This window comes from Nicotiana sylvestris, chromosome 6 (genome assembly GCF_000393655.2).
Source record: "Nicotiana sylvestris chromosome 6, ASM39365v2, whole genome shotgun sequence".
Classification (NCBI taxonomy): domain Eukaryota; kingdom Viridiplantae; phylum Streptophyta; class Magnoliopsida; order Solanales; family Solanaceae; genus Nicotiana; species Nicotiana sylvestris.
The window spans coordinates 150,420,801-150,492,889 of NC_091062.1; positions in this window are offsets into that span (position 1 = coordinate 150,420,801).

A 72,089-nucleotide genomic window follows, 5' to 3' on the forward strand; every position below is an offset into this window, starting at 1 on the left:
ACAAGCTGTAAAGAGAAGTAATTTTTTTTTGCGACTCATTAAAATTTTAAAAATATAATAAATTTTTAGTTATAGGTAATTTTAATAACGATTGAATTATTACACTAAAAATAACATAGGGAGAAAATCTAATTTTTAATTGTATGTACTACTAAATAATCATTAAAATAACTTTACCCGTAATTATTAATATAGGTCATGTTAATAAGAATTCAAATTATTATCAAAATATTACATTAAAAAAAATTCTAATTGTACGAACTATTTCAATAACTATTAAAAATAATGCTAAAAATTTCATGAAAGGCTTTAGTGATAATAATTATTAGTATAATATAACACGGAAAAATTATTAACTCTAAGTTATATATATTTATATTTATAAAGGTATGGACTGTTATTTTATTCCCTAGGAAAAATACAAATATTGAAGAGAAGAAAGGATGATTATTCTTAATATAAGTTATTTGCAAATAATAAAAAAAACGAAAAATATAATAGCCTACTTAATAAGATATAATTTTAGTTATAAAAATGTTGGACAAAAAGAGATCATCCTTATAATAATGCTAACTTCATTTGAGTTAAATATCTTCTAACTTCAAATGAAGATTATTTCATATCGAGTGAGTGCCAACCAACTCTCTCTAAGAATTCCCATCCAAAGCACTATCACTCAAATGGACGTGGATTAACTTCATCAAATTCATCCTCCTAAACCCCCAGACCTCATTATCAATCAATCTCCTTATAAATCCAAATTGCCAATTGTTAGCTTTAAGGATAAGTTGGTACAAGGTGAACAAGAAGCCTCAATCAACATGATTATTGATACAAATATCCATGATCCATCAAATTCTCAAGATATTGGGAAAGATAATCCCATATGCCCATCAAAAGTCCAGCAAGTACAATTAACCCAAGAGGATATCCATCGAATTTATCAACCATGGAAATTCTCAACTATAGTTAAGCTACAAGGGAGAAGAATCCAACACCACTTGCTCAAAAGAAAATTACATGAATTATGGAAAACAAAGAAAAACTTCCCTTTGATAGATTTAGGGTGTGAGTACTACATCACTAAATTTAGTAATGAGGAAACTATACAAAAAGCCCTACATATGGGTCCTTGGTTCATCTTTGGTCACTTTTTATCGGTCCAAAAATGGAAACCAAACTTCCTTGCATCGGAAGCAAAAATATCAAAAACTGCAGTATGGATTCGGCTTCCTCAATTACCAACGGAATTTTATGATGGATTAATCTTACAAAAGATTGGTAACAAAATTGGCAAACTTTTAAAAATTGATGCATGCACTTTCTCAACTCTTAGAGGAAGATATGCCAGATTATGTGTTGAGTTGCCTTTGGATGTCCCAGTAACTCATTCTATCTACATTGGATCACACAAACAAACTATACACTATGTAGATGAGAATCTTCTCTGTATTAAATGTGAAAGGCTTGGGCTTGTTCAATCCAAATGTCAGTATAAAATAGTTTTGAATGCCTCTTCTCCAATAGCTTTGGACTCTACTGTCAACCAATCCAAGGACCATAAAACAACAGTTCAAGGTATTAATGAAGATTTACTTCATCCCACTAACGAAGAAGTTTGGCAAATAGTGAGCTTCCCAACAAAAAGGAAGGCCAATCACAAGAACAATTCAGGTAATCCTAAAGAGCAAAGCAAACCTTTGTCAGGTACACTTTCTTCTATCTCATTAAATGCTAAATCCATTGATAAACAAATGTCTTTTAAATTTCTCAATAGGAATTTGTCTAAGAATTACATTGCAAGAAATACTAGTCCACTGCTCCCCTCACTACTCGAAACAAGTTTCAAGCATTGGTTAATCCGCCTAACAAGATTGTATGGTATTGGTCGTGGCCCCATTTCCCAACCCTAATTGCCACATGGCAAACTCGGCTAAGGACCAATTAAATACCATGCATGGCACTAATTATGTGCCTACTACCCTAACTAATCAGGTTAGCAATTCTCTCGCGCTTCAAACTTCTCCTAATGACGCCCTAATCCCTAATAATCCCATTAATCATACTGACAACCTAGATAATCCTTGCATGGGAAATAAAATACTTATTCAACACCTGTCCCAAGACTCTCCCGTTGGCCGACAAATGGTTAAAGAAACCATACACGTTACATGGATAAAATCTTCTCTAAATCCAACTAATACCACCGGCTCAAGCAATCCCCAAAGTATGCAACTAGAGGAAATAAGTATCGACCCCCCCTAGAATACTAGAACCCATAGTCCCCCCTTCAGAAAACTCTTATAATTCCCATTATAAATTATCTCTCTCGTAGTAACTATGCCCAGAATACCAGTATCCCAAAGAAGGCGTTATCGTCTAGTCCAAATCTTAATGCATCAACGAGCCCATATAATGGCCAACCCTCCAATCTCTCAGGCAACCCAAACAAACAACCAAATCTACTTTGTTCAACCACCACTACCTTAAGATCATCAGCCCCTCTCCTGGATAGAGCAAGCATTAATGACGCATGCAATATCATTCAACATGATATTGGATAGACAGGAAACAGTGATAGTCCTTCAAAACTCTCACTTCCTTGCCCAGCTAGTATCGGAAGGGATGCATATGGCAATGAGCAACTACTTCAATCATGTTTGGTTGAACAACATACTTCATCCCCTAGCTCCATCAATGAACTCCAACCTAGCCCAAACTATGAGAAACCAATGGAGTCTTCCACCCCACTTCAACCCAATCCAAACTTAGAATATACAAATGGATCTCCCATTCTTTCTATCGAGGGAGATCTCGAACATGAACCCAATATTCATGCCATGGTCCATGCCAAACACCCATACAACGAGTCAGATGGCCAATCAAATGCAGCTTCCTCCACATGCAAACAATCCCCAACCAAACGGCCCTCTAGATCAAAACAATGTGCCACAATAACAACAAGCTCCTCCCAATCAACTAGAACCAGAAGACCAACCAATAGAGAATGCAGAGGAGTTGAACTTGCTGGGGTCCGACCAAATCTTAGAGTTTTCAAGTCTAAACGATGTAAAGGTATATCTATTCAGGGAAATACACGAGAAGAGATATGTTCTCAGTTGTCCCCCAACTCTTTACAAATTCTCGATGGATGTCAGGTCTCCACTGGACCCTACTTTGGGAAGCCATGCAATGATCTTGGTGCCTTCGGTCAGGAGGAACCCAACTCCCCCTCCTCAGATAATGAGGGACAATGGTAGCATGCATAACCCTAATCTCCCTAATATGATGCCTCATCCAGTTAACTTTATCATTTGAAACATAAGGGGTGGTAATAATGATGCTTTTAGGGTAAACTTTAGAGAAATGATCGATACCCATAAACCCAGTGTTGTGACTCTACTGGAGACTCGTATGGAAAACCATGTTTCTCTCCTTAACGACTTTCCCTTCACTCAAATGATTGAAGTCCCAGCTGAGGGACAATCTGGAGGAATGGTCATTCTTTGAAAATCAGATGTGGTTACAATGAAAGACTTTGTGAGAAGGAACCAATAGATGCATGCTAATATTGAGGTACGTCCATCAAATATTTTTTTTTTGGCTTTTTTCATCTATTTATGCTAGTACTAAAGTAGCTAATAGGAATGATCTTTGGAGTATTTATCCTACGGTTCCCATTTATGGTCTAGTGTTAATCGTTGTAACCTTTTTGATCTTGGTTTTAAAGGTTGTAATATACGTGGTCTAACAACCGTAGGAAGTCTAATAAATTAATTATGGAACGTTTAGATAGAATTTTCGTAAATGATTCTTGGATAAGTATATTTCTAAAAGCTATGGTTATCCATCTTCCAAAAACTCACTCTGATCACGACCCCTTATTACTTCAATTAGTCCCTAACAATAGATTTCATAATGGTAAACCATTTAGACTTGAATCTATATGGTGTAGACGTCCTGAATTTATTAATATAGTCAGGACTAGTTGGCAAACTAATGATCTTCCAAAGGCTCATTAGATTTTCAAAGAAACAATCATTCCTTGGAAAAATGATACCTTTGGTGATATCTTTAAAAAGAAAAAAATTCTGTTGGCACGCCTAGATAGAATTCAGAATTCACCAAAATATCAAACTAGTCTTTTTCTAATGAAATTGGACGCTACTCTCCAACAAGAGTATAATGGCCTTTTAAAAATGGAAGAAGATTTTTGGAAGCTCCGTTCAAGAATTAGTTGGTGTAATGAAGGTGATGCCAACACTCGTTTTTTCCATAGCATGGTTACCAATAGAAAATGTGTTAACTCTATCTTGTACTTCAAAGATGAAAATGGTAATTGGATTTCTGATGTTAAATCCATTCTAGAACACACTTACAATTATTTTAATAATTCCTACAAGACTTCCAAAATCACTAGTAAGATGGCTTGTTTCAAAAATCAATATGACTTTACTGGAACTATTGATTTAATCACCCTTGATAATCCTGTTGCAAAGGAAGAAGTTAGGAAAACTATTTTTTCGTTCAAGCCTTTTAAAGCCCTGGGTCCGGACGGTATTCATCTTTTCTTTTATGAGAAGTATTGGAATATAGTTGGTGATTCGGTCATAAAATTTTGCCAAGAAGCCTTTGAATCACAATCTCTCCCTAAGGGTATTAATGATACTTACTTGTGTCTCATTCCAAAAATTGACAATGCCACTGATCTAAAAAACTTTAGACCTATTGGGCTTTGTAATACGGTGTACAAAATAATTACCAAAATTATTGTTAATAGACTAAAATAATTTCTTTCGGTCATTATTAGCCCTACTCAATCGAGCTTTTTAAAAAATAGAAGAGCCAGTGATAATGCCATTGTCATTCAGGAAATTATCAATAATATGTCCTCTTCAAACAACTCTAAATATGATATGTTATTAAAAATTGACCTCCAAAAGGCTTTTGATAAGTTAGAATGTGATTTTATTCATAAAACACTAGTTTTCTTCCACTTTCCTCCTAAAATCTCTAATCTTATTATGCACTGTATTTGCACTAGTAATATTGGTATCCTTGTCAATGGAACCAGGACTAATTTTTTTAGCCCAAGTAGAGGAATCCGTCAAGGCGATCCCATGTCACCATACATATTTATCCTATGTATGGAACTTATGTTTAGGTTAATTGATAATCAAGTGGATACTTTGATGTGAGATCCGATAAAAATTACCCCAAGGGGTCCTTATTTCTCACACCGTTTCTTTGCTGACGATTTAACCTTAATGGGTAAAGCTAATCAGAAGACAGGTAGTTGTATTAATCAATGCCTTAATTTGTTTATGGAAGAACTGGGCTGTCTATAAATTACTCTAAGTCTAGGATTGTGTTCTCCAAAAAATGTCCACGAGACATTTCAAGTCATTTAGCTAGTTTATTTAACATAAGGGCTAGTTTTGAGTTTGGAAAATATCTTGGATTTCCAATTCTAAATCTCAAACCAAAGCCCAAGAATTTTCAGTTTGTCATTGATAAAATGCGTGCTAAACTCTCTTGAGAAAACTAATCTTCTTAATATTGCGGGAAGAACCACCTTAGCATCCTCAACTCTGAATGCTATGCATTCTTATGTTATGCAATACACTATGCTCCCTAAAAAAGTGTTAAACCAGATTGATAAGATTCAAAGGGATTTTATATGGGGAACCACTAATACTAAGAGAAAAATCCATTTAGTTAATTGGAAAACAGTCACTAAGCAAAAATCTGAAGGAGGTCTAGGAATTCATACTACTTTGCAAAAAAACTGAGTTCTCCTTACTAGCCTTAGCTGGCGCCTTATAAATTTTCCTAATAACCTTTCGGCTCAACTAATTGCTAGTAAATATGCCCATAAAAAAACAACAACAAAATGTTCCTTCATCTGGGCAGCCCTTCTAAAAGGGTATAAAATCCTTACCAAAGGAATCTTGTGGCATCCGAGCAAAAATTCAAATCATGACATTTGGTCTAGTAGATGGATTCATAATGCTCCTAGCCTTAGAAATTGTATAGAAGGCCCTCTCCATAAATCTGATTACTTAATCTCTCTTAATCACCTGATTTTTAATGATCAATGGGATATGTCAAAAATTTCTTTTGACTTACCCCCTTCTCTAATAAACAAGATCAGGGCTATTCCTATGCTGTTAGGTTCAATAAGTAAGGATCTTATGTCCTGGGATTCGAATAGCAATGACATATTTACATCCAAGTCCTGCTACAAACTTTTTGAGGATAACCACTTGATGATTCAGGATAAAGAGCCTGACTTTAATTGGATTTGGGATCTGCATTGTCCTACTAAAATCAAGTTCTTCATTTGGTAATGCATGCACAAATAAAATCCCTTGTAGTTCTTACCTTCAATATATTGGTATCAATATTGATCCTATTTGCCCTATATGCAAACAAGGACCTGAGGATGCCACTCACATTTTTCTCCTATGCCCTATAGCTACCCGTTATTGGTCCAGTGTTGGTCTAATAATCAACCAAAATAATGCTCAATCAAACTGGTTAGCTATTTTAAGGAATGCTCAGCGCCAAGTCAGTCATCAGCATTATGCTTGGAAAAGTATCCTCCCCTTTTCGATTTGGAATCTTTGGAAGAATAGAAACAATAATAACATAAACAATTTGGATATGGATATTAACCCTAGACAGGTTTTCCATCAAATATGAGAATTTCTCTTCTTTACTAAAAAAAATCCCATACAACAATCTTCAGTTAAGATTAAAATTCACTGGGAAAGACCTCCTCCAAACAAGATAAAACTTAACATTGATGGGGCATTCTTGAAAGAAAAGCTTCATGCAGGTATATGAGGAGTTTTCAGAAATAGCTCTGGTAATTGGATCATGGGCTTTACAAAATCTTGCTACACATCATGTTCCATGCAGGAAGAACTATTAGAGTTGGAGCAAGGCTTAAAATTAGCGGTTGAGATGCCATTTGCTTCTATAGAAATTGAATCAGATTCAACGGATATAATAAAGATGCTTATTGATGAAAATGATAGCTCTAATGCATGTTTACTTAACTGCAGATCATTAATGCGCCAACTGAAATCCCCGGTGATCAGGCACAATTTTGGGAAGAAAATGCAGTAGCAGATTGCCTAGCTAAGGAAGCAGTCAAGAATTTCAAGCCGGATAAATGCTACCACCTTGCTTGTACACCTCTTTTTGTTGAAGCCATCTTGGAAAAGGACATGCAAGGCCTTTGTTTTGGTATTAAGCAACTAAACACCAGTGTTTGTAATAGTTTAGCAACTTTAAACAATAGTAATGTCCTTCGGGACTATGTAACTTCGGTGTAAGTTTTTGCGTATTAATATATATGCTTCCTTATCGTTCAAAAAAGAAGATTATTTCCTATCACATTATTATAAGTCAAAACAAATCATTATCTCATATTGGACTATATCTAAATAAATATATTTTACAAATGAACTACTTTATTTGTTTTATCACAAGTTACAAGTAGAAAGGAAATGATGATGATGATGAACAAATAACAAATGAGTTAGAAAAATAATAAATAAAACTTTAACTATTCACTTAGTAAAAAGAGTAGCTGTATTGAGGTTAAGCCAAGTGGTAACTTAATAAATAAAAACATAAGTTAATACAAAGCCACTGAGCATTTTTGACAATATCTTTAAGGTTATGTAATAAAAATTAATTTGAATTGAAGGATAAATTTTTGAATCTATTTATATAATTTTTGAATTTGATTGAAATACAATTTTTTTAATAAAAATATGTATAGTAATTTTCTACCGCATTATTCTTTTATCATCATTTAAGTTAAGATTATTATAATCTCATATGGGACTATTTCTAAGTAAACATGTATTTACAAATGAATCACTTTATGATTTTCACTATGAGTTACAAGTAAGAAGGGATTAACTATTGTAATGACAATGAAAGATAAATAACAAATGAAGCTAGATAATTAGTAAATAAAGAATGTTTTTTGATTCATTTACTTATAACGTATTTTTATTCGTTTTGGATCATGCTATATTTTCATATTATTTGTAGCACAACGTATATATACGATGTTTGAGTAACATTCAAAAGTTATTCCATAATTATATAATTCGTTTAATTTAATTACATTGAACTTTTACTATTGAATAAATAAGACGATAAAAATAATTTAGTTAAAACGCATAATCTAACGTTCTCAAATAAATTAGATTATACTCTAATCTATCTAATATTCTTTGATAATATCCGCGCATTGTGCGGGTACTAATACTAGTAAGAAGAAAAAAAAAGTATGGATGAAAACTATATATTGTAATTTTAGACCTAATTATCTGAACATAATTTTATTAGAAAAGAATTTGTAAAAATATTTGTGCAGAAAACATTTTTCAGAGAATTGACAATGGCTTGAAAATCCTTAATTTAAACTTTTCTCATCCTAATATAAAAAGATTTCTCATCTCAAATTCAAATAAGTCCAACATTTTTATTTTTAAATTGATTTTTAATATCATGTCAAAATGCGATTTAGTTTATTTGAGTACATTAAATCATATTGATTTTATAAAATTCTAATTATTATCTTAGTTCTTAACTCAACCTATGAGACTCTTTCATAACTACTTAATATATAAGATTAAAATATTTCGATTGATTACCACAATAATTTGAGTAAATATGGTCTCTTAAATTAAATTACAAAAATATATCCCTATTCTATTGATATATGTATATGATAAATTACATTCAATATTTCATTTTTATTCTATATTTGTAATCCTCTAGCAACTCTTCTAGGAGAGATAGATTTGAATGTAATCTTTCTCTTAGAAGTGAGAGATCCATCCTGTACCTTATTTGTTGGCTCCTTGAATTCTTAGAATATGTCATTCAACATATTGGATTGTTCTTACTTTTATCAACACGGGCAGAAAACTTAAATAAAAATACACTCCAGAAAAACTAAAGTAACTATAAACTCATGTAGAACTATATCTAATTAAATTATACCTTTTCATCTTTCTTGTGTGCATCCTCGATTTGAATTTCACTTTGCAATAATGATTCGGTCCATCTCTTGCGTTTTCTATAGGGAATATTCAGGACGATTCCATCATGGATGACACTATTTCATCCTACAACATAACCAATATTTGAATTTTTCTACTACTATTTTCAAGTTGGAAAGTGTAAAAGTTGGAAAAACTGTATAGGAGACCAAATGTATATAGGAGTTTTATTTTAGATTCAGAATTTTAACCACTAGTTAAAAAATTCGGAGTTATCTAGAGCTTGGATAAGATTTTTTTTTTTCAAAAGCTTTAACCATACAATAAAAGTTGAATTTTTCTTTTCAATCCCAAAACATGTAACTGTTCCCTCCTTTGAAATAATGCACCAATTTGTTCTTAGTTTGAGTAAATTTAAAAACCTACCCGGAAAAACGTGGGAGGAACTCTTCATGTTAAATGAATTGACAGGTTCACATTTATGAATTTGTTTTCTGTTTTGAATTATTTTAAATTTTAAATTCTCAGGTTTAATAAATTAAAAAAATTGCCCAGAAAAGTGATATAACGATTTGATATTAATGTGTTAACTGAATTAGCAGGTTTCAATTTTTTGAACCTAGACTCTTGACGTTAATTGAATTGGCAAGTTTTAATTTTTTAACCTATTTTATATTTTAAATTATTTTTGAAACTCCAACTTGAAAGTACTCCCCAAATTGAATTGGTAGATTTTTATTTTTAATTTTTTAATTTTGTATCTTATAAATAATAATATAAAATTAATTTTCTTTTTAGAGAGAATAAACATGTCATTTAATTTTGCAAATAAGCTATTATTTTAAAATTTTAAAAATTGTGATATTTTGAATTTTGGAAAAAAGTGTCCTTAACGTTTTCTTTTAAAATAAATTTGAACCTCCAAATTAGTTGGAGGTTTGTCCTAAAATTGGAAACCTGTTCATTTTCTGTTTTGATACTTGGCACAATATTATGAATTTACCTCTCCTTTTCTATATTAATTAATAGATAGATTTCTAAAGAAAAAGATTTACTTTTTTTTCTGTCAACTTCAATTCAAAGAAATTTTTTAATCAGGCCGGTGGTGAATTTAAGGTTTATAGTTTTGTGAGTTTTATATATTTACTTAATTTATTTATATTTAAATTTCACATATATTTATAATGTTTAACTTGAAATCATAGATTCTGTCCGACATACAAAAGCCGTATCTAAATCAAAATTCTAATCACTCTCGTAAGTCATAACTTTGGGCAGGCCCTTCCTCATTAAAAGAAACTTGACTCTCCGTAGAGATAGATTGTGTACACTTGGGTAGATGAGAAAAATAAGCTTAAGTTCGTCCCCGTAATATCATAAGTGGAATTATGTTGTAAGCAACATTGCTGTTTACCCTAGAATCCGAATAATAATTAAATTTATATTATGGTTTTGAAGGATATGTAATTTAATCCAGTACCAATTGATAAAAAAAGAATTAAAAAAATAAGTTAAAGAATAAAGTAGATCAAACCAGTGTGTAAGCTAAATATCGGCCTTGACCTATTACAACCTCGAGGTATGTGATGACAAAACAACTCTGAAGAACAGTAAGTAAAATAGCTAGAGAATAATGTGCATATATTTTCTTATCAGTCAACAGTGGGTTACAAATGAATGGGATCCCCCTTTATATAATATGGGAGTCCTAAATAAGGTACACTTCTAATTACAGTAGGAAATCATATTTGACAGTTGTCTAACCGCTAAGACCAATCCATTCCGAAATTTACGCTGTGATGTTCGGGCCGTTGCAGGTATCTCGCTCTTTCCGTTACTTGAATCATAACGGTATTATCTCAAAGCATACCTTCTTCTGACCTCGACAGATGATATCGGCCTTGTTATTGGATAGGAGCTTCGACCCCGAGCTCGACGTCCTGGCCTTCCGACATGGTACCACTTTCTCCATCGAAGAGCGAAATCGGGTAGCCCGATTTCCACCGTATACAGATACCTCGTTTCTTAGAATGAAATGGTAAGAAACGACTTGAACCTCGATTTTCTGGAGACCCCGATAATGACGTCATCCCCGTGATGTAGATGCTCGGGGTGACCGAAACATCCCAGCGGTTCGGTTCCCCAAAAACATTAAATATTTTTAGTGGCGGTTGGCCATTAGCGCCGCCAAACTATCGCCGTGTACCTATAAATACAAGTTCTCTTTTTGAAACAAAAACTTTGCTTCTACCTTCAAATTTTCTTGGTCTCTTTCTCTCTTCATCTTTTCTCTGTCACTAAGTGTTAATTCAACCCTTTTAGCACAAAAAATATCAAAGTCCACCATTTCCCGCTTCATCTCATCTGAATCAATGGCAAAAACCTCCAAAACCGACCCTCAAAAGGAGAAAGCCTCTTCTTTTTTTTCCTGGCCGGCCGGTGACAAAATGCCAGCGGAGCCGGCCCTTCACGAGATTGTTCCGGCCCCTATGTTACAAAGAACGACTTCAAAGTCAAGAATCCCCCATTGATCCCTGGCCGATGTGAGCATGTGTCGAGATATACTTGCTCGATAACGGAGAAACACCTCGAGGTTATGAAGAGAGATTGTGGCTAGGGAGTCGAGGTCGTCGTACAGATCCCCCCTTTCGAGGAGAGTATCGCCACTCATGTGGAGGGTTTTCTAAGTGTCTACACTTACCCTTTCATAGTGGATCCTATTGATCCAGTCATCATCGATTTCTGCAAAAGGTACCAGGTCACCCTCGGCCAGATTCACCCTTCGTTCTGGCGCATAGTGATCATGCTCTGTTTCTTTTCCACCAAGGCCGAGGGGCTGGAGTTCACCCTCAACCATCTCATTTGATTATATCGACCTCGGTTTTTTCGTGGGTTGATCAAGCTTCAACGCCGGAAGACCAAGGCCTTTTTTGCGAGCAACAATGAGGATAAAGATCGGGGTTAGATGAGCCGGTTCGTGCGGGTGAGGACCTGCAACATTATCCCAGAGGAGAAAATGCCATTCCCAGAGAAGTGGAATCCCGAACGTAAGAGATGTTTTACCCATTATCCTTCGTACTCTGTTTCTCCTTTATGTAATGCCTTCATCTATTTCACAGCGGTCGCTTGCTTGCCTCATGCGATCACCGACCTCGAAGACTGGGTCCTGAAATTAGCCTTGACTTCCTCTCATGCCGAGCGTTGCTGGCGTGACTTGGCGAGGGGCAGATAGGAAACCAAACACCATGGTAAGTTCATCTTGTAATCCTTTGATGCCTTCCCCTTTATCAGAGATTTCTTTTCACTCATTCTTGACTTCTCCTTCATGCAGGCATTGGAGATGTCTCTGAAATGAGGCCGGCCCCGCCTGGGGAAGAGATTGAGTCCCCAATTCCGCAATTGGGGAAAAACAATAAGAGGAAAAGGGTCTCGGAGCGCGAGGACCCCCAAGCTAAAAAGTCTCTAGCTCAAAGACGCAGGAGGAATATCATTATTGTGGATATAGAATCGATTTGCCAGCTGGGTGAAGAAGAAGAAGAAGACAAGGGTGGCGACTCAGCGCTGGTAACTCGAGCCAGGAAGCGGTCGAGACTGCCAAGCCCTCCGAGCCGGAGACCCTGCCTCGTGATGAGGAGGATTCGAAGAAAGATTCGGGCAAAACCCCTGAATCACCCGAGGTCGAGATTGTTCCTCACCCATCAACAAGCACGCCAAAGAGGGCCGGTTCTGAGATCCCCAAGGCTGAACAGAGCGCCCCGAGAGATTTACTCAGGGCCATGATAATAGGTCACTCTCCCTCTCTACCAACTTATTATGAGGAGGCCATAAGAGAGGCTTGGGCTCTGCAGATTCCTGACTTAGGTGGAGTCCCCAGCAAAGAGGATCCCTTCCGGGATTGCTTTACCGGGGTTGATGACGTCGCTGATCTCAATGACGTATCTACCCTTTTCGAAGAGGCCCAACGCCTTTTATCTCGGGTAAGTATTAATTCCCATTGTTGCAATTTTCTTCTCCTTCTTCTCCCTTTATCCCAACTTGTATCTCTCTTTTTTGTGTAGGTTTTCACCAAGTTTAGGGCCGACTTGAGCCAATGTGAGGCCAAGCTCCAGAAGACCTCGGAGGAGAGGAACGCTTTGAAGATCCTTTGCGATCAAAAGGAGGAGGAGCTCAGGACCCTTCAAGCAGACTTGGCCAAGGCTCGTAAGGATGAGGTCGAGCTATACAAGCAGGTAGCTATGATTTTGAAAGAGTAAGGTCTACTCGACCCAAATGTGGAGGCTAACACTTCAGTATCTCAGTTTCAACAAAAGCTGGAAAGGATCGAGCTGCTCCGAGGGGAAGTCGATCAAATCAAAGTTGACTGTGATCGATGGAAGGAGAACATGGACCGCCTTATTGCGGAGAAAGAGGCTGCTTTGGCCAAACTATCATCGGCTGAGGCCCAACTTCGGGGCGCTAAAGAGAAAAGTTCGGCCTAGGCCAAAAGGATCGACGAGCTTAAGATCAAGCTTGGTGAGGCCAAGGTAGAGGTCGAGGAGACGAAAATCGTGGTTGACAAAACCATAGCCATATACTTGGCCGATGCTGAGGCTGCTCAAATGTAGCTAAGGGAGGCTTCCGATTGAGAGTGACGGAGCGATGATTTGGCCAAGTGCCAATCCCGGAGGGAGACCCTCAAGGAAATCCACGCTCGAGGTTACGACCTCTCTGAAGAGATAGCTCAAGCTAAGGAGCTTGAAGCTGATGCTAGATTTCTCATCTCCTCTGATGACGACGACGATGATGAAGGCAGCCAAGGTGGGTCTGATAATGACGAGGGTCCCGAAAGAGAAGCTGCTCCCGAGGGAGAAACAAGACCCGGGCATAGTTAGGATTTTTTCTTTTTCTTTTTGTAAGACCTCTGTCCGTCTCTTGTAGCTATATTTTTTTAGATATATAAAAGAAAGTTTCTCTTGAATGCATTCCCGAACTTTATAAATATATTTTTTGCCTTGTAATGTTTTAGCACAATCTTATGCTTTGAACGGTGTATTCGAGACTTAGTCTCGAGTTGCTTCCTTGAAGTTACCATGGTCGAGTTCGAATAAGGTTCGAACATTGAGGTATAGACCCTTAATGGTTTATGTCGGATAACGGTGAGTCCCCGAGCCATAATCAAGTTATTATTTATTTGGGCTCGGGACAATCGAACTGTTGGGTTTGTATGGAGTGAGAACACGATCTTGAACTCTAAGTGTATTGTCCCTTAGACTTCTTTAGATCGAGCCGATATGGCCTCTGAAAGATGGATGCATTCCCCTCTTTTGGCTTAAAATACTTAGCAAAAATTTCTTTATGCCTTAGCACGTATTTTTTACTGTCACGACCCAAAATCTAACCATGTCGTGATGGCGCTTATCGTGTTACAAGGCAAGCCTATTTTCCAAAATATTACTATTAATTTGATTATAAGAATTTAATAAAACATTTGCAATAATTTAATTCCTCATAAACTAAACCAACTCTAAATATAACTAATATAAAATATGAAAACGAATCCCAAACATCGGGGTGTCACTAAGTCATGAGCATCTAAAACTATAAACTAAGATATATAAACTGTCTAACTGTCCAAAAGAAGAAATGACAAGAGGAGTAACAAGGTCCTGCGGACGCTGGCAGCTACCTTGCAATCTCCACAAATAGCCGACCTGAAATCAACGATCGCCGCGCTCTAACTCACCTAGATCTGCACATAAAGTGCAGGGTGTAGTATGAGTACAACCACCTCAGTAGTAACAGAAATAACTAAGGAACTGAATAGTAGTGACGAGCTAAGTCAAACAGTCCAATTATTTATTTTCACAATTTTAACAAAATAAACAGGTAAATTCCATAACTTAGTAAATACCACAAAGAAATTTAACAGATAAATGCAGTAACAACAAAAGTAAATGCAACTTCACAGCAGTGTCACTCCATCACTCAGCACTCGCACTCAACACTCAACACTCAATACGCTCAACAGTCTGCGCTTACTAGGGTGTGTACAGATCCGGAGGGGCTCCCAAAGCTCAAGCTCTAAGAACAGAGAACTCACGTGCCATCATATCAATACCTCGATATACATGGTCAACTCATGTGCAACGCGTACAACTCACGCGCTATGTTATCAATACCTGAACCCGCACGGTCAATGCACGTGCTACGCGGACAACTCATGCGCTCTGGTATTAATATCCTCACAACCAGGCCATCATATCAATACCTGGATCCGCACGATCAACTCACGTGCTATGCGAACAACTTACGCGTTATGGTATAAATACCTGGACCCGCACGGTCCACTCACGTGCTATGCAGACAACTCATGCGCTATGGTATTAATATCCTCACAACCAGGCCCTCGGTCTCACTCAATCATGTACCTCACTAGCCTCACCATCATCAACAAATAAGGGGACACAACCCACATCAAGTATCACAATATATTAGCAAATAATAAAGATTGAGGTACACATGTACAATAATTTCTATGACTCAGTACAAATAATGTGAGCATGAATAAAGCCTAAACATGATCTCTAACATGAAGTCAAACAAGTTCAACAACAAGTAACTACGTAAACACAGATAATGGCTATTAGGCCTCAAGCCTCACGGGATGGACCAAGTCTCAATCCCTAGCTGTGCACACCCACACACCCGTCACCTAGCGTGGGTATCACCACCAAACAATTACATGATAACAATTTCTACGAGTTTATACTCTCAAAGCCAGAGTTAAAACTATTACTTACCTCAACAGCGTAAAATCCTACTCTAGGATGCCCTCGTCTCTGGACTCGGTCTCCAAGAGCTCCGAATCTAACCATAATCAGAATAATATTATCAACATGGCTAGAGAATCGAATTCCACAATAAAAACTACCAAAATAGGCCAAAAATCCGAAATCAGCCAAAACCCGACCCTCGGGCCCATGTCTCAGAATTAGTCAAAAATGGTATAATCGTAAACCTCATTCTCTCCCGAGTCTAACCATATAAAATTTATCAAAATTGGACTCCGTTTGGTCCCTCAAATCCTCACTTAAATCTCTCCAAAACTCAAACACTAACTCCCTCAATTTCACTTTGAAATCATCAATCATAATCCCAAAAACGATGATGGATTCATGAAATATAATAAAAACTGAGTAGAGAACACTTACCCCAATCCATATAGTGAAAATCGCCTCCAAAATCGCCAAAATCCGAGCTCCCCAACTCAAAATATGACCGAATGAACAAACCCTAGTTTTATATATTTTCTTCTAACTATTCTACCTCGTTTCTCGTGCCAAACGATCCTGAAACTCTGTTTTATGGCTCCAATTGATTCCTTTTGAAATTCTAGTCAAGCTAGGCTTTTTATTCACTCAATATGACCTTATAATGAATGAGATATGTTGGTTTCAATATTTGCAAATAGTGCAGATTTTTAAATACGCCGTCTGTGGCAATTTCGTAATTACTCTGAAAAATTTAGCAACCTAATTCTTAGTAAAATGACCACAAAATCCTCATACGATATCTAAATTCGACCATTCTTTTTTATATGGGTCCGTAATTATGATACGGATCTAATGCTTCAATCAAAAAAGAAATCAGAGCTCGTTTATTCAATATGATATCATTTATGCTTGAAGAAACAACGTCGAAACATAAGAAAAATGAGCGCAACACAACCCAAACCTCTCCGAAACTCACCCGAGGCCCTCAGGATCTCATCCAATAATTCAAAAAAGTCATATATTACTACCCGAACTTAGTCGAACTTCCAGAACACCCAAAACAACACCAAAACACCAAATCAACCTCGAATTCAAGCCTAAGAACTTCTAAACTTCCAATTTTTGCCAATTCAAGCCTAATTCTACCACAGACCTCCAAATTATATTTCAAACACACTCCTAAGTCTAAAATCACCCAACGAAGATAATCGAATCATAAAAATCCAAATCCGAATTCGTTTACTCCTAAGTCAACTTCCGGTTGAATTTTCTAACTTAGCTTTTTAACTAAGAGACTAAATGTTCATTTCATTCCAAAACTATTTCGAACCCAAACCTACAAACTCGGTACAACCCAACATAGCTGAACAACACATAAAGAAGCAGAAATGGGGGAAACTAGGCTATAACTCTCAGAACGACTGATCGGGTCATTACATCCTCCCCCTCTTAAACAATCGTTCTTCCTCGAACGAGTCTAAAAACATACTTGGAGCCTCAAATAGGTGAAACCTTCAGCAATACCTTTTTATCACATTCAAATCATATGAACTCATCTCGTGGTCACATCATACTCATCACGTATCTATCCATCCACCATTTCAACTAATAGGGACACTACCAGACATATAGGTCCACAAGCATGCGCTCACATAAACAACACCTCAGTGCTCAATCAACAGTCAAATTCCAGCCTCAAGTCCTCAAGACTGGCCCAATATCAACACACAAAAATCACATCTCGTACCTCATCCAGGGAATCACAATCTGTCAATGCACAACTGATATCGAGCGCTCATGTGCGCATATGAATGCGTGGAAGGAATTGAAAGAGTAACACTTCAAGCAGAATCAATACCGCACGATCAGAATTCAAGAATGTGAAATTTTCCTAAAGGTTTTGTAGCATATCGAAGATAAGTATAGACGTCTCCGTACCGATCTGCAAGACTCTACTAAACATGCTCATGACTCGTGAGACATATGTAACCTAGGCTCTAATACCAGCTTGTCACGACCCAAAATCTAACCATGTCGTGATGATGCCTATAGTGTTACAAGGCAAGCCTATTTCCCAAAATATTACTATTAATTTGATTATAAGAATATAATAAAACATTTGCTATAATTTAATTCCTGATAAACTAAACCAACTCTAAATATAACTAATATAAAATACGAAAACGAGTCTCAAACTTCGGGGTGTCACTAAGTCATGAGCGTCTAAAACTATAAACTAAGATATATAAACTGTCTAACTGTCCAAAAAAGAAATGACAAGAGGAGTAACAAGGTCCTGCAGACGGTGGCAACTACCTTGCAATCTCCACAGATAGATGGCCTGAAATCAATGATCGCCGCACTCTAACTCACCTAGATTTGCACATAAAGTGCAGGGTGTATTATGAGTACAACCACTTCATTAGTAACAGAAATAACCAAGGAACTGAGCAGTAGTGACGAGCTAAGTTAAACAGTCCAATTATTTATTTTCACAAATTTTAAAAAATAAACAGGTAAATTCCATAACTCAGTAAATACCACAAAGAAATTTAACAGATCAATGCAGCAACAACAAAAGTAAATGCAACTTCACAGTAATGTAACTTCATCACTCGGCACTCGCACTCAACACTCAACACTAAATACACTCAACACTCAATATACTCAACACTCTGCGCTCACTAGGGGTGTGTAGAGACTCCGGAGGGGCTCCCAAAGCCCAAGCGCTAAGCACGGACAGCTCACGTGCCATCATATTAATACTTGCATCCGCACGGTCAACTCACGTGCTACGCGTACAACTCATGCGCTATGGTATCAATACCTGAACCCGCACGGTCAACTCATATGCTACACGGACAACTCACGCGCTATGGTATTAATATCCTCACAACCAGGCCATCATATCAATACCTGGATCAGCACGGTCAACTCACGTGCTATGCAGACAACTCACGCACTATGGTATAAATACCTGGACCTGCACGGTCAACTCACGTGTTACACGGACAACTCACATGCTATGGTATTAATATTATCACAACCAAGCCCTCGGTCTCACTCAATCATATACCTCACTAGCCTCACCATCATCAACAAATAAGGGGACACAACCCACATCAAGTATCACACCATATTAGCAAATAATAGAGATTGAGGTACACATGTACAATAATTTTTATGACTCAGTAGAAATAAGTTGAGCATGAATAAAGTCTGAACATAATCTCTAACATGAAGGAAAACAAGTTCAACAACAAGTAACTACATAAACACAGATAATGGCTATTAGGCCTCAAGCCTCACGGAACGGACCAAGTCTCAATCCCTCGTAGTGCACACCCATACGCCCATCACCTAGCGTGGGTATCACCACCAAACAATTACATGATAACAATTTTTACGGTTTTATACCCTCAAAGCCAGAGTTAAAACTATTACTTACCTCAACAACGTAAAATCCTACTCTGGGATTCCCTCGTCTTTGGACTCGGTCTCTAAGAGCTCTGAATCTAACCATAATCAGAATAATATTATCAACATGGCTAGAGAATCGAATTCCATAATAAAAACTACAAAATTGGCCAAAAATCCGAAATCGGCCAAAACCCGACCCCCAAGGCTCACGTCTCGAAATCAGTCAAAAATGGAAGAATCATAAACCTCATTCTCTCCCGAGTCTAACCATATAAAATTTATCAAAATCGAACTACGTTTGGTCCCTCAAATCCTCACTTAAAACTCTCCAAAACTCAAACCCTAACTCTCTCAATTTTACTTTAAAATCATCAATCAAATCCAAAAACGATGCTGGATTCATGAAATATAACCAAAATCGAGTAGAGAACACTTACCCCAATCCAAATGGTGAAAATCACCTCCAAAAGCGCCCAAATTCGAGCTCCCCAACTCAAAATATGACCGAATGAACAAATCCTTGTTTTATATATTTTTCTGCTAGATATTTTGCGTCGTTTTTTGTGCCAAACGATCCTGAAACTCTCTTTTTATGGCTCCAATAGATTCCTTGTGAAATTTTAGTCAAGTTAGGCTTTTTAATCACTCAATTTGACCTTAAATTGAATGAGATATGTTGGTTTCAATATTTAAAAATAGTGCAGATTTTTAAATACGCCGTCAGTGGTAATTTCGTAATAACTCTGAAAAATTTGGCAACCTAATTCTTAGTAAAATGACCATAAAATCCTCATACAATATCCAAATTCAACCATTCTTTTTGCTATGAGTCCGTAATTACGATACGGATCTAATGCTTCAATCAAAAAAGAAATCGGAGCTCATTTAGTCAATATGATATCAATTATGCTTGAAGAAATAACATCGAAACAGAAGAAAACGAGCGTAACACAACCCAAACCTCTCTGTCACTCACCCGAGGCCCTCGGGACCTCAACCAATAATTCCAAAAAGTCATATATCACTACCCGTCGAACCTCCAGAACACCCAAAACAACACCAAAACACCAAATCAACCTCGAAGTTAAGCCTTAGAACTTCTAAACTTCCAACTTTCGCCAATTCAAGCCTAATTCTACCATGGACCTCCAAATTATATTTCAAACAACTCCTAAGTCTAAAATCACCCAACGAAGATAATCGAATCATAAAAATCCAAATTCGAATTCGTTTACTCCTAAGTCAACTTCCGGTTGACTTTTTTAACTTAGCTTTCTAACTAAGAGACTAAGTGTTTATTTTATTCCAAAACTATTCCGAACCCAAACCTACCAACTCGATACAACTCAACACAACTGAACAATACACAAAGAAGTAGAAATGGGGGAAACTAGGCTATAACTCTCATATCGACTGATCGGGTCGTTACATCCTTCCCCTCTTAAACAAACGTTCGTCCTCGAACGAGTCTAAAAACATACTTGGAGTCTCAAATAGTTGAAACCTTCAACAATACCTTTTTATCACATTCAAATCATATGAACTCATCTCGCAGTCACATCATACTCATCACGTATCTATCCAGCCACCATTTCCACTAGTAGGGACACTACCAGACATATAGGTATACAAGCACTCATTCACACAATCAACACCTCAGTGCTCAATCTACAATCAAAACCCGGCCTCAAGTCCTCAAGACTGGCCCAATATCAACACACATAAATCACATCTCGCACCTCATCCTGGGAATTACAATCCATCGATGCACAACTGATACCGAGCGCTCATGTGTGCATACGAATGCGTGGAAGGAATTCAAAGAGTAACACTTCAAGCTGAATCAATACCGCACGATAAGAATTCAAGAATGTGGAATTTTCCTAAAGGTTTTGTAGCATCTCGAAGATAAGTACAGACGTCTCCGTACCGATTCGCAAGACTCTACTAAACCCGCTCATGACTTGTGAGACATATGTAACCTAGGCTATGATACCAACTTATCATGACCCAAAATCTAACCATGTCGTGATGGCGCCTATCGTGTTATAAGGCAAGCCTATTTCCCAAAATATTACTATTAATTTGATTATAAGAATTTAATTAAACATTTGCAATAATTTAATTCCTGATAAACTAAATCAACTCTAAATATAACTAATATAAAATATGAAAATGAGTCCCAAACATCGGGGTGTCACTAAGTCATGAGCGTCTAAAACTATAAACTAAGATATATAAATTGTCTAACTTTCCAAAAGAAGAAATGATAAGAGGAGTAACAAGGTCATGCGGACGCTGGAAGCTACCTTGCAATCTCCATAGATAGCCGGCCTAAATCAACGATCGCTTCACTCTAACTCACCTAGATCTGCACATAAAGTGCAGGGTGTAGTATGAGTACAACCACCTCAGTAGTAACAGAAATAACTAAGGAACTGAGCAGTAGTGACGAGCTAAGTCAAACAGTCCAATTATTTATTTTCACAATTTAAAAAAAATAAATAGGTAAGTTCCGTAACTCAATAAATACCACAAATAAATTTAACAGATAAATGCAGCAACAACAAAAGTAAATGCAACTTCACAGCAATGTCACTCCATCACTCAGCACTCGCACTCAGCACTCAACACTCAACACTCAACACTCAATAGACTCAACACTTTGCGCTTACTAGGGGTGTACAGACTCCGGAGGGTCTCCCAAAGCCCAAGTTCTAAGCACGGACAAATCACGTGCCATCGTATTAATACTTGGATCCGTACAGTCAAATCACGTGCTACACGTACAACTCACGCGCTATGGTATCAATACTTGAACATGCATAGTCAACTCACGTGCTACAGGGACAACTCATGTGCTATGGTATAAATACCTGGATCCACACGGTCAACTCACGTGCTACACGGACAACTCACGTGCTATGGTATTAATATCCTCACAACCAGGCTTTCTGTCTTACTCAATCATGTACCTCACTAGCCTCACCATCATCAACAAATAAGAGGACACAACCCACATCAAGTACACAATATATTAGCAAATAATAGAGATTAAGGTACATATGTACAATAATTTCCATGACTCAGTACAAATAATGTGAGCATGAATAAAGCCTAAACATGATCTCTAACATGAAGGCAAACAAGTTCAACAATAAGTAACTACGTAAACACATATAATGGCTATTAGGCCTCAAGCCTCACGGCACGGACCAAGTCTCAATCCCTAGTGGTGTACACCCACACACCTGTCACCCAGCGTGGGTATCACCACCAAACAATTACATGATAACAATTTCTACTGGTTTATACCCTCAAAGCCAGAGTTAAAACTGTTACTTACCTCAACAGCGTAAAATCCTACTCCTGGATGCCCTCGTCTCTGGACTCGGTCTCCAAGTGCTCCAAATCTAACCATAATCAAAATAATATTATCAACATGGCTAGAGAATCGAATTCCACAATAAAAACCACAAAAATAGGCCAAAAATCCGAAATCGGCCAAAACCCGGCCCCTGGGCCCACGTCTCGAAATCAGTCAAAAATGGTAGAATCATAAACCTCGTTCTCTTCTGAATCTAACCATATAAAATTTATCAAAATCGAACTCCGTTTGGTTCCTCAAATCCTCACTTAAAGCTCTCCAAAACTCAAACCCTAACTTCCTCAATTTCACTTTGAAATCATCAATCAAATCCCAAAAGCGAGGATGGATTCATAACATATAACCAAAACCGAGTGTCACACCTCCTTTTTGCGCGCCCGCCCCGAAGGGTTAAAATGCGCGGGTGGAGTTTTTTCCAATTTAAGTGACAATATTCGAAATGAGATTATTTATTTAATTCAGAGTCGCCACTTGGGAAAGGTTTGGCTTTTGGTGTCCCAAGTCACCAGTTTATCTTGAATCCTAAATCGAGGAAATTTTCGACTTTTCCAAATGAAGTCTGCGAACCAGAAATTCTAAGTAAGGAATTCTGTTGACCCGAGGGAAGGTGTTAGGCACCCTCGAATCCCGTGGTTCTAGCACGGTCGCTTAAATTGTTATAATGGCTAAATATCTGATTTAAATACATGTTGTGACTTATGTGCTTTTATTAAGTTTTAACCGCTTTTATTATTATCATTTATTTTACAGAATTGCAACGTCGTGAAAATGCATCTCGAACCACGTCACAATCAATGCACCCGTGATTGTCGACACATTTGGACTTCGTTGAGATTTGGATTTGGGTCACATCAATGTGCACCCGAATTTAAGAATGTGATTTAATTAAGCCGCGCCAACAGAGTCTAACGCGTTATTATCTTTGTAGAAGGCCATGAAATTTATTAAATGGCCTATCTTGAATTCTAAATAATTATCATCAGTTGTTGAGGGCCCCACAATTGTTTTTTTTTATTTGGCGAGGCTCGTCTTATTATTTTTAGAAGGGTATCCTACAGTGACTACATTTCTATTATTTTTATTTCCAGAGATAGAAGAAAGGAAAGTGTGTGTGCTAATTGAAGTATATACTTCAGCTTAAACCAAACTCCTGTCAATTTTGATTGATTACTTTTAAAGTAAAAAAGACGTCATGCCTTTTACGAAAATGATTTGGTCGAATAAAAGATTACATATGAGATAGATGAAATGCAATACTTAATCCGAACATTTCTTAATTTGAACTTAACTGAACTTATTTGAACTAGGTTAAAGGATAACTGGCGAAGTAAAATGCTTTAATTTGACAAGGAATCATATACGAGTTAGCGAAATACAACGTTTAGTCTGAGCATTTCTTGTATTGAACTTAACCAAACTTATATGGACTAGTCTTACTAAAAAAACTAAATGAAACAGAAAACAGTATTGTGTAAAGTCGAAATATGCATACTTATACTAACAGACAATTGTCGAGCTCAAATACAAAGGGGTGAAACTCAGTCGGCTATCAGTATACTCTTTTGAACTATTGAAACATAAGCTAAATCAATTTCCACAAGGCCTGTTAATGTACTATGAATATTACAGCAAATGCTTGAACTTCTTCAACCTTTTTCATTTCATGCTTTCAAACTGTTCCAATTACATCAATATGGGACTTGAAATGTGTACCTGAAAATGCTGAAAGTGCAAAGGAGAAGAAGAAGAAGATGGGAATCAGCAGCAGCAAAAAGGCAGAATTAACAGTAGCAGCAGGACAAAAATGCAGCAGCAATAGTGAGCAAGATAGCAGCAGCAATCAGAACAGCACAACAAAAAGGATTCTGTTGCGAGATGGAACTAGAGTTGAAGGAGAAACAACCCGATGAAACAGCACACAGTGTGATACTCCAGACAGTCCAATTCCGGAATATACCAAATGCAGCAGAACACTAACAATAATCTCGATTGAAATTTAGAAGAAAGAACACTGCCTAACGTATTGACAATAAATGAACTTCAGACAAACAAGACCAAGTTTCTGATTTCTTAATCTGTTTTCTCTCTTTCTTGCTCTCTTTCTATTCCTGTCAACTCTCTCTTTTCTTTCTATCTTCACAGTGTGTGTGTGTTTCTTTTTTTTCTCTCTCTGCCTCTAATTCTGTCTCTCTTTTATAAGCCTAAACCTCAGCCCTTTATCAGCCTGTTGGATTAATCAAATACCCCTCCCATGTGCTGCCCCTTTTCAGTTCCACTTAGCTAATTAAGTATTAACCCCATCAATATTCCCTGGCAGGCTTTCCTTTCCTATTTTATTAACTAAAAGCAAGCATGGGCAGTAGAATATATCTGACAGCATATGCTGTCAAACCATTTCTAAATCAAAAGCCCTTTGTACAGGGACCAGGCTGTGCACAAGTGCACATGCCATCAATTCAGATTTTAGTTACAGACCAAGCCTTAGGTTTCTGAAATCATATTAACGACTATAATTAACAGGACTTGGTTCTTAATTGATTCAGGCAAATGTTCAACAGAAGCAACTCGATTTGTTATTGTTTGGACAGTTGAAACTAATTGACGACACATGTTGACTCGACTATATTAGCATTAACACATACAATCGTAGCCAAAAATCAGACATTTAACAGTATCACATAAGGGGTTCATTTTGCAATGTCAAACAGAAAGGCCCTAAAAACTAAATGGATGACCAGTTACGGATTCAATTGAACATACATTTATACACACGCATTATGAAGAAAGAAACTGACTGAATACAGAGGTCCGGCCAAGGTGAACAATAGCAGTTCACAAACACAAAACAAAAAGTTTGGCCATGCGGACAGGCCTTTAACAACACATAGACATACGAACTGAAATAAAGAAAAGAAAATTAACTCACCTTAAAACAAATCAGAAAAATCCACTGGCGTTTGGACGGACCTTCTTTAAGGTTGAATGGACTTTTAAACAAAGTGTTTCTCGGATGAGAAACACCTCGATTAAGGTCCATTGGGCCTTAATCTCTTCAGTTTGAACAAAGCACGGAACATGCACAGGGAAAACTAGAGTTCAAAAACTTAGATTTGGGATTCGTGTTTCCCTGGTTAGATTCGGACCAAACCAAGTATGGTTTGGTCACGAGGGAGGCCTGGGGAGTGTCTGGTATGATTTCAAGGCAGATCGGTGTAGATTAGGTTCCGACTTGAATCTTCAAATGAAGATTCGAGAAGGCGGGATAGGATTCGAGGTATGTGGTTGGTAGATTTGGGTTCAGGACGTCAAGGGGGTTCTATGGTGTTAAGGGGAAGGTCACCGGCGTTCATGCCGCCGGTTTTCATGGTGGGGGATACTAGGGCGGCTCTAGGGTTTGGGGGTTGTGGTGAGGACGACGAAGGCTGGGGTTTGGATAGGGGGGCAGGGTAGTGTTAGGAGTTTATATAGTTAGTGAGCAAATGGATCCTGGCCGTTGGATGAGATGAGATGAAGGGCCAGGATCCTTTGGCTAACCAGGGACGACGTCGTTTCAAGGATAAAGGTTTGGGGTCGGTCCGGGTGAGACGGGTCGGGTTTGTTGGTGGGTTACGGGGAATGTGATCTTGGCCGTTGATCAATTTGAGATCAACGGCCCAGATCAGACTGCAGTAAAACGGTGTCGTTTGGAAGGCCCCCTGAGGCCAGCTGGTCTGGACCGGGTTTACATGGGGTTTGGGCTGAGTTTGTTTGGGCTTGTTTTGTTTTAAAAACCGGACTGGCCCAAGTCCGAAACTCCTTCTTTTCTTTTTTTTCTTTTTAATTCCTTAAAATAATTTGCCAAATAATACCATGTAAACATTGGACAACAATTATCACACAATTAACATTTAATTATACTAAACACTTAATGACAAAATACAATGAAGGACGCACATATTTTATTTTTCTTTTAATAAACAGATTGCGGTTCACACGACATATAGACATATATTTTTTTATATTTATTTTTTGAATAAAACAACCATGGGCAAAATCAACAAATAACTAGCAAAAAATGCCACGTAAAAATCCAACAAATGTATAGTAAAAACCAATTGCTATTATTTTGTTTCTTTTGGAGTGATTGTCGTGTGAAACAAAAATCACGTGCTCACAGCTGCCCCTCTTTGTTCGGAAACACGAAGGGTTTTCGTGCAAAGATCAAGTGAGCGTGTATGAGCGATTTTTGCCTATAGACCACTCCGTATGAAGCATTTTTTGAAAGATCTGACCGAATCTTGCTTCAAAGATTTCCTACATATCCTGGGCTAAACAGGAATCAGGTCAATGTAGTTCGGGAAGTTTTGGTAGCTGGGACTACCATGGGATGGCAATGCTTGCTGCTACTGCCGTTGCTGTTGTTACTGCTACGTCACTGACCGCCTTATTACAACCAAACGAAAATTGGAAACTGAACTAACTACTTATATGCATGTCAAACTGCTAGTTACAAGATTCCTATCTATGATTCTTTTACGACTTGATCTTGGGTCTTAGCTGCTCCTGCTTGTAGACTCCGATCTGAATCTTGATGCTTGCGAGTTGCGGCGACTCGTTCAACCTCTGGGATACTGAGTGAGACACGATTGGCAGGGTTTAGGACCTTAGTCAAACGTTGGAGTCGATCTGCTCTCCATTCACTCTGATATCTCTGGATGTCTTCTCTTTTTTTTTTTTTTTTTTTGATTTTGAGTTGAGACTCATCTCGTGGGTCATTTCGATCCGTGTAGCTCGAGGTTAGACCTGCGGGAAAAAACAAACAAACGAACGAAATTTTCTGCCCCAGTTTCACTAGAAAAATTTCGTTAATTATTCACCAGGAAGTTCATAAAATTGATGAAAGAGGATATGCATGCTCAGTTTAGGGCTGGAGTCCTGACACCGGCTAGCTGGGGAAAGGTTCGGTTTGGGGTTTAAAACCCTAACGCCGATCAAAGGAAGAACTCAGTTTAGGGTTTAAAACCCTAATGCTGGCTGGAAGAAAAAGTTCAGTTTAGGGTTTAAAACCCAAATGCTGACTAAAAGGAAAAGTTCAGTTTAGGGTTTAAAACCCTAATGCTGACTAAAAGGAAAATTCAGTTTAGGGTTTAAAACCCTAATGCTGATTGCATGAAAAAGCTCAGTTTAGAGTTTAAAACTCTAATGCTGGCTGAAAGGAAAATTCAGTTTAGGGTTTAAAACCCTAATGCTGATTGCATGAAAAAGCTCAGTTTAGAGTTTAAAACTCTAATGCTGGCTGAAAGGAAAATTCAGTTTAGGGTTTAAAACCCTAATGCTGATTGCATGAAAAAGCTCAGTTTAGAGTTTAAAACTCTAATGCTGGCTGAAAGGAAAATTCAGTTTAGGGTTTTAAAACCCTAATGCTGATTGCATGAAAAAGCTCAGTTTAGAGTTTAAAACTCTGATGCTGGCTGAAAGGAAAATTCAGTTTAGGGTTTAAAACCCTAATGCTGATTGCATGAAAAAGCTCAGTTTAGAGTTTAAAACTCTAATGCTGGCTGAAAGGAAAAAGTTCAGTTTAGGGTTTAAAACCCTAATGCTGACTGCATGAAAAAGCTCAGTTTAGAGTTTAAAACTCTAATGCTGGCTGAAAGGAAAATTCAGTTTAGGGTTTAAAACCCTAATGCTGATTGCATGAAAAAGCTCAGTTTAGAGTTTAAAACTCTAATGCTGGCTGAAAGGAAAATTCAGTTTAGGGTTTTAAAACCCTAATGCTGATTGCATGAAAAAGCTCAGTTTAGAGTTTAAAACTCTGATGCTGGCTGAAAGGAAAATTCAGTTTAGGGTTTAAAACCCTAATGCTGATTGCATGAAAAAGCTCAGTTTAGAGTTTAAAACTCTAATGCTGGCTGAAAGGAAAAAGTTCAGTTTAGGGTTTAAAACTCTAATGCTGACTGCATGAAAAAGCTCAGTTTAGAGTTTAAAACTCTAATGCTGGCTGAAAGGAAAATTCAGTTTAGGGTTTAAAACCCTAATGCTGATTGCATGAAAAAGCTCAGTTTAGAGTTTAAAACTCTAATGCTGGCTGAAAGGAAAATTCAGTTTAGGGTTTAAAACCCTAATGCTGATTGCATGAAAAAGCTCAGTTTAGAGTTTAAAACTCTAATGCTGGCTGAAAGGAAAATTCAGTTTAGGGTTTAAAACCCTAATGCTGATTGCATGAAAAAGCTCAGTTTAGAGTTTAAAACTCTAATGCTGGCTGAAAGGAAAAAGTTCAGTTTAGGGTTTAAAACCCTAATGCTGACTGCATGAAAAAGCTCAGTTTAGAGTTTAAAACTCTAATGCTGGCTGAAAGGAAAATTCAGTTTAGGGTTTAAAACCCTAATGCTGATTGCATGAAAAAGCTCAGTTTAGAGTTTAAAACTCTAATGCTGGCTGAAAGGAAAATTCAGTTTAGGGTTTAAAACCCTAATGCTGATTGCATGAAAAAGCTCAGTTTAGAGTTTAAAACTCTAATGCTGGCTGAAAGGAAAAAGTTCAGTTTAGGGTTTAAAACCCTAATGCTGACTGCATGAAAAAGCTCAGTTTAGAGTTTAAAACTCTAATGCTGGCTGAAAGGAAAATTCAGTTTAGGGTTTAAAACCCTAATGCTGATTGCATGAAAAAGCTCAGTTTAGAGTTTAAAACTCTAATGCTGGCTGAAAGGAAAATTCAGTTTAGGGTTTAAAACCCTAATGCTGATTGCATGAAAAAGCTCAGTTTAGAGTTTAAAACTCTAATGCTGGCTGAAAGGAAAATTCAGTTTAGGGTTTAAAACCCTAATGCTGATTGCATGAAAAAGCTCAGTTTAGAGTTTAAAACTCTAATGCTGGCTGAAAGGAAAAAGTTCAGTTTAGGGTTTAAAACCCTAATGCTGATTGCATGAAAAAGCTCAGTTTACTACACGATCTATTTTTTTGAGTTTTCTTGTTTTAATAGAAGATAAAAGGGAGTTTTGCGGGAACTTACCTTTTGAGTGAATTCCTTATTGCCAAAATGTTTCTTGTACCCGTGTACCTTCTTCTTTGGGCGACACCTGCTTCTTGCACGGTTGTCTTGGATTAACACCTGTTTCAATTTCTCAGACAAAGAACAATTGTTAGTTCGAAAATGATGGTCGGTTTGGTGACCTTGATCGTTCCCAATTGCTTCGTTGCGTCTTTACTTCTGTTGCGAAGTCCCGCCATTGATTTGATTCATATGCCGAAACCCTTTAGACCGCTCAGGCTTGTATTTCCAGATTCTGTGATGATTTGCCTCGTAAGGCTCTTTTTTCTTTTTGTCCCGTTTTGATTGAAGGTTCTCAACGGGGATTTTATTGGAGGTGTTCTGTGGGAACTTGTACAAGAGGAAGCTATGTGGGGGAAATATTTACAAAGTGGATTCTTTGTGCGGATTCTGTACAATGGGGTATGCTGGGTTTTGGTTTCAAAACGGGTTTCCCAGGGTTTGTTGGGGTAAGCTTGTTGGGGAATATTTACAAAAGAACTCGCTGGGGATGTGCTGATGAAATTCCAACAGGGATTTTTTTTTTTTTTTTTTTTAATGCTTGGTGTACTTTGTGGGAGATTGTACAAGACTCTGTTGGGATTTGTACAGGGGGAGACTCTGTGGGGATTTGTCCGAAGGTGGACTTGCTGGGGAAGATTTCAAGATTTCTCTCTTTTTCCTTTACTCCGGAACACCATCAAACGTCATGATTCATCATGCTTGGGTAATCATATCAACGAGATGAGGTGCTTTCCTTCATGAGACGGGATTCCGTGCAAACAAACCTGCCACCTGTCCTTTCCGGTGTGTCCTGAACTCGGGGTTAAAATGCGAAAAGGGATTCGAAAGGAAAACAAAGAAAGGGAAAAACAGATCAGAAAAGGAATACCCTTTTCGAGATGAGAAAGACTTATCTGAGGAAGATAAAGCTGGCTTTAAATGACATGACATGCTTTTTGGACTGGACGTTTGACCTTCTAAAAGTTTGCGTTTTCCTGAACCAGAACAGATCTGTGATTCCAAACTGGTGGCACTCTGCCGAAACGTTCTTGGGATGGAGTCATTCTCTTCGGCCAACAGCGCCCTTTTGCGGGTTTTCGCTGGCTGACCTCTCTCATTTCTCTTCCTGTCATCGCTTGATAGCACTCTTTGCGAGTTTTTACTAAACAAGCTCTCTCATTTTGGTTTCTCTACTCCCGTCGCCTCGTGGTGCCCGAAGGTTTTCACCGCCGAGACTCTCTCATTTTATCTCTCTCAATTCAGAGTGTGATGGTCTTCGTTTGTGACGCTTATTGATTCCCCACCATATTTGGTAATTGATTTGAAGGCTTGTGCTTGGTAAAGAGAGGTAGTGATACTAACTTCTCAACTGCTCGACGTGCCCCGGTTTTCAATTTCAGGGTGGATGGGATTTTATTGTTGGTGTGACTGAACCTCAGGGAGAGGCTGCCTACGTATCCTTTCGGAATCAAGTCAAACGTAGTTCAGGCCTCAATCAATGTTTTGTTTTGTTTTTTTTTTTTTTTTTTTTTTTTTTTCTTTTTTTTTTGTTTTGTAAGCGGCTCAAAAGTTGGTAGAGAGAATTGGGTAGTTTTTTTTTGGGGAGTAGTGGGGAATAAACACCTTCGCCATTTTCAACGTGTCAGGACTATTGGAGTATGATTTAGACGTAGTACCTCTTGACCGCATCTGCATTTACTGTTGTGTCGGGGTCAATTCCTTCGAGATCACCTAAATACAATGCTCCTCTTGGCAATATTTTCCTTACGATGTATGGGCCTTTCCAATTTGGGGCAAACTTTCCTTTTGCTTCTTCATGATGCGGCAGAATACGCCTCAGTACCAGCTGACCTACTTCGAAATTCCGGGGTCGGACTTTCTTGTTGTAAGCACGGGCCATCCTTCGTTGGTATAACTGTCCGTGACAAACTGCAGCCATCCGCTTTTCATCAATCAACGTCAATTGCTCTAACCGAGTCTTAACCCACTCGCTGTCCTCGATTTCTGCTTCGACAATGATTCGAAGCGAAGGAATTTCTACCTCTGCCTGTATTACAGCCTCGGTCCCATAAACCAAAAGATAAGGAGTCGCTCCCACCGATGTGCGCACCGTAGTGCGATACCCCAATAACGCAAAAGGTAACTGCTCATGCCACTGTCGGGAACTTTGTATTGTTTTCCTCAAAATCTTCTTGATGTTTTTATTTGCAGCTTCTACAGCACCATTGGCTTTTGGCCGATAAGGAGTGGAATTCCTGTGTGTTATCTTGAATTGCTCGCACACATCTCCCATCAAGTGACTGTTCAAGTTTGCCGCATTATCTGTAATGATAGTCGCAGGAATACCGAAGCGACAGATAAGATTTGAGTGTACAAAATCCACTACAGCTTTCTTGGTGACCGACTTGAGAGTGACAGCCTCTACCCATTTCGTAAAGTAGTCTATGGCAACTAGTATAAACCTGTGTCCGTTTGAGGCCTTTGGTTCAATTGGTCCAATGACGTCCATGCCCCAGGCGACAAATGGCCATGGTGCGGACATGGGATGCAGTTCCGTGGGAGGTGCATGAATCAAATCACCGTGCACCTGACACTGATGACACTTCCGAACGAAACTAAAGCAATCCTTTTCCATGGTCATCCAGTAATAACCTGCTCGGAGGATTTTCTTCGCTAAGACATACCCGTTCATGTGAGGTCCGCACACACCTGCGTGTACTTCGTGCATGATCTTTCTCGATTCCTCGATATCGACACATCTTAGGAGATTGAGGTCCGGGGTCCTCTTATATAACAATTCACCGCTCAGAAAGAAACCACTTGCATGTCGCCTAATGGTCCTCTTTTGATCTCCAGTAGCGTGCTCGGGGTATTCTTGCGTCTTTAAGAACCTCTTGATGTCATGGTACCAAGGCTGCGTATTTGATCCCGCCTCGATTACACTGCAGTAACCGTGTCTTTCCTTGATTTGGATTTCCAAAGGATCGACGTGGGCGTTGCCCGGGTAGGGTAGCATAGAAGCCAGAGTAGCAAGTGCATCTGCCAGTTCATTGTGACACCTCGGAATATACCTGAACTCTATTGAGGTAAAGCGCTTGCTGAGGTCCTCCACATGTTGTCGGTATGGGATAAGTTTGACATCCCGAGTTTCCCACTCGCCTTGAACTTGCCGGATGATCAGGTCAGAATCTCCCATAATCAGTAAGTCTTTGACATCCTGATCGATTGCCATATGTATGCCCATAATGCAGGCTTCATATTCAGCTGTATTATTTGTGCAGAAGAAACGAAGTCTAGCTGTGGCGGGATAATGCTGACCGGCAGGTGAGATCAAAATTGCCCCAATCCCTATACCCTTGGCGTTCACGGCTCCGTCAAAGAACATCTTCCAAACATGAGCTTCCTCCGAGATCACTTCTACGGTGTTTACCTCTTCATCTGGAAAGTAGGTATCCAATGGCTGGTATTCCTCATCGACCGGGTTTTCGGCTAAATGATCTGCTAACGCCTGGGCTTTCATTGCCGTGCGAGTGACATACACTATGTCGAATTCCGTAAGCAAGATTTGCCATTTAGCCAGTCTCCCAGTAGGCACTGGTTTCTGAAATATATACTTCAAAGGATCCAACCTGCTTATGAAGAATGTAGTGTGGGCTTGGAGATAATGTCTCAGCTTTTGAGCAACCCATGTGAGAGCGCAGCATGTCCTTTCCAGCAGAGTGTATTTGGCCTCGTAGCCGGTGAATTTCTTGCTCAGGTAGTAGATTGCTTGCTCCTTCTTTCCGGTTACGTCGTGTTGCCCGAGGACACAGCCGAAAGAGTTCTCCAAGACTGTCAGATACAAGAAAAGTGGCCTTCCCGGTTCTGGAGGGACCAAGACTGGGGGATTCGAAAGGTATTCTTTGACTTTATCAAAGGCTTCTTGACACTCTGTTGTCCACTTAATCGCCGCATATTTCCTTAACAGCTTGAATATGGGTTCACACGTGCTTGTCAGCTGGGCAATAAACCGACTGATGTAGTTCAACCTGCCCAACAGACTCATCACGTCTTTCTTTGTTCTTGGAGGAGGCAAATCTCTGATGGATTTTATCTTAGTTGGATCTAGCTCGATACCTCTCCTGCTTACGATGAAACCCAAAAGTTTGCCCGACGGAACTCCGAAAGCGCATTTGGCTGGATTTAGCTTCAAGTCATACTTCCTTAGCCTCTCGAAGAATTTCCTCAAGTCTTGGATGTGGTTATCCTGCGTCCTAGACTTGACTATCACATCGTCCACGTACACCTCTATTTCCTGATGCATCATGTCATGGAAAATGGCGGTCATGGCCCTCATGTACGTAGCCCCAGCATTCTTCAGACCAAATGGCATGACCCGGTAACAGTAGGTGCCCCAAGGTGTGGTGAAGGCGGTTTTCTCTGCGTCCTCTTCATCCATCAGTACCTGATGATACCCGACATAACAATCTACAAAAGACTATATCTCGTGCTTGGCGCAATTATCAACGAGGATGTGGATGTTGGGCAGCGGGAAATTATCCTTAGGACTTGCTTTGTTCAAATCTCGGTAATCTACACATACTCGAGTTTTCCCGTCCTTTTTTGGTACTGGAACCACATTCGCCAACCATGTTGTATATTGGACTACCCGAATCACTCCCGTTTTCAGTTGTTTGGTGATCTCCTCTTTAATCTTGTCACTGACCTCAGTTTTGAACTTTCGTTGCTTTTGTTGAACTGGAGGACAATCAGGATGAATCGGCAATTTATGAACCACTAGATCAACACCTAGTCCCGGCATGTCATCATATGACCAAGCAAACACATCTTTGAATTCAAAAAGAAGTTGAATTATCGCCTCTCGCGTTTTCTTGTCCGTGTGAATGCTTATCTTGGTCTCCCGGATTTCTTCCGGGGTTCCTAAATTTACCGGTTCAGTGTCATTCAGATTTGGCTTAGGTTTATTCTCGAAATATTCCAACTCTCGGTTTATCTCCCTAAAAGCCTCTTCCGCATCATATTCTGGTTCTGGGTTCATTAATTCGCAGTTAAATAGCTCATTGTGGTCTGGGCGTGAAGTCTGCAAGCATGTCATATTTAAAGCCGCATTATTAGGGCTGAAAAGGAAGATAAAAGGAAAACTAATAAAAATCAGAACAAAAGAAAGAATAGGAAAGCAATGAAGATTTTTTTTTGTATATTTTCTTTGGAAAGTTGGAAGACAACAATGTTTACAACTAGGAATTCAAAACAACAATTGAAAAGAAGAAAACGTTCAAGTTATGTCCCGGAGATAACTCGTGATACAGGAAAGGTGGCAGGACAGGTCTACCCGGACTTCCGTCTAGTCGGGAATGGCGTGGCCTCCCAGTTTTGAAGTTGGGCGTTCGGTCCCATGTACAACATCTCAGCAGTGCTTGTGCCTTCACCTGGTTGAACCATGTGGACCTCGTAGAGCATTTGTCTCATCGCCCCACATATTTCCTCGATTTCCGCAGCTGTGAAGACCTCATCATCTTCTCCTTCAGCGTACCTTGGCCTGACAAAAGTCGCATATAAATCCGGCAGTGGTTGAGGCAACTTCCAGCCTTCATTTCTCCTTTTCTCTGCCCATTTTTCGTCTGCTGGAGTAGGTTTGAAACCTAGTCCAAAAGGTTTCTTGATGACTGGCAAAGTAACGGGTTCTGTTATTCCCTGAAGGGTTCGTCCAAGCCCCTTCCCCGGCCTAAATCCGTGTTGGATCATCTCTTTGGCCACCATAACCGAAGCGTTAGACAAGAAAGGCTGGGGGCAAGGTACTCCCTCTTCGTGCTACTCTGCCAGTACCACTTCGAAAGCTTGATAGACCGTATGTTCGCTCCCTTCTCTCGGTTCAAGATACGGGATGGATGGGTCCCGATAAATGGCATGTTCGTCTTCCCCATGGACCATGATCTCTTGGTCTTCGTACTCGAACTTCACCATCTGGTGAAGAGTGGAAGGCACAGCTCCTGCCGCATGGATCCAAGGCCTGCCAAGGAGGAAATTGTAGGATGTGTCCATGTCGATCACTTGGAAAGTGACTCAAAATTCGACTGGTCCTATGACCAGCAGCAGGTCTATTTCTCCCATGGTGTCTCTCTTGATGTCGTCGAAAGCTCTTACGCAGACGTTGTTGGGTCGGATTCTTCCGGTCTCAATTTCCATTCTTTGCAGCGTGGAGAGCGGGCAAATGTCAACACCTGATCCCCCATCCAGCATTACCCGCTTGACATAGTAGTCCTCACATTTGACTGTTAAATGCAATGCCTTGTTGTGTGCTGCTCCTTCCGGGGGTAGATCGTTCTTGCTGAAGGAGATTTGGTTGACGGCGAAGAATCTTTCTGTCATCCGCTCTAATTGCTCCACCGAGGTTTCAACCGGCACATATGCCTCATTCAGGGTCTTCAGTAAGATCTTTTGATGCTCGGCCGACCTTGTCAATAATGATAGCATGGACACCTGCTCAGGGTGCTTGCGCAACTGATCTATCACTTCGTAATCCGGCATCTTCATTTGTTGGAAGAACACTTCCGCCTCTTCAACACTCACAGGCTTCTTTGGAGGAAAGCGCCTTTGTGTGGCGTTGTTCAGTTCTTGGGTATTTGAGTACCCTCTAATGAAAGTATTTTCTGGAAGTTCTCCCACGACCTCTTTTCCTTTGTACATCACCAAGGTCTTTTGATAATTCCACGGCACTGTGGTCGGGTTGGTCATTGGCTTTTGTGGCACGCGTCCGATAACCACTGGCTCATTCAGCCGAGGTGGTTGAATCGTCCCCCGGACCACATAGGCCCCTTTTGGTACGTACATAGGGTTTGTCTTTTTGATCCCGGATTTCTGCGTCTTTTCAGCTTGACCTTGCGGTACGTAAAGAACTCCGCCCTTTGCTGGTACCACTTTCTTTTCCACCTTCTTTTCAGACTTGCTCTCTGCAACCTTGGCCTCCTCCCCCTTTTCTGATTTTTGGTCTATTTCAGGCCTCTTCCCTGTGTCGACAATGGCAATTATGGCTTTCAAAGCAGGATCGAACTCTTTGTCTTCACAAATCATGCCGATCAGCGGCCCATTATTGTGAGCGGGCAATGGATTGTTTGTTACATTCGGGATCTCCTCGTCCCTTAGCACTATTTTCCCCTGCTCTATCAAATTTTCGACCACTCTTTTCAATGACCAGCAGTCGTTTGTATCATGTCCCTCGGCCCCTGAATGATAGGCGCATCTGACTCCGGCTTTGTAAGAAGGAGATGTCGGGTTTTGCCTTGTTTGAGGGATGGGTTGCAAGAAACCCAACTGGACCAACTTTGGGAACAAAGTTGAGTATGGCTCACCGATGGGCGTGAAAGTCCGCCGTCGAGGTGGCTCTTGGGGGCGGTAGTTATTCTGCGGGGGTTGTGGGTTATAGTGGTTGCGGTAAGGAGGCTGATTTCTGGGAGGTGGAGCTGGGCCTCGGTTGGCTTGTTGTGGTGGATGGTTATAAGGTTGGGCATTCATGACCATATAAGGTTGATGAGCATATGCCGAATTTGAATGGGGGTAATAGTGTTGTGGGGCTCTTTCCGGAAAATGGGGCCTGGGATGACGATACTCCCTTGCTTCAGAGGCTGCCATAGTCGTTTCTTCTTTCTTCTTCCCCCTTGTTGTTCCTCCAGACCCGCTTTGGACGGCCTGGGAGGTTGCCCTTATGGCTGCTTGACTCAAAATCCTTCCCGTTTTCAACCCATTTTCCACCATCTCTCCAATCTTGATCGCTTCCGCGAATGGCTTACCCATGGCCGACATCATGTTCTGGAAATAGTCAGACTCTTGAGCCTGGAGAAAGGTAGTGACCATTTCCACTTCATCCATGGGAGGCTTCACTCTCGACGCCTGTTCACGCCACTTAATAGCATACTCTCTAAAGCTTTCCGAAGGCTTCTTCTTCAAATTCGACAGAGAGTTTCGGTCTGGCGCAATGTCGATGTTATACTGGAATTGTTTTACAAAATCTCTGGCGAGATCATCCCATATATGCCATCGGGACATTTCCTGATCCATATACCATTCCGAAGCTATCCCTACTAGACTTTCCCCAAAGTATGCCATTAGCAGTTCTTCTTTTCCGCCGGCTCCCCGCAATTGGTTGCAGTATTTCTTAAGATGTGCAATGGGGTCACCGTGCCCATCGTATTTCTCAAACTTGGGGGTCTTGAAACCCGTTGGCAGGTGCACGTGAGGAAACATGCATAGGTCGGCGTAAGAGACGCTCTTTTGCCCGCTCAATCCTTGCATATTCTTCAGACTTTGTTCAAGGCTTCTCATCCTTTTGGCAATCTCATTTTGTTCTGCAAATCTAGGGTTCTGATCCTGCCCGGGTGCAAGCTCGCACTGAGGCGGTAGAGGATTAGTACTGGTAGCGAACCTATTTGGTTCCATTGAGAACGACGGTGCTTGGAATGTAAAAGAGGATGAGTCAAGGCTTGGCTTGTACGTGGCAGGCTGTGCCGTAGCTGGGCAAGGCGATGCAGTAAAGATGTTCATGCTTGCATCATTGGCCGACATTCGGGGATGAGGCTCAGAAGGTGATCCTGCAGAGAAGGCGGAGGTGGCTGGGTACCCAAATGGGGTAGCAGGGTAATTTATGGGAACATTAGAAGTCCCACTTGACCTGGAGAATAGTTCAGGGAATCCGGGGACGACACTTGGCGGCTCTTTCCCATTGTTCCAGTCATCCAGCATTTCCAACATGCGGAGCCGTAGGATCCTATTTTCCTCCGCAGTTGCGGATTCAGGTGTGAGGACGGCTGAGATTGAGCTCTCCTCAGAGACGGGGACTGTTTGCAATGGAATTTCCGAAGACATTTCCACACTTCCTTTTGACCTGGTGAAGTAAGTGTGAGTACTGCTTCTGGTCCTAACAATAGGTAGTTGAACACCTTTCCTTGATCTCGTGAAGTATGAGTGCGAGGCCAGACTTTCACCAAACCAACCGTCTTTTCAAAAACCCTGAAAATGCTCAATGACAAACGCACGGTTAATTTGTAGCAAATAGCAGATAGTTAATCTCACGTTGGGCATGATGCACCTATACAGTTAAGTGGATTACTATATGTTTGCTACGAGAGCATGCGTCATTCCGACATTTTTCCTTTTATTTCTTTCCTTTTCCCTTTTTTTTTTCTTTGTTTTTTTTATTTTGCAGTAAAAGAAATGCGACCGGATCCGATGAGGATTGCCTACGTATCACGATGCCTACGTGAATCAGATCATTACGTAGTTCGAAAAACACAAATGAGCGTAAAAGAAACAACCTCTTCATTGTTGAAATGTTCTATTACAAGCTACATTCTGCAAAAGAAAAAGCAAACTTGGAAAATGAACCTAGACTCAAAATAGACTGAAAATCACCTTGATGAAAAAACAGGCAGAAGATGCTAAAATACAGATTTGACCTATGAATGCATTATGGTTTTAAAAATTGGTTTCCGCGGGGCATCGTTTGGCCTCGCCGCGGTCCTAGGCGTGAGATCCCTCTCGAGTTTCTCCAGCTCGTGCATAGTCTGCTTGACATAACCCATTACTGCCGAGAGGACGGTAGTGCTGGACATGTTTTCACATCGTAGACATCGTCTGGTGACGGCATGGGCAATGGCCTTGATCCTATCTCTGGTTTGCTTCTTCTCTATGAGTAGGTGCCTTATCTGATCGCTGCATATCTTGAAGACTTGAGTATCTTGTACATGCTGATGCTTCAATTGCCGTATCTCCGACTTCATCTGGGCTATAGAGTTGTACCAGTATCTGCTCTTAATTTGGAAATCCTTGGCCTGACTAGCTGCTTTGATCTCAAGTGTTGCCATCTCTCTCTTTATTTTAGCAACAGTCTTCTCGTGGTCACCTTCCAATTGATTCAGGTATTTACGATGCTTATCTGCTCTTGTATCCCACTGTGCCCTGAGCTCTGCTATGATGTTTTCAGATTTCTCCAAACCATCTCGCCATTCCCTGATTTCACCTTTTAGCCCTTTTATCAGTTGCTCGTCCGATCGACGCCTTGGTTGTCTATCTGCATCCAATCTTATTTGTTTGATCTGGGCTCTGAGCATTTCATTTTCTTGAATTAACTTGTTCCGCTCCCCCAGATCGGTGGCAATTTGCACGTCGTGCGCGTATCTCATGCCTTCTACTTGTTGCTTTAATCTGCTGATTTCGGCACAATAACCTTTTTCCTTTGCTAACCAATCCCAATGCTTTTGCGATGACTCGGTGAAATTCCGGATGTGGGGCCTCTTAGCTGGCCTTTCATGCTCGAGTTCCCTTCTATACCATGCAAGGTAACCTGGCGCCGTTTCTCCTTTGGCTCGATCCCGCACGCAAGTATCTGATTTCAGATATTGGCCCTCATTCCAGATTTGGCGAATCTTCGCTTCTGGGAACTGTCCGTTAGGACTTATCTCAACTGTTTGAGCGCTGAGATTTTCTTCATGAGGTACTGTCTGGCACCTTCCGAACTGTCTCAACACTCGTCCGGGTGCGTAAGGTTGAATGCTCTTAAGCCCCATCAGTAAGAAATGAGTTTTAGCCGCCGACATATATAAGACCTCATCAACAGGCAACCATTCCAACGTCCATTGTATTTGGCTGGCAGTAAGAGCTTGCAAGAACGAGGTCCATGCCAGGACTCCTTTGGGCCAAATGATCTCTCTGGTTCTCGTGTAAGATTCTTCTATGCGGGTCTTTTCCGGGGAACCATGGCTCAACATCCCGGAATGATGACAGAGGTGCTCGGTCATCCATATCTGTAGGAGCAAGTTACAACCTTCGAAGAAATTTCCCCCAACTTTACAAGCTGTGAGAGCTCGAAAGATGTCAGATACCACCATTGGCGCGAGAGTACTGCCACTTTGCGTGAGTAAAGTGCTGACGACCCCAGATATCTTCAAATCAATGTTTCCATCTTTTCTCGGAAATACCAGAAGACCCAGGAACATTATCATGAACGCCACCCGTCTGTGCTCGTCCCACTTCTGACGAACTCCTTTGCTGCACAGTTTGTTGATTGGATTATTGAATCCCCCCTCGTGACCGTATCTATCATATATGAAGCATGAAGTACAGAATCCGGCTGCTAGATCCGGGTTGTGGACTGTTCTAGGTATTTTCAATGAATCCAGGAACCGATGTACCGTGACGACTCTTGGGGCGACCAAGTATTTTTCCCTCAACGGAAGTTCAGTATTCCCGATGTATCCGGCCATTTCTTCCAAAGTTGGGGTGAGCTCAAAATCAGAGAAATGGAAAACATTGTGCGCCGGGTCCCAATAGGTAACCAAAGCTCTTATGATATCTCCCCGAGGCTGGATTTCCAACAGACCCACAAGACCTTTCAAATATTTCTTAACCTCATTTTGTCCTTTAACACCTAGATCATTCCACCATAGCCGTAACTTGATAGGGATTTTGGTCATTATTGAAAAATGTTCATTTTGCATCGTGCTCATCCTGCATATTTATTAAGGTGATTTTAACAAAATTGACTGACTCAAAAAAAAAAATATATATTATTTTTTTTTACAGAGAGGATCAAGCTTTGACCACGGCCTTTAAACATTTTGGAGACAAAGATTTTAAGGCTGTGCGGGTCTAAAAAAAAAAAGAAAACGCTAAACAAAACCCAAAGGTGGCTGTTTATGCAAAGTCAGCCTTCCGGCGTCCCTTTTGGGAACATTCGGCTATTTATGATAAAACAACATCGCCTGACTTATTTACGACTCTATTAAAAATTTGACATATCTTTTATTTATTTATTTACTGACTTTTGGCTATTTAGAAAAATGGGGTTGAACCCGACGAGGGTTGCCTACGTATCTCACATCCGGTGAGAATCAAACCGGCGTAGTTCGGGATATCGTAAAATAGGAAAACATCGAATAGACCTAGAAATCAGGAATGCGTATTTTTTTTTTACATTTTTTTTTGAAAAGAGATAAAGATTAAAGAAACTATTTATTATTATTTATTTTTTATGTTATTTTTTAGGAAAAATTTGGATTATTAGTCTGAATTCATAAAAGGGGTACTACGAAAGAAACAACACATTTTTTGAATTATGAATTTTCAATTTTTTTTTACTTTTTAAAATAAATACTTTTTCTTTTGATTTTTGAAAGTGATAAAAGAGAAAAAAAAAAAATTATATATATTTTTTTTAACAAGTCTCAATAAACAAAACAGTTTTTTTTTTTTTTAGAAAAATTCCGGCGAGGTTTTGACACTACTTGGACATTGGTTTTATTTTCCAAAAATAAGTAATTATCTCCCCTACGCTGCTATTTTCCCTTTTTTTTAAGAACCGGTCGACATGCGGAACCGAAGCAAATAAATGCACAACACAGATAGGAATGCAGCATGATGGTCTTTTCCATTTCAGGTTGCCTGTCCTAGACGGACCCAACCCCTGTGTTGAGTCCCCTAAGTCAAATGCAATATGATGCAAATAAGCGTTCCTACTAGGGATCCGGCATGAAGTTTCGTTATACTAGGTTTAAACCTTGGTATTTGCTCTAGACTGTGTACCCGAGCGGACAACTCGAGTCGAGGAGGGGGCTACGTACCGGGGACCCGCGAGATCGTCCGGCTTTGTAACTTGTCAGACCTCTTTCTTATTTCAGGTATTGACACTAACAGAATAGGGAGTCTCGACCAGCGAGCTTCTCCCCGGAGGTAAGAAAAGAAAGGTTTCGGCACAGTTTATATACAGTTCAGATAATATCAAAAGCGGTAAAAGACAACATTTAGCACTTTTATGCAAAACATGTAATAAAGATCAGATAATAAGCCAGATATAACAATTATTCTAAGCTCGAATTCTTGGACCCTGAACCAGTGGTTCTGGGTCAAGTCCCCAGCAGAGTCGCCAGAGCTGTCACACCTCCTTTTTGCGCGCCCGCCCCGAAGGGTTAAAATGCGCGGGTGGAGTTTTTTCCAATTTAAGTGACAATATTGGAAATGGGATTATTTATTTAATTTAGAGTCGCCACTTGGGAAAGGTTTGGCTTTTGGTGTCCCAAGTCACCGGTTTATCTTGAATCCCAAATCGAGGAAATTTTCGACTTTTCCAAATGAAGTCTGCGAACCAGAAATTCTAAGTAAGGAATTCTGTTGACCCGAGGGAAGGTGTTAGGCACCCTCGAATCCCGTGGTTCTAGCACGGTCGCTTAAATTGTTATAATGGCTAAATATCTGATTTAAATACATGTTGTGACTTATGTGCTTTTATTAAGTTTTAACCGCTTTTATTATTATCATTTATTTTACAGAATTGCAACGTCGTGAAAATGCATCTCGAACCACGTCACAATCAATGCACCCGTGATTGTCGACACATTTGGACTTCGTTGAGATTTGGATTTGGGTCACATCAATGTGCACCCGAATTTAAGAATGTGATTTAATTAAGCCGCGCCAACAGAGTCTAACGCGTTATTATCTTTGTAGAAGGCCATGAAATTTATTAAATGGCCTATCTTGAATTCTAAATAATTATCATCAGTTGTTGAGGGCCCCGCAATTGGTTTTTTTTTATTTGGCGAGGCTCGTCTTATTATTTTTAGAAGGGTATCCTACAGTGACTACATTTCTATTATTTTTATTTCCAGAGATAGAAGAAAGGAAAGTGTGTGTGCTAATTGAAGTATATACTTCAGCTTAAACCAAACTCCTGTCAATTTTGATTGATTACTTTTAAAGTAAAAAAGACGTCATGCCTTTTACGAAAATGATTTGGTCGAATAAAAGATTACATATGAGATAGATGAAATGCAATACTTAATCCGAACATTTCTTAATTTGAACTTAACTGAACTTATTTGAACTAGGTTAAAGGATAACTGGCGAAGTAAAATGCTTTAATTTGACAAGGAATCATATACGAGTTAGCGAAATACAACGTTTAGTCTGAGCATTTCTTGTATTGAACTTAACCAAACTTATATGGACTAGTCTTACTAAAAAAACTAAATGAAACAGAAAACAGTATTGTGTAAAGTCGAAATATGCATACTTATACTAACAGACAATTGTCGAGCTCAAATACAAAGGGGTGAAACTCAGTCGGCTATCAGTATACTCTTTTGAACTATTGAAACATAAGCTAAATCAATTTCCACAAGGCCTGTTAATGTACTATGAATATTACAGCAAATGCTTGAACTTCTTCAACCTTTTTCATTTCATGCTTTCAAACTGTTCCAATTACATCAATATGGGACTTGAAATGTGTACCTGAAAATGCTGAAAGTGCAAAGGAGAAGAAGAAGAAGATGGGAATCAGCAGCAGCAAAAAGGCAGAATTAACAGTAGCAGCAGGACAAAAATGCAGCAGCAATAGCGAGCAAGATAGCAGCAGCAATCAGAACAGCACAACAGAAAGGATTCTGTTGCGAGATGGAACTAGAGTTGAAGGAGAAACAACCCGATGAAACAGCACACAGTGTGATACTCCAGACAGTCCAATTCCGGAATATACCAAATGCAGCAGAACACTAACAATAATCTCGATTGAAATTTAGAAGAAAGAACACTGCCTAACGTATTGACAATAAATGAACTTCAGACAAACAAGACCAAGTTTCTGATTTCTTAATCTGTTTTCTCTCTTTCTTGCTCTCTTTCTATTCCTGTCAACTCTCTCTTTTCTTTCTATCTTCACAGTGTGTGTGTGTTTTTTTTTTCTCTCTGCCTCTAATTCTGTCTCTCTTTTATAAGCCTAAACCTCAGCCCTTTATCAGCCTGTTGGATTAATCAAATACCCCTCCCATGTGCTGCCCCTTTTCAGTTCCACTTAGCTAATTAAGTATTAACCCCATCAATATTCCCTGGCAGGCTTTCCTTTCCTATTTTATTAACTAAAAGCAAGCATGGGCAGTAGAATATATCTGACAGCATATGCTGTCAAACCATTTCTAAATCAAAAGCCCTTTGTACAGGGACCAGGCTGTGCACAATGCACATGCTGTGCACAAGTGCACATGCCATCAATTCAGATTTTAGTTACAGACCAAGCCTTAGGTTTCTGAAATCATATTAACGACTATAATTAACAGGACTTGGTTCTTAATTGATTCAGGCAAATGTTCAACAGAAGCAACTCGATTTGTTATTGTTTGGACAGTTGAAACTAATTGACGACACATGTCGACTCGACTATATTAGCATTAACACATACAATCGTAGCCAAAAATCAGACATTTAACAGTATCACATAAGGGGTTCATTTTGCAATGTCAAACAGAAAGGCCCTAAGAACTAAATGAATGACCAGTTACGGATTCAATTGAACATACATTTATACACACGCATTATGAAGAAAGAAACTGACTGAATACAGAGGTCCGGCCAAGGTGGACAATAGCAGTTCAAAAACACAAAACAAAAAGTTTGGCCATGCGGACAGGCCTTTAACAACACACAAACATACGAACTTGAAATAAAGAAAAGAAAATTAACTCACCTTAAAACAAATCAGAAAAATCCACTGGCGTTTGGACGGACCTTCTTTAAGGTTGAATGGACTTTTAAACGAAGTGTTTCTCGGATGAGAAACACCTCGATTAAGGTCCATTGGGCCTTAATCTCTTCAGTTTGAACAAAGCACGGAACATGCACAGGGAAAACTAGAGTTCAAAAACTTAGATTTGGGATTCGTGTTTCCCTGGTTAGATTCGGACCAAACCAAGTATGGTTTGGTCACGAGGGGGGCCTGGGGAGTGTCTGGTATGATTTCAAGGCAGATCGGTGTAGATTAGGTTCCGACTTGAATCTTCAAATGAAGATTCGAGAAGGCGAGATAGGATTCGAGGTATGTGGTTGGCAGATTTGGGTTCAGGACATCAAGGGGGTTCTATGGTGTTAAGGGGAAGGTCAGCGGCGTTCATGCCGCCGGTTTTCATGGTGGGGGATACTAGGGCGGCTCTAGGGTTTGGGGGTTGTGGTGAGAACGACGAAGGCTGGGGTTTGGATAGGGGGCAGGGTAGTGTTAGGAGTTTATATAGTTAGTGAGCAAATGGATCCTGGCCGTTGGATGAGATGAGATGAAGGGCCAGGATCCTTTGGCTAACCAAGGACGACGTCGTTTCAAGGATAAAGGTTTGGGGTCGGTCCGGGTGAGACGGGTCGGGTTTGTTGGTGGGTTACGGGGAATGTGATCTTGGCCGTTGATCAATTTGAGATCAACCGCCCAGATCAGACTGCAGTAAAACGGTGTCGTTTGGAAGGCCCCCTGAGGCCAGCTGGTCTGGACCGGGTTTACATGGGGTTTGGGCTGAGTTTGTTTGGGCTTGTTTTGTTTTAAAAACCGGACTGGCCCAAGTCCGAAACTCCTTCTTTTCTTTTTTTTTCTTTTTAATTCCTTAAAATAATTTGCCAAATAATACCATGTAAACATTGGACAACAATTATCACACAATTAACATTTAATTATACTAAACACTTAATGACAAAATACAATGAAGGACGCACATATTTTATTTTTCTTTTAATAAACAGATTGCGGTTCACACGACATATAGACATATATTTTTTTATATTTATTTTTTGAATAAAACAACCATGGGCAAAATCAACAAATAACTAGCAAAAAATGCCACGTAAAAATCCAGCAAATGTACAGTAAAAACCAATTGCTATTATTTTGTTTCTTTTGGAGTGATTGTCGCGTAAAACAAAAATCACGTGCTCACACCGAGTAGAGAACACTTACCCCAATCCATAAGGTGAAAATCGCCTCTAAAATCGCCCAAATCCGAGCTCCCCAACTCAAATTATGACCGAATGAACAAACCCTAGTTATATATATTTTTCTACAAGCTATACTGCCTCGTTTCTCGTGCTAAACAATCCCGAAACTAGCTTTTTATGGCTCCAATGGATTCCTTGTAAAATTATACTCAAGTTAGGCTTTTTAATCACTCAATTTGACCTTATAATGAGTAAGATATGTTAGTTTCAATATTTGCAAACGGTGCAGATTTTTAAATACACCGTCAGCGGCAATTTCGTAATTACTCTAAAAAATTTAGCAACCTAATTCTTAGTAAAATGACCATCAAATCCTCATACGATATCCAAATTCAACCATTCTTTTTGCTATGGGTTCGTAATTACGATACAAATCTAATGCTTCAATCAAAAAAGAAATCGGAGCTCGTTTATTCAATATGAAGAAATAGCGTCGAAACATAAGAAAAACGAGCGCAATACAACCCAAACCTCTCCGAAACTCACCCGAGGCCCTCGGGACCTCAACCAATAATTCCAAAAAGTCATATATCACTACCCGTCGAACCTTCAGAACACCCAAAGCAACACCAAATCAACCTCGAATTCAAGCCTTAGAACTTCTAAACTTCCAACTTTCGCCAATTCAAGCCTAATTCTACCACGAACCTCCAAATTATATTTCAAACACATTCCTAAATCTAAAATCACCCAACGAAGATAATCGAATCATAAAAATCCAAATCCGAATTCATTTACTCCTAAGTCAACTTCCGGTTGACTTTTCTATCTTAGCTTTCTAACTAAGAGACTAAGTGTTTATTTTCTTCCAAAACTATTCCGAACCCAAATTTACCAACTCAATACAACTCAACACAGCTGAACAACACACAAAGAAACAGAAATGGGGGAAACTAGGCTATAACTCTCATATCGACTGACCGGGTCGTTACATCCTCGTCCTCTTAAACACACGTTCGTCCTTGAACGAGTCTAAAAACATACTTGGAGTCTCAAATAGTTGAAACTTTCAGCAATACCATCTCATCACATTCAAATCATATGAACTCATCTCGCGGTCGCATCATACTCATTACGTATCTATCCAGCCACCATTTCCACTTGTAGGGACACTACCAGAGATATAGGTCCACAAGCACTCGCTCACACAATCAACACCTCTCAATCTACAGTTAAAACCCGGCCTCAAGTCCTCAAGACTAGCCCAATATCAACACACATAAATCATATCTCGCAGCTCATCCAGGGAATCATAATCCGTCGATACACAACTGATACCGAGCGCTCATGTGCGTATACAAATGCGTGGAAGGAATTCAAAGAGTAACACTTCAAGCTGAATCAATACAGCACGATAAGAATTCAAGAATGTGAAATTTTCCTAAAGGTTCTGCAGCATCTCGAAGATAAGTACAGACGTCTCCGTACCGATCCGCAAGACTCTACTAAACCCGCTCATAACTCATGAGACATATGTAACCTAGGCTCTGATACCAACGTGTTACGACCTAAAATCTAACCATGTCGTGATGGCGCCTATCGTGTTATAAGGCAAGCCTATTTCCCAAATTATTACTATTAATTTGATTATAAGAATTTAACTAAACATTTGCAAAAATTTAATTCCCGATAAACTAAACCAACTCTAAATATAACTAATATAAAATACGAAAACGAGTCCAAAAAATCGGGGTGTCACTAAGTCATGAGCGTCCATAACTATAAACTAAGATATATAAACTGTCTAACTGTCCAAAAGAAGAAATGACAAGAGGAGTAACAAGGTCCTGCAGACACGGGTACCTTGCAATCTCCATAGATTGCCAGCCTGAAATCAACGATCGCCGCGCTCTAACTCACCTAGATCTGCATATAAAGTGCATGGTGCAGTATAAGTACAACCACTTTAGAAGTAACATAATAACTAAGGAACTGAGTTGTAGTGACGAGCTAAGTCAAACAGTCCAATTATTTATTTTCATAATTTTAAAAAAATAAACATGTAAATTCCATAACTCAGTAAATACTATAAGAAATTTAACAGATAAATGCACCAACAACAAAAGTAAATGCAACTTCATAGCAATGTCACTCCATCACTCAGCACTCGTACTCAGCACTGAACACTCAATACACTCAACACTTTGCGCTTACTAGGGGTGTGTACAGACTCCGGAGGGGCTCCCAAAGCTCAAACACTAAGCACAAAATACTCACATGCCATCATATCAATACCTGGATCTGCACGGTCAACTCATGTGCTACACATACAACTCACGTGCTATGGTATCAATACCTAAAATCGCATGGTCAACTCACGTCCTACGCGGACAACTCACACGCTATGGTATTAATATCCTCACAACCAGGCCATCATATCAATACCTGGATCTGCACGATCAACGCACGCGCTATGGTATAAATACCTGGACCCACACGGTCAACTCACGTGCTACACAGACAACTCACGTGCTATGGTATTAATATCCTCACAACTAGGCCCTCGGTCTTACTCAATCATGTACCTCACTAGCCTCACCATCATCAACAAATAAGGGAACACATCCCACATCAATTATCACAATATATTAGCAAATAATAGAGATTGAGGTGCATATGTACAATAATTTCTATGACTCAGTACAAATAATGTGAGCATGAATAAAGCCTAAACATGATCTCTAACATGAAGGCAAACAAGTTCAACAACAAGTAACTACGTAAACACAGATAATGGCTATTAGGCCTCAAGCCTCACGGGATGGACCAAGTCTCAATCCCTAGTGGTGCACACCCACACACCCGTCACCTAGCGTGGGTATCACCACCAAACAATTACATGATAACAATTTCTACGGGTTTATACTCTCAAAGCTAGAGTTAAAACTATTACTTACCTCAACAATGTAAAATCCTACTCTAGGATGCCCTCGTCTCTGGACTCGGTCTCTAAGAGCTCCGAATCTAACCATAATCAGAATAATATTATCAACATGGCTAGAGAATCGAATTCCACAATAAAAACTACAAAAATAGGCCAAAACCCGTTCCTCGGGCCCACATCTCGGAATCAGTCAAAAATAGTAGAATCATAAACTTTGTTCTCTCCCGAGTCTAACCATATAAAATTTATCAAAATCGGACTCCGTTAGGTTCCTCAAATCCTCACTTAAGGCTCTCCAAAATTCAAACCCTAGTTCCATCAATTTCACTTTGTAATCATCAATCAAATCCCAAAAACGATGATGGATTCATGAAATATAACCAAAACCGAGTAGAGAACACTTACCCCAAACCATATGGTGAAAATCACCTCTACAATCGCCCAAATACGAGCTCCCCAACTCAAAATATGACCGAATGAACAAACCCTAGTTATATATATATATATTTGCTAGCTATTCTGCCTCGTTTCTCATGCTAAACGATCCCGAAACTAGCTTTTTATGGATCCAATGGATTCCTTGTAAAATTATAGTTAAGTTAGGCTTTTTAATCACTCAATTTGACCTTATAATGAATGAGATATGTTGGTTTCAATATTTGCAAACAGTGCAGATTTTTAAATACGCCGTCAGTGGCAATTTCTTAATTACTCTGAAAAATTTAGCAACCTAATTCTTAGTAAAATGACCAAAAAATCCTCATACGATATCCAAATTCGACCATTCTTTTTGCTATGGGTCCATTATTACGATACGGACCTAATTCTTCGATCAAAAAAGAAACCAGAGCTCGTTTATTCAATATGATATCATTTATGCTTGAAGAAACAACGTCGAAACATAAGAAAAACGAGCGCAATACTACCCAAACCTCTCCGAAACTCACCCGAGGCCCTCGTGACTTCAACCAATAATTCAAAAAAGTCATATATCACTACCCGTCGAACCTCCAGAACACCTAAAACAACACCAAATCAACCTCGAATTCAAGCCTTAGAACTTCTAAACTTCCAACTTTCGCCAATTCAAGCCTAATTCTACCACGGACCTCCAAATTATATTTCAAACACACTCCTAAGTCTAAAATCACCCAACGAAGATAATCGAATCATAAAAATCCAAATTCGAATTCATTTACTCCTAAGTCAACTTCCGGTTGACTTTTCTAACTTAGCTTTCTAACTAAGAGACTAAGTGTTCATTTTATTTCAAAACTATTCCGAACCCAAACCTACAAACTCGATACAACTCAACATTGCTGAACAACACACAAAGAAACAAAAATGGGGGAAACTAGGCTATAACTCTCAGATCGACTGACCGGGCCGTTACATCCTCGCCTTCTTAAACACACGTTCATCCTCGAAGAGTCTAAAAACATACTTGGAGTCTCAAATAGTTGAAACCTTCATCAATACCATCTCATCACATTCAAATCATATGAACTCATCTCGCAGTCGCACCATGCTCATCACGTATCTATCCAACCACCATTTCCACTTGTAGGGACACTACCAGAGATATAGGTCCACAAGCACTCGCTCACACAATCAACACCTTAGTGCTCAATTTACAGTCAAAACCCGGCCTCAAGTCCTCAAGACTATCCCAATATCAACACACATAAATCACATCTCGCACATCATCCAGGGAATTACAATTCGTCGATGCACAAATGATACCGAGCGCTCATGTGCGCATATGAATGCGTGGAAGGAATTCAAAGAGTAACACTTCAAGCTGAATCAATACAGCACGATAAGAATTCAAGAATGTGAAATTTTCCTAAAGGTTCTACAGCATCTCGAAGATAAGTATAGACGTCTCCGTACCGATCCGCAAGACTCTATTGAACCCGCTCATGACTCGTGAGACATATGTAACCTAGGCTCTGATACCAACTTGTTACGACCCAAAATCTAACCATGTTGTGATGGCGCCTATCGTGTTATAAGGCAAGCATATTTCCCAAAATATTACTATTAATTTGATTATAAGAATTTAACTAAACATTTTAAATAATTTAATTCGCAATAAACTAAACCAACTCTAAATATAACTAATATAAAATACGAAAACAAGTCCCAAAAATCGGGGTGTCACTAAGTCATGAGCGTCTAAAACTATAAACTAAGATATATTAACTATCTAACTATCCAAAAGAAGAAATGACAAGAGGAGTAACAAGGTCCTGCATACGCGGGTAGCTACCTTGCAATATCCATAGATTTCCGGCCTGAAATCAACGATCACCATGCTCTAACTCACCTAGATCTGCACATAAAGTACAAGGTGTAGTATGAGTACAACCACCTTAGAAGTAACAGAATAACTAAGGAACTGAGTAGTAGTGACGAGCTAAGTCAAATAGTCCAATTATTTATTTTCATAATTTTAAAAAAATAAACAGGTAAATTCCATAACTCAGTAAATACCACAAAGAAATTTAACAGATAAATGCACCAACAACAAAAGTAAATGCAACTTCACAGCAATGTCACTCCATCACTCAGCACTCGCACTCAGCACTCAACACTCAACACTCAATACACTCAACACTTTGCGCTTACTAGGGGTATGTATAGACTCCGGAGGGGCTCCCAAAGCTAAAACACTAAGCATGAACAACTCACATGCCATCGTATCAATACCTGGATCCGCACGGTCAACTCACGTGCTACACAAACAACTCACGCGCTATGGTATCAATGCCTGAACCCGCACGGTCAACTCACGTGCTACGTGGACAACTCACGTGCTATGGTATTAATATCCTCACAACCAGGCCAACATATCAATACCCGAATCTGCACGATCAACGCACGTGCTATGGTATAAATACGTGGACCCACACGGTCAACTCAATCAGGCCCTCGGTCTCACTCAATCATGTACCTCACTAGCCTCACCATCATCAACAAATAAGGAGACACATCCTATATCAAGTATCATAACATATTAGTAAATAATAGAGATTGAGGTACACATATACAATAATTTCTATGACTCAGTACAAATAATATGAGCATGAATAAAGCCTAAACATGATCTCTAACATGATGGTAAACAAGTTCAACAACAAGTAACTACGTAAACACAGATAATGGTTATTATGCCTCAAGCCTCACAAGACGGACCAAGTCTCAATTCCTAGTGGTGCACACCCACACACCCGTCACCTAGCATGGGTATCACCACCAAACAATTACATGATAACAATTTCTATGGGTTTATACTCTCAAATCCAGAGTTAAAACTGTTACTTACCTCAACAGCGTAAAATCCTACTCTGGGATGCCCTCGTCTCTGTACTCGGTCTCCAAGAGCTCCGAATCTAACCATGATCAGAATAATATTATCAACATGGCTAGAGAATTGAATTCCACAATAAAAACTACAAAAATAGGCCAAAAATCCGAAATCGGCCAAAACCTAGCCCCCGAGCCCACGTCTCGGAATCAGTCAAAAAGGTAGAATCATAAACCTCGTTCTCTCCCGAGTCTAACCATATAAAATTTATCAAAATCGGACTCCGTTTGGTTCCTCAAATCCTCACTTAAAACTCTCCAAAACTCAAACCTTAACTCCCTCAATTTCACTTTGAAATCATCAATCAAATCCCAAAAACGATGATGGATTCATGAAATATAACCAAAACCGAGTAGAGAACACTTACCCCAATCCATATGGTGAAAATTGCCTCCAAAATCGCCCAAATCCGAGCTCCCCAACTCAAATGAACAAACCATAGTTTTATATATTTTTTTGCTAGCTATTCTGCCTCGTTTCTCGTGCTAAACGATCTCGAACTAGCTTTTTATGGCTCCAATGGATTCCTTGTAAAATTATAGTCAAGTTAGACTTTTTAATCACTCAATTTGACCTTATAATGAATCAGATATATTGGTTTCAATATTTGCAAATAGTACAGATTTTTAAATGCGCTGTCAGTGGCAATTTCGTAATTACTCTAAAAATTTAGCAACCTAATTCTTAGTAAAATGACAATAAAATCTTCATACGATATCCAAATTAGACCATTCTTTTTGCTATGGATTCGTAATTACGATACAGATCTAATACTTCAATCAAAAAAGAAATCAGAGCTCGTGTATTCAATATGATATCATTTATGCTTGAAGAAACAACGTCGAAACATAAGAAACACGAGCGCAACACAACCCAAACCTCTCCGAAACTCACCTGAGGCCCTTGGGACCTCATCCAGTAATTCCAAAAAGTCATATATCACTACCTGAACTTAGTCGAACCTCCAGAATACCCACAACAACACCAAATAAACCTCGAATTCAAGACTAAGAACTTCTAAACTTCCAACTTTCGCCAATTCAAGCCTAATTCTACCACGGACCTCCAAATTATATTTTAAACACACTCTTAAGTCTAAAATCACCCAACGAAGATAATCAAATCATAAAAATCCAAATCCGAATTCGTTTACTCCTAAGTCAACTTTTAGTTGACTTTTCTAACTTAGCTTTCTAACTAAGAGACTAAGTGTTCATTTCATTCCAAAACTATTTCGAACCCAAACCTACCAACTCGATACAACTCCACACAGCTGAACAACACACAAAGTAGTAGAAATAGAGAAACTAGGCTATAACTCTCAGAACGACTGACCGAGTCGTTACATTTACCCATGGGGTTTTTTGAGGGTTCGATGTCGATTGAAACCCTTCCGCTTTTTGTGCCTTTGCACGTTCGTGTTTAGATACTTTGATACGTCTTAATGTTTTTTGAGGGCTGATTTTATCGAAGCCCTTTTTATTCTTTGCCAAGGATAGCCTTTTTTAGCCGATTTTTCAAAGAATTTGAATGCCTATTGTGATTGCGGGATTCGGACGTCTCCGATCATTCATTAATTTGGCCGTAGCCTTTGGGTATGACTCTCAGACTTATTTCCCAATAACACTTCAGACTTGTTTGAAGTTTTAGTCCCCGAAGATAATGGCCTTGGCCTATAGATCGAGGGGTGCCTCTTTGAGGTCTTATGAATTCGAGTTTAGATAATTCGAATATGTCAATTATCGATGACAGTCCCCGAGTGTTTGAGGTATATTTGTGCTTGGCCCTTGAGCTATTTCACAAAATCATAAGTACAGAGCTCGTATAGTAGAAAGTTTTCTTTGAGACACAAAGTGTTTGATATAGAAAGAATGCTCCTCGAAAGAATTTATACATGCATACATGATTTGCCATCGTGTCATGATCCGGATTTCCCACCCTCAGGAGTCGTGATGGCGCCTACTAGTGAAAGCTAGGCAAGCCAACCATTCAAATTATTTACCTTTTTCCCATTTTAGTCATTTTACAATTAATAACCAACAAGTGATAAACAATGGAAATCTAACAAGTGGAAGACTGAAATGTAATAATTAAGAAAGATGCCATACCAATCCACACAAAAAACTACCCAAGACTGGTGTTACAATTCCACAGACTATCTAGGAATACTACAAATAAAAGTCTAAATGATTTATTACAACACTGTCTCTGAATTATGTAAAAGAAACAGACTAAAAGGATAGGAGAAGACTTGAAGGCCTGCTGACGCCTGCACGACTACCTCAGAATCTCCGACTGGACTGAAGGCAGCCACCCAACCTAAGGTTTGAATGCTGCTGCTCCGGGATCTGCACATAGTGCAGAGTGTAGTATCAGCACAATCGACCCCATGTGCTGTTAAGTGCCTAGCCTAACCTCGGCGAAGTAGTGACGAGGCTTGGACCACCTGTGCAGTAAATCATATACAGTGGAAAAGAAGCACATAAATGTACAATTAAGAATAGGAGGGGGAATATGCTGCGGGGAAACATTAAATTATAATATAAAGACAGCAGGTAAATACAAGGAACACCATAACTCAAGTATCAGCAAGGATTAGAAATCAAAAAAGTGCACGACATCACCCTTCGTGCTTTTACTCTCGTCCTCACCATAAGAAACAATATAAACTACACGGCATCACCCTTCGTGCTTTTACTCTCGTCCTCACAAAAATAAATATAATCGGCACGAAATTGTACATCGTGTGGCATGATATCACCCTTCATACTTTTACACTCTTCCTCACAAAATCATACATGGCATCACCCTTCGTGCTTTAACACTCTCTCACCAAAACAATGCACGACATCACCCTTCATGCTTTAACACTCTTCCTCACCCAAGCAACAATCACAAACAATACGGGCAAGGAAATAAATAAAATTACAAATGAATCCCGGCAAGGGAACAATAGTTCAACAATAAAATCCCAGCAAGGGAACAATATCAAAAGCATCAACATCCCAGCAAGGGAGATAGCATTAAAAGCAACAACATCCCGGCAAGGGAGACAATATAATAATTCTCTTCGCTTTTTCACTTTTACTTCACAACTCACTTCACAACTTGAGCCAATGCTCCATAAGATTCAATTGCCAATCATGCTTCCACAACTCATTATACAACTTGATCCAACGCTCCTCAATGTTCAAATATCACTATTACTTCCACAAGATTTGCTCAACAATAGAAGTCATCGCTTAAGGCATGAACAATACAAACGAAGTCACATTAGCCATAGAATAAGACTCACAGGCATGCTTGACACCAACGTATAGATACTCGTCACCATGCCTATACATCGTACTCAACAAATATCACATAGCAAATAGGACACAACTCCTAATCCCTCAAGCTAAGGTTAGACCAGACACTTACCTCGATGCCACGAACACAATTCAAGTCTCAACTATCACTTTACCTCTTGATTCCACCACCCATTCGCTCGTATCTAGCCACAAGTTACTGAACTATATCAATAAATGCCAAATGAATCAACTCCAATGCATGAAAATATGTTTTCTAATGTTTTTCCCAAAAAGTCAAAAATTGCTCCAAGCGCAAATGGTCAAAACCCGAGGTTTGAACTAAAACCCGATTACCCATTCAACCATGAACCCAAATATATAATTTGTTTTGAAATCGGACCTCAAATCGAGGTCCAAATCCCCAAAATTTGAAAAACCTAGGTTTTACCCAAAACACCCAATTTCCCCCATGAAAATCATTGATTTTGAGTTGAAATCATGTGAAAAGATGTTATAGATTAAAGAAAATGAGTTAGAAATGTCTTACAATCGATTTGGAAGAGAAGTTGTCTTTGGAAAATCGCCCAAGGGAGTTTATGTTTTGAAAGAGTTTGAAAAATGGAAGATTTTCAGATAAGTTGTGAATTTACAGGTCGCAGATGTCGCAATTGCGACCAGGGTTTGCAATTGTGAACCCCTTTAGGACCTGCTATCTTTGCAATTGCGAAGAACATGTCACAATTGCGACACATGGAAAATTCACTAAGCTTCACATTTGCAAAGAAACAGTCGCATTTGCGACTCTAGCCCCATTCACATTTGCGATCAAGTGGTCGCATTTGCGAGCAAGGCCTGCCCAGGCCATCTTTGCACTTGCGATCAATATTCGCATTTGCGAGCCAGGCTTCACATTCGCGAAGCCTGCAAACCTGCAATATACAACAATTTCCTAAATGCAAATTTCATTCCATGGCCTATCCAAAACTCACCCGAGCCCTCGGGGCTCCAAACCAAACATGCACACTAACCTAAAAACATCATATGGACTTGCTCGTGCGATCAAATCACCAAAATAATATCAAAAACTATGAGTTTAGCATAAACATCAAAGAAAATCTCAAGAACTTTCAAAGTTTCAAATTTTACAACTAAGGTTCCGAATCACGTCATATGACCGCCGTTTCTTACCAAATTTTACTGGCTCTACTTAATCACATGTAAGACTTGTACTGGGCTACGGAACAAAAATACGGGCCCGATACCATCAAATTCCAAACATATTCCATTTCCAAAAACTCATATATATTCCAGAAAATAATTTTCTTTAAAAATTCATTTCTCGGGCTTAGGACCTCAGAATTTGATTCCGAGCATACCCCCAAGTCCAATATTTTCCTACAGACACTCCGGGGACCGTCAAATCAAGAGTTCGGGTCCGTTTACCGAAAATGTTGACCGAAGTAAACTTAAATTCATTTTAAAGGAAAAGTTTATCATTTTTCATAGTTTTTCACATAGTGGCTTTCCGGCTACCCGCCCGGACTGCGCATGCAAATCGAGGTGAGGTAAAAAGGAGGTTTTGAGGCCTCGAAACACAGGCTTTGTTTCTAAAACAAGTGATGACCTTTTGGGTCATCATTTCCTCCACCTCTAAAACAACCGTTTGTGCTCGAACTGACATAAGAAGGAAGTACCTGAGTCGGGGAAAAGATGAGGATAGCGGCTCCGCATATCGGAATCGGACTCCTAGGTCGATGCCTTAGCAGGGACTCGGACTCCCAGGTCGATGCCTCAGCAGGCTGAGCTTTCCACTGAACACGAACAGAAGGGAAACTCTTCGATCTCAACTGACGAACTTGCCAGTCTAGAATAGCTACCAACTCCTCCTCATAGGACAAGTCCTTGTCCAACTGGACAAAGCTGAAATCTAACACATGGGATAGATCGCCGTGATACTTCCGAAGCATGGACACATGAAACACTGGATGCACGACTGATAAGCTTGGTGGAAATGCAAGTCTATAAGCCACCTCTCCCACTCGATCAAGAATCTCAAACCGGCCAATGAACCTAGAGCTAAGCTTGACCTTCTTCCCAAATCTCATCACGCCCTTCATAGGTGACACCCGAAGCAATATCCCCTCACCGACCATGAAAGCCAAATCACGAACCTTATGGTCGGCATAATTCTTTTGCTTGGACTGAGCTGTACGAAGCCTATCCTGAATAATCCTGACCTTGTCTAAGGCATCCTGCAATAGATCCGTACCCAACAACTGAGCCTCTCCCAGCTCAAACCATCCAACCGGCGAGCGACACTGCCTACCATATAAAGCCTCATAAGGAGCCATCTGGATACTCGACTGGTAGCTGTTGTTGTAGGCAAACGCTGCTAAAGGCAAGAATTGATCCCACAAGCCTCCAAAATCAATGACATAAGCTCGGAGCATATCCTTCAAAATCTGAATAGTCCGCTCGAACTTCCCGTCCGTCTAAGGATGAAACACTGTGCTCAACTCAACCCCGTGTGCCCAACTCCTATTGAACTGCTCTCAAGAAATGTAAGGTAAACTGCGTACCTCGATCCGAAATGATAGACACAGGCATACCATGAAGACAAACAATCTCCCGGATGTAGATCTCAGCTAACCTCTCGGAAGAATAGGAGACTGCCACATGAATGAAATGTGCTAACTTGGTCAGCCTATCGACAATAACCCACACTGCATCGAACTTCCTCTGAGTCCGTGGGAGTCCAACAACGAAGTCCATAATGAAACTCTCCCACTTCCACTCAGGAATCTCAATCTTCTAGAACAAACCACCAGGCCTCTGATGCTTGTACTTAACCTGCTGACAATTCAAACATCGAGCCACATATGCAACAATGTCCTTCTTCATTCTCCTCCACCAATAATGCTGTCGCAAATCCTGATACATCTTAGCAGCGCCCAGATGAATAGAGTACCAGAAACTATAGGCCTCTCTAAAATCAACTCCCAGAGCCCATCCACATTAGGCACACAAACTCGACCCTGCAACCTCAAAACTCCATCATCTCCTAATGTAACCTGCTTGGCACCTCTATTCTGTACCGTGTACCTAAGGACACACAAATGAGGATCATCATACTGCCGATCTCGAATATGCTCCAATAATGAAGAACGAGCGACTGATAAGTTAGGATTTCAACATGTTTTATGCCCTTACTTGCCTATGCTTTGATCATATATTGTTAAAAAATAGTCCTAAAAGGCTCTAAAGTTGTGCTTGATTGCAGGTTTGTTCGACAAAGTGACAAAATGTCAAAGATCGTCTCAAAAAAAGGAGTGAAACCTGCTCAAGTATAAAAAAACCAAGAAATCTAAGGAAAGAAGGCCAAGTGCGGACCACACAAAGTTGAATGCGGCCGCACTAGGTAGTTAAGAGAGTTGGTAAATCAGGCCAGAAGAAGCACGACCGTGGTACACATCTCGCGGTCCGCGGTGAAGGCTCCGCGGCCGCACTACTCGTTTGTGCGGTCCGCGGTCATGAGATTCAGAGAGATGAAAGTTTTTAAAGCCAATGCCATGCGGTCCGCCATCGTGATTTCGCGGATCGAGTCATCTCCCTCCGTGGCCACGGTCCATTCTACGCGTGACCCGCCATCTCCCTCCGCGGCCGCGGTCCATTCTACGCGGGCCGCGGAGTCCAAGATCAGAGAAGCAAAAGTCAAAGTCAAAGAGCCTAGTGCGGCCACGGTTCATTTAGTGCGGCCCGCACTGACCCCGCATGGGCATTTTTGTCCAGTTTTTCCAGCCTAGTATAAATAGAACATTTTACTATTTTTTAGGTTATCAGATATATTAGACAATGGCTGATCTCTTGAGAACGAATTTTGTAGCCATTTTTGGCACTTTTACTTTACATTTACAATAGATTCTTATAGTTTAATTTTAGCAATTAATTAATATGCTTAGTTCTTCATCTATTTCTTTATTTTCTTCTTCAAGCATGAGTAGCTAAACCCATTAGTTAGGGTTGTGGCTCAACCCTAGTGTGGGTAATTGATGGGTGTTGTCATCTAATGTTGGATTGACTATGGGTGTTGGCTATTTGGGTTGATTTTATGTTTTAATCTAGAATTGTTGGTTGCAAACACTGATTCAAGCTTTGTGGGTTTAACTCTTCTTGAGAAAGAGAGTCTATGACCTCAAAATTGACCAAACAAGGAATTAGGATGGACTCTTGAGAAATGATAGTCCCAATTAACGGGTTAAACCTCGAGATATTAATTACCCTACCTGAACCCTAGTTGCTTGGTCTAATTTTCCTACCTATTTGGTCTCGAGAGAGTCAATTGGGCAAAATCACTTTTTCTACCGAGAGGTGTGAGAGTGGGTAAAATTGTGCAATGGTTATAGCATAAGCCCCAATTATGTCAATCGAACCTTAGTAACATCTACCCGCCAATTAGCCACCTAGGTAGTGTCACGACCCTAGTGCCCTTCTTCCCATTAAATACAACTTAGCAATATTCTCGTAGCACAATTTAGTGTTAATCAATAGTTTTATAAAAATAGTTATAATTTGAAAACCCAAAAATGTTTGAAGTGACATTAGGAGTACAAACACATCTCTAGGCTAGACAAACAACCAACTCCACTACTAGCTCCCTGAGAAAATCGATCCCGACCCTCATATCGGGTAAAAGCTATTGTGACCCGCTCTTCCTACCTTAGTATAGCGTCGAGTTGGCAAAGATCACTTTTTGGCGCCGCTGTCGGGGAGCTTACAGTGTTTACTATCTGTTTATTTAGTTTTGTGTTTTGCTTCTCTTTCCTTCTTGTTTACTAATTTTGTTTGTGTTGATCAATCAGGTACAAATGGCTCTTAATGCAAATGACCCTCTCGACAATGTGATAGTGGGGGAGGAGGTAGAGGATCTAGAACAAGATGAGGTCTTACCTCAAGTTCCACGGAGAGGCCAAAATGCCAATGTAAATGCAAATGAGAACAACAATATTCCAGACCCTCCTCCACAACCGCCGAGAGTGGCTCCCAGAGTTTTACGAAATCAAGAATACTCCAGTGCTATTGTTCCTTCCCGAATCCAGGCGGGGAACTTTCAAATCACAAATGTTATGTTGACCTTGCTCGAGCAATAGTGTATTTCACGGGCGCCTCCGATCAAAATGCCTACAAGCACTTGAAGGAGTTCGTGGATACATGCTGGGGTAGCAAGCAGACAAATGTGTCCGAGGATGCGTTGAGATTGAGGCTTTTCTCGTTCTCTCTTCGGGGTAAAGCATTGGATTGGTTAGAAAGGCTCCCCAATCATTCTATTACAACATGGGATGAATTGGCGGACAAATTTATTGCCAAGTTCTTTTCTCCAAGTCATATGGCGGCTCTTCGAGATGAAATTCTAGCCTTCAAGCAAGAGCCAATGGAACCTTTGCACAAGATATGGGAAGATATAAAACAATGGTGAAAGAGTGCCCTAATAACGACATGACTGAGGCTATGATTCAACAAACCTTTTATCGGGGCATAAGCACCACGAATCAATGCATTGTGAACCAATTGGCCGGAGGGAACTTTATGAAACTTTCTTACCAAGAAGCATGTGATGTACTTGATGAAATGGCTGACACCTCTTCGGCATGGAAAAGCCGAGCAAATGTGCCCCAAGGTGACCCCACGGTCATCCATTTGCACAAGGAATTGCATGATCATGGCCAAGCTATTGCCGAGCTTACAACAACTATGAATCAATTGGCAAGGGCGCAATTGCAACAAGTCCAAAACCCGTGCCAAGTAAATGCAATGGAAGGTGTTTTTATGTTGAAAAGGAGGCAAAGAGGGCAACAACCCCAAGGTAATTGTGAACAATATGACAACAACAATGATGGTGGTGGTTATTCAAATGAGTGCTATGATGATCAAAACGAAGAGGTCCAATATGTCAATAACTACCAAGGGAACAGAGGCAACTCTTCGAATCAACAATGGAGTCCTCAAGGAAATTGGGGGAATCAACAACAAGGCGGAGGTAATTGGAATAACAACAATCAACAACAAGGTGGTGGCGATTAGAATAATAACAACCAAAACAACAATTGGGGTAATTAAAGCAACCAAGGGAATTGGAATGGTAATAACAATAATAGGGGCAACAACAACAACCAAGGCGAATGGAACAACAATGGAAACCAAGGCAACAGGGGGATGGGCTTTTAACAGCCCCCAATGTATCAACAACCGAGCAATCCACCGCCTTTCCCCTCTCAAGGTCCTAGTTCTTCCAGAGGTGATATGGGAAGAATTGAAAGCATGTTCGAGCAAATGATGAAAAAGAACCAAGATTCCGATGCCCAATTGGCTTCTCATAATACATCTATCCGGAACTTGGAGGTGCAATTAGGCCAAATCTCTCAAGTGTTGAATACTCGTCCCAAGGGTGCTGTACCAAGTGATACGGTAGTGAACCCGAAGGGTGGAAATAATAATCATGTGATGGCAGTTACAACAAGAAGTGGGAGAGGCGGTGATGTGAATGACTCAAAGCAAAAACAAGTTGTGGATGAAGATGTTGATTGTGGGATGATGATGTACCTTTGATTGTTGATGATGTGGTTAATCAAAATGTGAACAATGATGTGCGGATTGATATTGATGATGAAACCGAGGTAGAGACTCAAGATGCCGTGAACCCGTCTAGGGAACACGTGATTGACATGCCCGAGCCGGTTGTACCAAAGGCCAAGACACCTTTGCCTAGGCCACCTCCACCTTATCCTCAAAGGTTAGCAAAGTAAAAGAGTGACAATCAATTCAAAAAGTTCATTGACATGACGACGAGCCTCACAATCAATGTGCCTTTGGTGGAGGCATTTGAGAAAATGCCGGGGTATGCTAAGTTCATGAAAGATTTGGTAACAAAGAAGAGGTCGATGGAGTATGAAACAATTAAAATGACTCATCAAGTGAGTGCCATAGTGCATTCAATGGCACCCAAGCTTGAGGATCCCAGAACTTTTACTATCCCTTGTACTATCGGAAGTGCAGATTTTGCCAAGGCCCTTTGTGACTTGGGGGCTAGCATAAATTTGATGCCGTACTCGGTCTTCAAGACTTTGGGAATTGGAAAACCTCAACCTACCTCAATGAGACTTCAAATGGTGTATCGATCGATGAAGCGACCTTTGGGCATAATTGATGATGTACTTGTCCGAGTGGATAAGTTTATATTGCTGGCCGACTTTGTCTTATTAGATTGTGAGGTGGACTTTGAAGTGCTGATTATTCTTGGTAGACCTTTCCTAGATATGGGGAAGGCATTGGTTGATGTTGAAGCGGGTGAGCTGAATTTCTAAGTGGGGGATGAGAAGGTGGTATTCCATGTTGCAAATCAATGAGACAACCCAATAGCACGGAGGTGTGTTCATTTGTGGACATTGTCACAGCTGTGATAGTAGATGACACAAGTTCCATGATTCATGTTGAAGATCTCCTTGAGGCTGTGCTTCTTAATATGGATGTCAATGATGATATTAGTAGAGTGGAGTGCGTGAATGCATTGCATGGTATGGGTACATATCATATGAGCCTAGGAGGCTATCTTTGGATCTTGAAAACTGCAAAATGCCACCAACAAAGCCATCGATTGAGGAGCCACCAGTGTTGTAGTTGAAGCCACTTCCTCCATACCTCAGGTATGAAATCTTGGGTTCAAATTCTACTTTACCTGTTATTCTTTCTTATTGCCTTACTAACATGCAGGTTGAGGCCACCTTGGCAGTTCTTCAAAAGTGGAAAAGGGCAATCGTATGGACTCTAGCTGATATTCGGGGAATAAACCCCGCATTTTGCATGCACAAAATCATCTTGGAGGAGGATGTAAAGACTTCATTGGAGAATCAAAGAAGACTAAATGAGGCGATGCAAGAGGTGGTGAAGAAAAAGGTTATCAAGTGGCTAGATGTTGGGGTGGTTTATCCTATTTCTGATAGTTCGTGGACTTCTCCGGTGCAATATGTGCCGAAGAAGGGTGGTATGACCGTGGTGATCAATGACAACAATGAGCTCATTCCTACTAGAACGGTCACCGGGTGGAGAGTTTGTATGGATTACTGAAAGCTGAACAAGGTGACTAGAAAAGATCATTTTCCATTGCCATTCCTTGACCAAATGCTTGATCATTTTGTGGGCCGAGCTTTCTATTGCTTTCTAGATGGTTACTCGGGGTACAATCAAATTCTAATTGCCCCAGAGGACCAAGAGAAGACCACCTTTACATGTCCTTATGGCAGATTCACTTTCTCTAGAATGCCATTTGGATTGTGTAATGCTCCGGCGACCTTCCAACGTTGCATGATGGCTATTTTCATCGATATGGTGGAGGATATCTTGGAGGTCTTCATGGATGACTTTAGCGTGGTTGGGGATTCTTTTGAGGAGTGCTTGGTAAACTTGGATAGAGTGTTGAGCCGATGTGAAGACACCAACCTTGTTCTCAATTGGAAAAAATGTCATTTTATGGTAGAAGAAGGTATAGTGTTGGGTCACAAGATCTCGAAGCGAGGAATTGAAGTTGATAAGGCCAAGATTGAGGTTATTTCGAGGCTCCCTCCCCCTACTTCTGTCAAAGGGGTGAGGAGTTTCCTTGGGCACGCGGGTTTTTACCGGAGGTTCATAAAGGATTTTTCTAAAGTGGTATACCCTTTGTGCAAGTTGCTCGAGAAAGATGCAAAGTTCTTGTTCGATGAGAGTTGTATGCAAGCATTCGAGCTACTCAAGCTCAAGTTGACCTCTACCCCTATCATCACCGCACCAAATTGGAGCTTACATTTCGAGCTCATGTGTGATGCTAGTGACATTGCGGTTGGGGCTGTTTTGGGCCAAAGAATCAACAACATGTTTCATTCGGTGTACTACGCAAGTAAGACCATAAATGAGGCTCAAAGAAACTATACAGTCACTGAGAAAGAATTATTGGCTATTGTGTTTGCTATGGAAAAGTTTCGACCTTACCTTATAGGGGCCAAAGTTATAATGCACACCGATTATGCCTCCCTTAGGTATTTGATGACCAAGAAAGACTCCAAGACGAGATTGATGAGATGGGTGTTACTTCTTCAAGAGTTTGATCTAGAAATTATTGACCGGAAGGGTAGTGAGAATCAAGTGGCGGACCACTTGTCCCATTTGGAGGATTAGGGGAGGCCTCGTGATGGCCTTGAGATCAATGATTTATTTCCCGACGAACAACTCCTTGCGGTGTCAATGAAGGATATGCTATGGTTTGCCGATGTTACCGATTACCTTATGATCGGAATAATCCCGTGTGAGCTCTCTTCTAACCAAAGGAAGAAGCTCAAGCGGGATAGTTTGGATTTTTATTGGGATGAGCCATACTTGTTCAAGATTTACATGGATGGTGTGATTCGTAGATGTGTCCCAGAGGAAGAACAATTGAGTATCCTAGAGGCTTGCCATTATTCACCCTATGGTGGCCACCATGGCGGGGTGAGGACCGCCTTGAAGGTTCTTACTTGTGGATTCTATTAGCCCACCTTGTTCAAAGATGTGGGTAATTTGGTGAAGAGATGTGATGAGTGCCAAAGAGCAGGTGAAATTTCAAAAAGGGATGAGATGCCCCTCAATACGATTCTTGAAGTGGATATATTTGATGTTTGGGGCATTGATTTCATGGGTCCATTTGATAGCTCTTGTGGGAATACTTACATTCTTGTGGCAGTCGATTATGTCTCAAAGTGCGTTGAAGACGTGACTTTGCCTAATAATGAAGCCCAGAGTGTTGTTGCATTTCTTAAAAAGAACATCTTCACAAGGTTTGGCACTCCTCGTGCTATCATTAGTGATGGAGGGTCTCACTTTTGCAACAAGGCTTTCGACACGTTGCTTTCTAAGTACGGTGTCAATCATAAGGTTTCGGCCCCCTATCATCCTCAAGCTAGTGGCCAAGTGGAAGTCTCCAACAGAGAAATTAAGAGTATCTTGTCTAAAACTATCAATGCTAATAGGACTAATTGGTCAAAAAAGTTGGATGACGCTCTTTGGGCTTATCAGACGGCTTACAAAACTCCGCTTGGTATGTCTCCATATCGGTTGGTGTTTGGGAAAGCTTGCCATCTTCCAGTAGAATTAGAGCACAAGTCCATGTGGGCCTTGAGGAAGTTGAACTTAGAATGGGATGTTGCGTCAAATCTTCGGTTTTAACAACTTAATGAGCTCGATGAGTTTAGATTCCTTGCCTACTCCAGCTCGTCCTTGTACAAGGACAAAATGAAGTACCTTCACGAAAAATATGCTCGGGGTAAGGGGTTCAAGGTTGGAGATATGGTTCTCTTGTTCAATTCCCGGTTACGTCTATTTCCGGGTAAGCTCAAGTCAAAGTGGAGTGGGCCTTTTGAAGTTGTGTTCGTGACCCCATTTTGTGCTCTTGATCTAAGGAACAAGAATGGTGAAGTATTCAGAGTCAATGGACATCAGGTCAAACATTATTTTGGGAAATTTGATGATAGCCACGTGGTGGCACTTCTCCATCTAAAGTATGTGCTGGTAACATGCGTCATGCCGCGATGTTAAATCAGGCTCAGGCTCTTCTTGGGAGGCAACCCATATCTTTTTCTTTTTGTTGTTTTCTGTGTTTTCTTGGTAGTGTAGGTTTGATTTTTGAGATAACTGATTGTGAGATGTTGCAGGGATTGAGTTGATGCAGTGCAAAGTAGTTTGAAAAAAGTTGAATAGTCTCTGAAGATTGCCAGTGCGGCCACATTGCACTTTGTGCGGTCCGCACTGGTGATGGTCAAAAGTGGTGCTCTTTGAAGTTTGCCATCGCGGCTGCATTCCATTTAGTGCGGTCCACGGTGGACCTCAGCGGCCGTGGTCTGGTTTGTGCGGACCGCAGAGGTGGCCTACTCAAGCTTCATTTGAACAAATCTAGCGTGCCCGCGCTGGTAGGTAAGACTGGGTCCCACATCATGTTCTATAAATAGAGCTCACGGGTCACCATTTACACTTTTCAAAATTTTAACACTCAGAGATCTAAAAGCTACTGTTCATACCCTCTTGTGATCGTAATTCTTGCTTAGACTGACTAATTGCATTTCATCTTCACATCTGGTAATATTTCACTCATTCCTTGTTCGTTTAATTGATTAATTTTGTTTTTATTTTATTACAATTAGCCTATAACTTCTTTTCCGTCCTGTTTTCTCTATTTTTGTTAGCTTAGGTTGGTATAAGTATTAGTTCTGGGGTGCTTAATTTGCATAATGATTGGGTAATTTGAGTAGGGACAAAGTAGGTAAAAACTTGAACAAAATTGCAAAAATTTGAAACCCTAACTTAGTGCCTGTGCAATATACTCTCCACGGCCCGCGGTCGTCTTTGTGCGGTTCGAGGTGCCCTGATGCGGTCCGCATTGCCATTTTGCGCGGACCGCGGTGCCTTGACGCGGTCCGTATTGCCATTTTGCGTGGACCGCAGTGCCTAAGTGACTGAAATTGAACCTATGCCCAGCGCGACCACATTGCACTTTATGCGGTCCGTACTGGCCCACCGCGGCCATGATGCTTTTTTGTGCGGGCCGCGGTGGTTGGATTCAGAGAGGTGGTGTTATAGACCTCATCTCAGTGCGGACCGTGGTTGCTTTTATGCGGTCCGCGGTGCCCCCAGTGTGGCCGCACTCCTGTTTGTGCGGGCCGCGATGCTCTATTCTACAACTATTTCTGCAACATTTAATCTGCTATCTGCAATTCAATTTCAACACTTGTTTAACTGCCTGTGCTGATATTAACCATGTTAGATGTGTATGCTTGCAGATAATGGTCAAACAAAGAAGCAAAGGCTCGAAACAACCCGGCCGAGGTAGTTCCTCCCGGGGAGGGAAGAAAAGGATGGTAAAACTCACTCCCCAGGATAGAAAAAACATAAAGGACATGAGGAAAGCAATTAAAGCGACTGATAGAGCCATTGACAACTCGGGGCGTGAGTACGAGCCCCCCAGGAGATCTCTTCAGATTCAGTCCCTCTATACATCCCATATCCAGAGAACGCCATACATAGATACACTCCTTCCTCTTCCCCCGATGCTCGAGCTTCAATCAACATTTCTTCTGGGTGGTCTGAGGGCTCAGTGGCAGGTAGTAGGGATGAATACTCTACCTCTCCCACAACGTCAATATCTGGAGAGGGTACTAGAGGTGATGAGGGAGATGGGGAGTTACCCGGGGGTGGTGTGCCTCAGGTTGGGGGTGTTAACCGAACTAGAAATCCCACTATTTGGGAAGATAGATTCGTCAGCCAGATGGCGTTCCACAAGTTTAGGGAATGGTGGCCGGCACGAAAGTTGATTCTCGAAAGGAGTTTCATTGACAAAGACCTTCTACCCCTCACCCTAATGTATATAGACAGTTTCGAGCTCGAGTGGGTTGGGAGTTCTTTAAAGATAATTGTGTGAAGGTGAATGAGCACATGGTCAAGGAGTTTTATAGCAATGTGGCCCACATTTTGAAGGGCACTAAGGTGACCAAAGTGCGAAATAAAAATGTGGTATTTACCGGGAAGGAACTAAATGAATACCTGGGGTTCAATGATGAAGATGAGTCCCTTTACAATGAAAAGTTGGCAATGGGTGAGGAGGTTCGTCCGCGGTTAGCTTCATACTTGGCAATCCCGAGTACGGTTCTAGAGTGGTTGCAAGCAGGGGCCAAAATACTTCGGAGAACCTATAACTTTGAGGCTAGAGGGTGGTTGACTTTTGTGTGCAGTCAGCTCGACCCCACTACCCATGATCAGACTATTCCACTTGCTCGAGCTATTTTTGTTACTTCTATTATGGCGGAATATCCTATCAACATGGGCAATGTGATGTCCCACATCATTTCTGCAGTGGGGGTTGAGCATGACCGGAATTACCCTTTTCCCAACACCCTCACTATGTATTTCCGGGACCTGAAGGTGGAGAAGAGACCTTTTGACATCAAGGTCAAACCTGTGGCTCTGTTTTCATGGTACAGTTTGAAAGGGTCAGACAACCCCAAGGACAAAAATTACAAGCCACCTGCTTCTGCCCCAACCGGCCAGTTTGAAGAGCCGGTTGCGGTAGAGCCCTCCACTAAGCCTACCTCCACAGTTACTGACATGCCTCCCGGACCTTCCACTACTTCTGGTCCCTCTACTTCAGCTGGCCCGTGGATTCTATCTTCCCGAGTCCATCCTATCACCGCCCACTAGTTGAGCCAGACACTTCATAGCTTGAACAACTGATGGCGACTGCGTCATCCAAGTTGTCCACCTTGTCTTCTACCATTGCGGCTCAGTCGGCACCATAGCCAGTGCAGGTGCCCCAGTCTATCTAGGATTCACTTAAGGAGATTCTTGCTAATCAGCAAAAGATCCTTGATTCTCAGGCTACCTTGGCTAAGGCAGTGGATTCTCATGGCAAGGCCCTAAAGGAGCTTGCCAGGGAGCACAAGAAGCTGTGCAAAACACGAGCTTCCAAGGAATCTGTGAAGGCGCTGAGGGAGGATGTTGACAAACTCAAGGCAGATCAGCTGCCTTTAGACTTGCTATTCGAGGATCCAGCCCCAGCAGCAGCACCAGTAGCAGAGCCACAACAGGAGCAGACACAGCAACTTCCAAAGAAGAAGTGGAAGCTCCCTAGTGCAGATGAGGCGATCATACAGTTGGTGGACCCACCAGAGGCTTCCTCCAGTCAGCCACAAGATGTTCCTGATATTCAACCCGTACAAGTCCAGGCCCCAGTCCTAGCAGCTGAGCAACAGGAGACCGGGAACCAGTATGAGGTTCCTGTACATACAGAGGACCCAGGGACCACTCATGTTCCCATGCATACAGACGAGGCTTGGGGAGCTCCTATATCCTTTCATCTTGATTTTCGATGCTTATTTGTTTAGGTGGCATTGGGGACAATGCCAGCTTTCATTTGTGGGGGTGCGCCCTACCTTTTACCTGGATGATTGTATATATTAATTGACTTAGTTTATGTTTCTGTTGATTTTCTATTTGGTCTGTATATAACTTTACATATAGTTACTTTTATCGCACTTTTTATCTTTTCTTCGGTTTGTATATAAAGTTACATTTTTGTATATATTCATCCCCTGTTGTATATTCTAATCCCCTATTGTAAATATTTATTCTATTTTCTATTTTCATACAAATTTTTCATTTTTAGCTTAGTGGATAGGCTCACAACCTTGTTGTTTCGTTTTTGGCGCTTTCGATAAGCCCTTGGTTTTCTTAATGCCACGGTTCTTTCCAAAGGTGGAGTATTGTGCGAACTGGGTGGCTCTTCCTGATGATGGATGGCGTGACAACCTTCTTAATGGTTTGAGTCCATTTTTGATTTTTCTTTTGTTTTTAATAGTTTATAGTTAAGGGTACCTCAAGCAAAGCTTCACTTGGTCCTAAAACATTTGCCTTTGATACCATGGTCAAAGACAAGTGGTTGTGTTTAGGATGGTGAAAGTAGTGACCTTGAGAATCTTGTTTTGACCAAACAAACATCATGTGGTCTTTCGGGACTATTGTATGCTCAATCGTGTCTAAGGTTGTTGTGGGCCCCGACTCTATATCTTTAGCAATCCTTGAGTGTGTGTGGTGAGAAATCGAATTGTGAGTCCAAGTCCCGAGCCAATGGTCTAGAACTTGCCCTGAATGTTTATTGAGGTGCAATTTTGAGTGAAAATTTGACTTGAGAAGTGATTATAGGCTCTCCTTGATCCAAATAATAGTCGAACAATTCCATAGCCTACCAATGATATAATCCCTAGCTAACCCTTTTGAGCCTTAAACCTTTTTCTTTCAAGAACCAATGCTACAAGCCTATACCCGTTCTAAATTATACCCTCTCTTAGCACCCAAATCGTCCCTTGAGTAATGGCAAAAGTCTAAGTTTGGGGGGGGGAGAGACAAGAAAGGAAACAAAGTGGTAAAAGGTACAAAAGCAAAAGGAAAGGAAGGCAATGAAAAAGAAAGAAAAAAAGCCCAATGTGCAAAGAATAAAACAGGATTCAAGAAAAACAAAAGTGAAAAAGGTGTGGAAAAAGTAGAAAAAGGAGAAATGCTTTGAATTGTATAAGAAAGAGTGACAATGTATCTCTCTAAACCCTTGAAAAGAAGTGAAATGCTCAAAGAGTCAAAGAGAATTGTGCCAAAATGAATCAAAAGAAGTGCTTAAGGGAAGATGGAACCTATATAGACCAATAACTTTTCCTACCCGGAACCAAAAGCCTTCACATTGACTCCACAAAAGCACTATATGATCTTGGGTTGGATGACGCTCGCATTAGTGGATACTTATATAAGGGTCAAGCATATGGTACTTAGAGCCAGACTTGTGACCTTTCCTTGAGAGAGACGAGTGAATTCCCATTAACCTTGGTTTGTGTGCTTATACTCTAAAAGGTGAGGTTTTCCTTAGGGAGAGTTGAGGATGTGTGAGTTTGGATTCCACAACGACCAAAGTAATTGAGAGAGTTCTTTGATGTAATGAGTCAATTCTTGATGCTCTTGTGTCACACTTGATCCATAGTTTTTCAAAGTTTAAATTTTGTTAATGATCCATTCGTATTGAGGGCAATTGTTAGTCCCAATTGATGCTTGTTAAGGTTACTCTAGGACAACTAGAATTACTTGGATTTTCCTTTAAGGGGTGAGTTTTATTTTGTTTGCTTGAGGACAAGCAAAGGTTTAAGTTTAGGGAGTTGATAAGTTAGGATTTTAACATGTTTTATGCCCCTACTTGCCTATGCTTTGATCATATATTGTTACAAAATAGTCCTAAAAGGCTCACAAATTGTGCTTGATTGCAGGTTTGATTGACAAAGTGACGAAATGTCAAAGATCGGCTAAAAAAAGGAGTGAAACCTGCTCAAGTATCAAAAAACCAAGAAATCTAAGGAAAGAAGGCCCAGTGCGGACATGCGGCCGCACTAGGTGGTTCAGAGAGTTGGTAAATCAGGCTAGAAGAAGCGCGGCCATGGTACACATCTTGCGGTCCGCGGTGAAGGCTCCGCGGCCGCATTACCCATTTGTACGGTCCGCGGTTATAAGATTTAGAGAGATGAAAGTTTTTAGCCAATGCCATGCGGTCCGCGGTCGTGATTTCGCGGACC